Here is a 72089-nt window from a genome sequence, read left to right as displayed (position 1 = left end):
GTTTACCGGCAAGTCTCTTTACTCGTTCCGTAATACAAGATCCCGCAACTTACACTAAGTCACATTGCTTGCAAGGCTTGTGTGTGATGTTGTATTACCGAGTGGGCCCCGAGATACCTCTCCGTCACACGGAGTGACAAATCCCAGTCTCGATCCATACTAACTCAACTAACACCTTCGGAGATACCTATAGAGCATCTTTATAGTCACCCAGTTACGTTGCGACGTTTGATACACACAAAGCAATCCTCCGGTGTCCGTGAGTTATATGATCTCATGGTCATAGGAAAAAATACTTGACACGCAGAAAACAGTAGCAACAAAATGACACGATCAACATGCTACGTCTATTAGTTTGGGTCTAGTCCATCACATGATTCTCCTAATGATGTGATCCCGTTATCAAGTGACAACACTTGCCTATGGCCAGGAAACCTTGACCATCTTTGATCAACGAGCTAGTCAACTAGAGGCTTACTAGGGACAGTGTTTTGTCTATGTATCCACACAAGTATTGTGTTTCCAATCAATACAATTATAGCATGGATAATAAACGATTATCATGAACTAAGAAATATAATAATAACTAATTTATTATTGCCTCTAGGGCATATTTCCAACAGTCTCCCACTTGCACTAGAGTCAATAATCTAGTTCATATCACCATGTGATTCCAACGAATCCAACACCCATATAGTTCTGGGGTCTGATCACGTCTTGCTCGTGAGAGAGGTTTCAGTCAACGGTTCTGAAACTTTCAGATCCGTGTGTTCTTTACAAATATTTATGTCATCTTATAGATGCTGCTACTACGTGCTATTCAGAAATGCTCCAAATATCTACTCTACTATACGAATCCGTTTCACTACTCATAGTTATTCAGATTAGTGTCAAAGCTTGCATCAACGTAACCCTTTACGACGAACTCTTTAACCACCTCCATAATCGAGAAAAATTCCTTAGTCCATTAGTTACTAAGGATAAATTTTGACCGTTGCTAGTGATTCAATCATGGATCACTCTTTGTACCTCTCATCAGACTTTGAGTCAAGGCACACATCAGGTGTGGTACACAGCATGGCATACTTTAGATTCTACGGCTAAGGCATAGAAGACGACCTTCGTCTATTCTCTTTATTCTGCCGTGGTCGGGTTTTGAGTCTTACTCAAATTCACACCTTACAACGCAACCAAGAACTCCTTCTTTGCTGATCTATTTTGAACTCATTCAAAAACTTGTCAAGGCATGCATCTTATTGAAACTTTCATTAAGCGCTTTTGATCCATCTCCATAGATCTTTGATGCTCAACGTTCAAGTAGCGCAATCCAGGTATTCCTTTGAAAACTCCTTTCAAACAACCTTGTATGCTTTACAGAAATTCTACATTACTTCTGATCCAAAATATGTCAACCACATATACTTATCAGAAATTCTATAGTGCTCCCACTCACTTCTTTGGAAATACAAGTTTCTCATAAACCTTGTACACACCCAAAATCTTTGATCATCTCATCAAAGTGCTTATTCCAACTCCGAGATGCTTGCACCAGTCCATTGAAGGATCGCTGGAGTTTGCATACTTGTTAGTATCCTTAGGATCGACAAAACCTCATGGTTGTATCTCATACAATGTTTACTCAAGGAAACCGTCGAGGAAACAATGTTTTGACATCCTACGTGCAATATTTCATAAATAATGCAGCAACTACTAACATAATTCCAACAGACCTTTAGCATCTCTACGAGTGAGAAAGTCTCATCATAGTCAACTGTTTGAACTTGTCGAAAACATCTTTGCGACAAGTCGAGCTTTTCTCAATAGTGACTTATCACCATCATTGTCTGTCTTCTTTTAAAAATCCATTTTTACTCAATAGTCTTATGACCATCAAGTAGTTCTTTCCAAAGTCTACACTTTGTTTTCATACATGGATCCTCTCTCGGATTTCATGGCTTCCAGCCATTTGTTGGAATCTGGGCCCACCAACGCTTTCTCCATAACTCGTAGGTTCACTGTTGCTCAACAACATGACCTCCAAGACAGGGTTGCCGTACCATTCTTTAGTAGTACGCGACCTAGTCAACCTACGAGGCTTGTAGTAACTTGATCCAATGCTTGATGATCACCATCATCAGCTTCCACTTCAATTGGTGTAGGCGCCACAGGAACAACTTCCTGCGCCCTGCTACACACTGGTTGAAGTGATGGTTCAATAACCTCATCAAGTTCTACTACCCTCCCACTCAATTCTTTCGAGAGAAACCTTTCCTCGAGAAAGGATCCGTTTCTAGAAGCAAACACTTTGCTTTTGGATCTGAGATAGGAGATGTACCCAACTATTTTGGATACCCTATGAAGAAGCATTTATCCGCTTTGGGTTCGACCTTATCAGACTGAAACTTTTTCACATAAGTGTCGAAGCCCCAAACTTTCAAGAAACGACAGTTTAGATTTCTCTAAACCTCAGTCTATACTGTGTCATCTCAACGGAAATACGCGGTGCCCTATTTAAAGTGAGTGCGGTTGTCTCTAATGCATAACCCATAAATGATAGTGGTAATTCGATAAGAGACATCATAGTATGCACCATACAAAATAGTGCGTGGCTATGACGTTCACACACATCATCACACCATGATGTTCCAGGTGGCATGAACTGCGAAACAATTTCCACATTGTCTTACCTGCGTACCAAAACTCGTAACTCAGATATTCATTTCTATGATCATATCGTAGACAGTTTATCCTCTTGTTACGACGAACTTCACTCTGAAACGGATTTGAACTTTTCAACATTTCAGACTTATGATTCATTAAGTAAATACTCGTGTATCTACTCAAATCGTCAGTGAAGTAAGAACATAATGATATCCACTGCGTGCCTCAGTACCCATTGGACTGCATACATCAAAATGTATCACTTCCAACAAGTTACTATCTCATTTCATCTCAATGAAAACAAGGCCTTGCTCATGTGGTATGGTTTGCATGTCACTAGTGATTCGAAATCAGGTGAGTACAAAGATCCATCAGCATGGAGCCTCTTCATGCAATTTATACTAACATGACTCAAGCGGCAGTGCCACAAGTAAGTGGTACTATCATCATTAACTCGTATCTTTTTGGCACCAATATTATGAACATGTGTAACACTACGATCGAGATTCAATAAACCATTGAAGGTGATTATTCAAGAAAATAGAGTAACCATTATTCTCTTTAAATGAATAATCGTATTGCAATAAACACGATCCAATCATGTTCATGCTTAACGGAAGCGCCAAATAACAATTATTTAGGTTTAACACCAATCCCGATGGTAGAGGGAGCGTGCGACGTTTGATCATATCAACCTTGGAAACACTTCCAACACGTATCGTCACCTCGCCTTTAGCTAGTCTCCGTTTACGCCGTAGCTTTCATTTCGTGTTACTAATCACTTAGCAACCAAACCGGTATCCAATACCCTCATGCTACTAGGAGTACTAGTAAAGTACACATCAACATCATGTATATCTAATATACTTCTCTTGACTTTTGCCAGCCTTCTTATCTACCAAGTATCTAGAGTTGCTCCGCCTCAGTGACTGTTCCCCTCATTACAGAAGCACTTAGTATCGGGTTTGGGTTTTATCTTGGGTCTCTTCATTAGTGCAGCAACTGTTTTGCCATTTCACGAAGTATCCCTTCTAGCCCTTGCCTTTCTTGAAACTTAGTGGTTTTACAAACCATCAACTATTGATGCTCCTTCTTGATTTCTACTTTCGTAGTGTCAAACATCGCGAATCGCTCAAGGATCATTGTATGTATCCTTGATATGTTATAGTTCATCACGAAGCTCTCACAGCTTGGTGGCAGTGACTTTGGAGAACTATCACTATCTCATCTGGAAGATTAACTCCCACTTGATTCAAGTGATTGTCGTACTCAGACAATCTGAGCACATGCTCAACGATTGAGCCTTTCTCGTTTACTTTGTGGACAAAGAATCTTGTCGGAGGTCTCGTACCTCTTAACAAGGGCACAAGCATGAAATCACAATTTCATCTCTTTAGAACATCACTTATGTTCCGTGACGTTTTACAACGTTTTCGGCGCCTTGCTTCTAAGCCATTAAGTATTTTTGTACTGAACTATCATGTAGTCATCAGAAACGTGTATGTCGGATGTTCACAGCATCTACAGACGACGCTCGAGGTGCAGCACACCGAGTGGTGCATTAAGGACATAAGCCTTCTGCGCAGCAACGAGGACAATCCTCGGTTTTACAGACTTAGTCTGCAAAGTTTGCTACTATTAACTTTCAACTAAATTTTCTCTAGGAACATATAAAAACAGTAGAGCTATAGCGCAAGCTACATCGTAATTCGCAAAGACGATTAGATTATGTTCATGACAATTAGTTCAATTAATCATATTACTTAAGAACTCCCACTCAAAAAGTACATCTCTCTAGTCATTTGAGTGGTACATGATCCAAATCCACTATCTCAAGTCCGATCATCACGTGAGTCGAGAATAGTTTCAGTGGTAAGCATCTCTATGCTAATCATATCAACTATACGATTCATGCTCGACCTTTCGGTCTCATGTGTTCCGAGGCCATGTCTGCACATGCTAGGCTCGTCAAGCTTAACCCGAGTGTTCCGCGTGCACAACTGTTTTGCACCCGTTGTATGTGAACGTTGAGTCTATCACACCCGATCATCACGTGGTGTCTCGAAACGACGAACTGTAGCAACGGTGCACAGTCGGGGAGAACACAATTTCGTCTTGAAATTTTAGTGAGAGATCACCTCATAATGCTACCGTCGTTCTAAGCAAAATAAGGTGCATAAAAGGATTAACATCACATGCAATTCATAAGTGACATGATATGGCCATCATCACGTGCTTCTTGATCTCCATCACCAAAGCACCGGCACGATCTTCTTGTCACCGGCGTCACACCATGATCTCCATCATCATGATCTCCATCAACGTGTCGCCATCGGGGTTGTCGTGCTACTCATGCTATTACTACTAAAGCTACGTCCTAGCAAAATAGTAAACGCATCTGCAAGCACAAACGTTAGTTATAAAGACAACCCTATGGCTCCTGTCGGTTGCCCTACCATCGACGTGCAAGTCGATATTAACTATTACAACATGATCATCTCATACATCCAATATATCACATCACATCGTTGGCCATATCACATCACAAGCATACCCTGCAAAAACAAGTTAGACGTCCTCTAATTTTGTTGTTGCATGTTTTACGTGGTGACCAGGGGTATCTAGTAGGATCGCATCTTACTTACGCAAACACCACAACGGAGATATATGAATTGCTATTTAACCTCATCCAAGGACCTCCTCGGTCAATTCCGATTCAACTAAAGTTGGAGAAACTGACACCCGCCAGTCATCTTTGAGCAACGGAGTTACTCGTAGCGATGAAACCAGTCTCTCGTAAGCGTACGAGTAATGTCGGTCCGGGCCGCTTCGATCCAACAATACCACGGAATCAAGAAAAGACTAAGGAGGGCAGCAAAACGCACATCACCGCCCACAAAAACTTTTGTGTTCTACTCGAGAAGACATCTACGCATGAACCTAGGTCATGATGCCACTGTTGGGGAACGTCGCATGGGAAACAAAAATTTTCCTACGCGCACGAAGACCTATCATGGTGATGTCCATCTACGAGAGGGGATGAGTGATGTACGTACCCTTGTAGACCGTACAGCAGAAGCGTTAGTGAACACGGTTGATGTAGTGGAACGTCCTCACGTCCCTCGATCCGCCCCGCGAACAATCCCGCGATCAGTCCCACGATCTAGTGCCGAACGAACGGCACCTCCGCGTTCAGCAGACGTACAGCTCGACGATGATCTCGGCCTTCTTGATCCAACAAGAGAGACGGAGAGGTAGAAGAGTTCTCCGGCAGCGTGACGGCGCTCCGGAGGTTGGTGATGATCTTGTCTCAGCAGGGCTCCGCCCGAGCTCCGCAGAAACGCGATCTAGAGGTGAAACCGTGGAGATATGTGGTCGGGCTGCCGTGGCAAAGTTGTCTCAAATCAGCCCTAAAACCCCACTATATATAGGAGGAGGAGGGGGGAGACTTGCCTTGGGGTCCAAGGACTCCCAAGGGAGTCGGCCGAGCCAAGGGGGAAGGTCTTCCCCTCCCAAACCGAAATCCACTTGGTTTGGAAGGTGGAGTCCTTCTTCCCTTTCCCACCTCCTTCTTTTTTTTCCTTTCCTCTTTGATTTTCTTTCCTATGCGCATAGGCCTCTCTTGGGCTGTCTCACCAGCCCACTAAGGGCTGGTGTGGCACCCCAAACACCCATGGGCTTCCCCGGGGTGGGTGGGCCCCCCCGGTGAACTCCCGGAACCCATTCGTCATTCCCGGTACATTCCCGGTAACTCCGAAAACCTTCCGGTAATCAAATGAGGTCATCCTATATATCAATCTTCGTTTCCGGACCATTCCGGAAACCCTCGTGACGTCCGTGATCTCATCTGGGACTCCGAACAACATTCGGTAACCAACCATATAACTCAAATACGCATAAAACAATGTCGAACCTTAAGTGTGCAGACCCTGCGGGTTCGAGAACTATGTAGACATGACCCGAGAGACTCCTCGGTCAATATCCAATAGCGGGACCTGGATGCCCATATTGGATCCTACATATTCTACGAAGATCTTATCGTTTGAACCTCAGTGCCAAGGATTCATATAATCCCGTATGTCATTCCCTTTGTCCTTCCGTATGTTACTTGCCCGAGATTCGATCGTCAGTATCCGCATACCTATTTCAATCTCGTTTACCGGCAAGTCTCTTTACTCGTTCCGTAATACAAGATCCCGCAACTTACACTAAGTCACATTGCTTGCAAGGCTTGTGTGTGATGTTGTATTACCGAGTGGGCCCCGAGATACCTCTCCGTCACACGGAGTGACAAATCCCAGTCTCGATCCATACTAACTCAACGAACACCTTCGGAGATACCTGTAGAGCATCTTTATAGTCACCCAGTTACGTTGCGACGTTTGATACACACAAAGCAATCCTCCGGTGTCCGTGAGTTATATGATCTCATGGTCATAGGAAAAAATACTTGACACGCAGAAAACAGTAGCAACAAAATGACACGATCAACATGCTACGTCTATTAGTTTGGGTCTAGTCCATCACATGATTCTCCTAATGATGTGATCCCGTTATCAAGTGACAACACTTGCCTATGGCCAGGAAACCTTGACCATCTTTGATCAACGAGCTAGTCAACTAGAGGCTTACTAGGGACAGTGTTTTGTCTATGTATCCACACAAGTATTGTGTTTCCAATCAATACAATTATAGCATGGATAATAAACGATTATCATGAACTAAGAAATATAATAATAACTAATTTATTATTGCCTCTAGGGCATATTTCCAACAATATACACGTCTTCCTTAAGGTTCCCGTTAAGGAACGTTGTTTTGACGTCCATTTGCCAAATTTCATAATCATAAAAGGCGGCAATTGCTAACATGATTCAGACTGATTTCAGCTTCGCTACGGGAGATAAAGTCTCTTCGTAGTCAACTCCTTGAATTTGTCGAAAACCCTTTGCGACAAGTCGAGCTTTGTAAACGGTTAGATTACCGTTTGCATCAGTCTTCTTCTTGAAGATCCATTTATTTTCTATGGCTCGCCGGTCATCGGGCAAGTCCACCAAAGTCCATACTTTGTTCTCATACATGGATCCTATCTCGGATTTCATAGCCTCAAGCCATTTGTTGGAATCCGGGCCCGCCATCGCTTCTTCATAGTTCGAAGGTTCACCGTTGTCTAACAACATGATTTTCATCACAGGGTTGCCGTACCACTCTGGTGCGGAGCGTGCCCTTGTGGACCTTCGTGGTTCAGTCGTAACTTGATCCGAAGCTTCATGATCATCATCATTAACTTCCTCTTCAGTCGGTGTAGGCGCCACAGGAACAACTTCCCGCGCTGCGCTAGTATCCTGTTCGAGAGGGGGTGTAATTACCTCATCAAGTTCTACCTTCCTCCCACTTACTTCTTTCAAGAGAAACTCTTTCTCTAGAAAGGATCCGTTCTTGGCAACAAAGGTTTTACCTTCGGATCTAAGATATAAGGTATACCCAATAGTTTCCTTAGGGTATCCTATGAATACGCATTTCTCCGCTTTGGGTTCGAGCTTTTCTGGTTGAAGTTTATTCACATAAGCATCGCTGCCCCAAACTTTAAGAAACGACAACTTAGGTTTCTTGCCAAACCATAGTTCATACGGTGTCGTCTCAACGGATTTAGACGGTGCCCTATTTAAAGTGAATGCTGCAGTTTCTAATGCGTATCCCCAAAATGATAGCGGTAAGTCGGTAAGAGACATCATGGATCGTACCATATCTAATAAAGTGCGATTACGACATTCAGACACTCCGTTGCGTTGCGGTGTTCCAGACGGCGTCAGTTGTGAAACGATTCCACACTTCCTTAGGTGTGTGCCAAACTCGTGACTCAAATATTCTCCTCCACGATCAGATCGTAGACATTTAATTTTTCTGTCACGTTGATTCTCAACCTCACTCTGAAATTCCTTGAACTTTTCAAACGTCTCAGATTTGTGCTTCATCAAGTAGATATACCCATACCTACTCAAATCATCGGTGAGAGTGAGAACATAACGATAACCACTGCGAGCTTCAATGTTCATTGGACCACACACATCAGTATGTATTATTTCCAATAAGTCGGTTGCTCTCTCCATTATTCCTGAGAATGGAGTCTTAGTCATCTTGCCCATGAGGCACGGTTCGCATGTGTCAAATGATTCAAAATCAAGAGACTCTAATAGTCCATCAGTATGGAGCTTCTTCATGCACTTAACGCCGATGTGACCAAGGCGGCAGTGCCACAAGTATGTGGGACTATCATTATCAACTTTACATGTTTTGGTACTCACACTATGAATATGTGTAACATCACGATCGAGATTCATCAAGAATAAACCATTCACCAGCGGAGCATGACCATAAAACATATCACTCATATAAATAGAACAACCATTATTCTCTGACTTAAATGAGTAGCCGTCTCGCATTAAGCAAGACCCTGATACAATGTTCATGCTTAAAGCTGGTACTAAATAACAATTATTAAGGTTTAAAACTAATCCCGATGGTAGATGTAGAGGTAGCGTGCCGACGGCGATCACATCGACCTTTGAACCATTCCCAACGCGCATCGTCACCTCGTCCTTGGCCAGTCTCCGCTTATTCTGCAGTTCCTGCTTTGAGTTGCAAATGTGAGCAACAGCACCGGTATCAAATACCCAGGAGCTACTACGAGCGCTGGTAAGGTACACATCAATAACATGTATATCACATATACCTTTAACGTTGCCGGCCTTCTTGTCCGCTAAGTATTTGGGGCAGTTCCGCTTCCAGTGACCCTTTCCCTTGCAATAGAAGCACTCAGTCTCAGGCTTGGGTCCGTTCTTTTTCTTCTTCCCGGCATCTGGCTTACCGGGCGCGGCAACAGCTTTGCCGTCTTTCTTGAAGTTCTTCTTACCCTTGCCTTTCTTGAAACTAGTGGTCTTGTTGACCATCAACACTTGATGCTCTTTCTTGATTTCTACTTCTGCAGACTTGAGCATCGAGTACAACTCGGGAATGGTCTTCTCCATCCCTTGCATGTTGTAGTTAAGCACAAAGCCTTTGTAGCTTGGTGGGAGAGACTGGAGGATTCTGTCAATTATAGCATCATCCGGAAGTTCGACTCCAAGTGAAGTAAGACGACCGTGTAACCTAGACATTTTGAGTATGTGCTCACTGACAAAACTGTTCTCCTCCATCTTACAGCTAAAGAACTTGTCGGAGACTTCATATCTCTCGACACGGGCATGAGCTTGAAAAACTAGCTTCAGCTCCTGGAACATCTCATATGCCCCGTCTTGCTCAAAACGCCTTTGGAGCCCCGTTTCTAAACTGTATAACATGCCACACCTAACCAGAGAGTAGTCATCACTCCATGTTTGCCAGACGTTCAGAATGTCCTGGGCTGCTACGGGAGCGGGAGGGTCACCTAGCGGCGCATCAAGGACATAAGCCTTTTTAGCTGCTTCAAGGATGAGCTTCAAGTTGCGAACCCAGTCCGCATAGTTGCTACCATCATCTTTCAGCTTGTTTTTCTCTAGGAATGCGTTGAAATTGAGGTTGAAATTGGACATCTACAATATTTATAAAGACAACTTTTAGACTAAGTTCATGACAAGTAAGTTCATTTAATCAAATTAAGTATGAACTCCCACTTAAATCGACATCCCTCTAGTCATCTAAGTGATACATGATCCATGTTGACTAACACGTGTCCGATCATCACGTGAGACGGACTAGTCACCATGGTGAGCAACTCCATGCTGATCGTATTCAACCATACGACTCATGTTCGACCTTTCGGTCTCTTGTATTCGAGGTCATGTCTGTACATGCTAAGCTCGTCGAGTCAACCTAGGTGTTTCGCGTGTGTAAATCTGGCTTACACCCGTTGTATGCGAACGTTAGAATCTATCACACCCGATCATCACGTGGTGCTTCGAGACAACGAACCTTCGCAACGGTGCACACTTAGGGGAATACGTTCTCGAAATTTTAAGAGGGATCATCTTATTATGCTACCGTCGTTGTAAGCAATAAGATGTAAAACATGATAAACCTCACAATGCAATCATATAGTGACATGATATGGCCATTATCATCTTTGCTCTTTCGATCTCCATCTTCAGGCATCGCATGATCATCGTCGTCACCGGCGTGACACCATGATCTCCATCATCATGATCTCTATCATCGTGTCTCCGTGAAGTCGTCACGCCAACTGCTACTATCACTACTACTATAGCTAACCGTTAGCAATGAAGTAAAAGTAGTAAGCACATGGCGTTGCATCTCATACAATAAATTAAGACAACTCCTATGGCTCCTGCCGGTTGTCATACTCATCGACATGCAAGTCGTGAAACCTATTACAATAACATGATCATCTCATACATCATACATGCAACATCACAACTTTGGCCATATCACATCACATGTCAAATCCTGCAAAAACAAGTTAGACGTCCTCTAATTGTTGTTGCAAGTTTTACGTGGCTGATTTGGGTTTCTAGCAAGAACGCCTTCTTACCTACGTGACAGCCACAATGATGATATGCAAAGCTATTTACCCTTCATAAGAACCCTTTTCATCAAATCCAATCCGACTAGAGTAGGAGAGACAGACACCCGCTAGCCACCTTTATGCACGGTGTGCATGTCTGTCGGTGGAACCAGTCTCACGTAAGCGTACGTTTAAAGTTGGTCCGGGCCGCTTCATCCCACAATACCGCTGGAAAAGAATAAGACTAGTAGCGGCAAGCAAATTGACAAATCATCGCCCACAACTTTTGTGTTCTACTCGTGCATAGAATCTACGCATAGAAAACCTGGCTCGGATGCCACTGTAGGGTAACGTAGCATAAATTCAAAATTTTCCTACGCATATTCAGATCTTCCTATGGAGAGACCAGCAACGAGAGAGGGGTAAGAGCATCTTCATACCTTTGAAGATCGCTAAGCAGAAGCGTTGCTAGAACGCGGTTGATGGAGTCGTACTCGCAGCGATTCCGATCTAGTGCCGAACTACGGCACCTCCGCGTTCAACACACGTGCAGCCCGGTGACGTCTCTGTTGGGGAACGTCGCATGGGAAACAAAAAATTTCCTACGCGCACGAAGACCTATCATGGTGATGTCCATCTACGAGAGGGGATGAGTGATCTACGTACCCTTGTAGATCGTACAGCAGAAGCGTTAGGGAACGCGGTTGATGTAGTGGAACGTCCTCACGTCCCTCGATCCGCCCCGCGAACAATCCCGCGATCAGTCCCACGATCTAGTACCGAACGGACGGCACCTCCGCGTTCAGCACACGTACAGCTCGACGATGATCTTGGCCTTCTTGATCCAGCAAGAGAGACGGAGAGGTAGAAGAGTTCTCCGGCAGCGTGACGGCGCTCCGGAGGTTGGTGATGATCTTGTCTCAGCAGGGCTCCGCCCGAGCTCCGCAGAAACATGATCTAGAGGAAAAACTATGGAGGTATGTGGTCGGGCAGCCGTGAGAAAGTCGTCTCAAATCTGCCCTAAAAGCCCCATATATATAGGAGGAGGGAGGGGGACCTTGCCTTGGGGTCCAAGGGATCCCCAAGGGGTCGGCCGAGCCAGGGGGGAGGACTCTCCCCCCCCAAACCGAGTCCTACTTGGTTTGGTGGGAGGGAGTCCTTCCCCCTTCCCACTTCTTCCTTTTTTTTCCTTTCATTTGATTTTTTTCTTCCTTGGCGCATAGGGGATTGGTGGGCTGTCCCACCAGCCCACTAAGGGCTGGTGTGACCCCCCCAAATACCTATGGGCTTCCCCGGAGTGGGTTGCCCCCCTCCGGTGAACTCCCGGAACCCATTCGTCATTCCCGGTACATTCCCGGTAACTCCGAAAAACCTTCCGGTAATCAAATGAGGTCATCCTATATATCAATCTTCGTTTCCGGACTATTCCGGAAACCCTCGTGACGTCCGTGATCTCATCCGGGACTCCGAACAACATTCGGTAACCAACCATATAACTCAAATACGCATAAAACAACGTCGAACCTTAAGTGTGCAGACCCTGCGGGTTCGAGAACTATGTAGACATGACCCGAGAGACTCCTCGGTCAATATCCAATAGCGGGACCTGGATGCCCATATTGGATCCCACATATTCTACGAAGATCTTATCGTTTGAACCTCAGTGCCAAGGATTCGTATAATCCCGTATGTTATTCCCTTTGTCCTTCGGTATGTTACTTGCCCGAGATTCGATCGTCAGTATCCGCATACCTATTTCAATCTCGTTTACCGGCAAGTCTCTTTACTCGTTCCGTAATACAAGATCCCGCAACTTACACTAAGTTACATTGCTTGCAAGGCTTGTGTGTGATGTTGCATTACCGAGTGGGCCCCGAGATACCTCTCCGTCACACGGAGTGACAAATCCCAGTCTTGATCCATACTAACTCAACTAACACCTTCGGAGATACCTGTAGAGCATCTTTATAGTCACCCAGTTACGTTGCGACGTTTGATACACACAAAGCATTCCTCCGGTGTCAGTGAGTTATATGATCTCATGGTCATAGGAATAAATACTTGACACGCAGAAAACAGTAGCAACAAAATGACACGATCAACATGCTACGTCTATTAGTTTGGGTATTAGTCCATCACGTGATTCTCCTAATGACATGATCCAGTTATCAAGCAACAACACCTTGTTCATAATCAGAAGACACTGACTATCATCGATCAACTGGCTAGCCAACTAGAGGCATGGTAGGGACGGTGTTTTGTCTATGTATCCACACATGTAAATGAGTCTTCATTCAATACAATTATAGCATGGATAATAAACCATTATCTTGATACAGGAATTATAATAATAACTATACATTTATTATTGCCTCTAGGGCATAATTCCAACAGTCTCCCGCACCTTGATCCAGCAAGGAGGAGGGAGAGGTTGGGGAAGAACTCCAGCAGCATGACGGCGTGGTGTCGATGGAGAGACGAGGTCTCCCGGCAGGGCTTCGCCAAGCACCGACAGAGAGGAGGAGAAAGAAGAGCAGGGCTGCGCCGAGGGAGAGGGAAAAGTCTGGTCTCCAATGGCCAAAAGTGCCCACTATATATAGGGGGAGGGGAGAGGGGGTGCCACCCCTAGGGTTCCCACCCTAGGGGGTGCGGCAGCCCCCCCAGATGGGAGGTGCGGCGGCCAAAGGGGGGAGGAGGTGGTGGCGCACCATCTGGTGGGCCTTAGGCCCACCTGGCTTAGGGTTTGCCCCCCTTTTCTCTCCCCTGCGCATTGGGCTGAGTGGGGAGGCGCACCAGCCTACCTAGGGGCTGGTTCCCACCCCCACTTGGCCCACCTAACCTTCCGGGGTCGTTGCCCCCCCTTCGGTGGTCCCCCGGGGCCACCTCCGGTGCTCCCGGTGGTCCCGGTACGTTACCGGTGATGCCCGAAACACTTTCGGTATCCGAAACCATCCGTCCTATATATCAATCTTTACCTCCGGACCATTCCGGAGCTCCTCGTGACGTCCGGGATCTCATCCGGGACCCCGAACAACTTTAGGTAACCTCGTATAATAATTCCCTATAACCCTAGCGTCATCGAACCTTAAGTGTGTAGACCTTACGGGTTCGGGAGACAGGCAGACATGACCGAGACACCTCTATGGCCAATAACCATCAGCGGGGTCTGGATACCCATGGTGGCTCCCACTTGCTCCACGATGATCTCATCGGATGAACCACAATGTCAAGGATTCAATCAATCCCGTATACGATTCCCTTTGTCTGTCGGTATAGAACTTGCCCGAGATTCGATCGTCGGTATACCTATACCTTGTTCAATCTCGTTACCGGTAAGTCTCTTTACTCGTTCCGTAGCACGTCATCGTGTGACTAACTCCTTAGTCACATTGAGCTCATGATGATGTTCTACCGAGTGGGCCCAGAGATACCTCTCCGTCACACGGAGTGACAAATCCCGATCTCGATTCGTACCAACCCAACAGACACTTTCGGAGGTACCCGTAGTGCACCTTTATAGTCACCCAGTTACGTTGTGACGTTTGATACACCCAAAGCACTCCTACGGTATCTGGGAGTTGCACAATCTCACGGTCGAAGGCAAATATACTTGACATTAGAAAAGCCTTAGCATACGAACAATACGATCTAGTGCTATGCTTAGGATTGGGTCTTGTCTATCACATCATTCTCCCAATGATGTGATCCCGTTATCAATGACATCTAATGCCCATGATCAGGAAACCATGATCATCTATTGACTAACGAGCTAGCCAACTAGAGGCTTGCTAGGGACACATTGTGATCTATCTATTCACAAATGTATTACTATTTCCTGTTAATACAATTATAGCATAAACAATAGACAATTATCATGAACAAGGAAATATGATAATAACCATTTTATTATTGCCTCTAGGGCATATTTCCAACATCCTTTGCCCTACTTCTTTCGCCTATAAATTCTCTAAAAATCCAGAACCACTAGAGAGAGCCACGAAAATACTTTTCCGCCGCCGCAAGCTTCTGTCTCCGCAAGGTCCCATCTGGGGACCGTACTGGTGCCCTGCCGGAGGGGGATTCCGATACGGAGGGCTTCTTCATCAACAACATTGCCTCTCCGATGATGCGTGAGTAGTTCACCACAGACCTTCGGATCCATAGCTAGTAGCTAGATGGCTTCTTCTCTCTCTTGGATCTTCAATACAAAGTCCTCCATGATCTTCATGGAGATCTATCCGACGTAACCTTCTTTTGCGGTGTGTTTGTCGAGATCCGATGAATTGTGGATTTATGATCAGATTATCTATGAATATTATTTGAGTCTCCTCTGATCTCTTATATGCATGATTTCGTATCCTTGCAATTCTCTTTGAGTTGTGGGTTTCGTTTGGCCAACCTGATCTATAATTCTTGCAATGGGAGAAGTGCTTGGTTTTGGGTTCATACCGTGCGGTGTCCTCACCTAGTGACAGAAGGGCTAGCGAGGCACGCATCGTGTTGTTGCCATCAAGGGTAAAAAGATGGGGTTTATATCTATTGCATGAATCTATCCCTCTACATCATGTCATCTTGCTTAAGGTGTTACTCTGTTTGTTATGAACTCAATACACTAGATGCACGCTGGATATCGGCCGATGTGCGGAGTAATAGTAGTAGATGCAGAAAGTATCGGTCTACTTGTCTCGGACGTGATGCCTATATGTACGATCATTGCCTTAGATATCATCATGACTTTGCGCGATTCTATCAATTGCTCAACAATAATTCGTTCACCCACCAAAATACTTGCTATCATGAGGGAAGCCTCTAGTGAACAGTATGGCCCCCGGGTCTACTTCACCTCATATTTTCAGATCCGCAAAATTACTTTGTTGCACTTTTCACCTTTCAGATCTCACCTTGCAAATAATCGTGAAGGGATTGACAACCCCTTTATAGAGTTGGGTGCAAGTTTGTTTGTTTTTGCGCAGGTACATTGGTGCCTCGTCTTGATACTCCTAGTGTATTGATACCTTGATTCTCAACCTGAGGGAAATACTTATTGCTACTGTGCGGCATCACCCTTTCCTCTTCAAGGGAAAAACCAACGCAAGCTCAAGAGGTAGTAAGAAGAATTTCTGACGCCGTTGCCGGGGAGTATTCAAAGTGAAGCTTATCCAAGTATTCCTTAAACATTAGGACAAAACCCAACCGTCCATTTCTGGGAGCTACTAGTTCCGACCAGACACAAGAGAGAATACTGAAAGTGCCCAGGTTCCTGGATAACTAGTACTCCCTTCATCCGGAAATACTTGTCCTAGAGATGAATGTATCTAGACTTATTTTAGTTATAGATACATCTAATATATTCATTTTTAGGACAAGTATTTCCGGATGGAGGGAGTAGCAAACAAATTTACCCTCGTCATTTTTAGGATAAATTTCGTTGACAGTGACCAGCACAAAGTGCATACATGTTTGATGTTATTTTCTGGAACCAAATGCAATTGGAATATATATTACCGTGGGGCACAAATGTTCTATATGTCCATATGAGCTAAGTTTCTGAGCTGACCAAAATGTTCCAGTCATCAACTAACAGCTAGCTGCTCCAACCTCACCTTATGTCCTGATTACGAGGGCATCCAACTTTCATTTATGTACTCATGATCATCTTCTTGTATAAGTGTGCCTTTTTGCTGTATTCTCTCTGTTATTTACTTGCCAGGATTTAGTTTTAATCCACAACAATTTCTTTCCAAGCGTTAGAGATTATATTTCGTTGATTCATAGTAATACAGCTGACAAAGAGATTATATTTCGTTGATTCATAGTAATACAGTTGAAAAAGTAAACACATTGCTGTGCTGAGCTATTGCAGATTCTCGAGGTTCCAAGTCTGTCGGAGGAAGGCTCGTTCGTCGTCAAGAGGAACTTGCTGAAACAGAAGCATGAGAAGAGCGGGGGATGCTGTCCGTAGATCCGATCCAGTCACTTTATGCAACCAACTAGATCTCGCGATCGGTGCCTAGGCTAGGTTGTTCTTGGTTGGTGTTCTGATGTAAATGAGTCGTTGTATCTAAGTGAAGTGATCATCGGTGGCGAGTAAATGGGAGGGAGAAATAACAACTTGAGGTTTTGGTGTGAAGGGTGGGGAATTAATTGACCTGTACAAAAAGAAAGAAAAGAAGATGCTGTCTCCTGTTATCATGTACTTACAGTATACTATGAAACTGTTTCATTGTCCTCGTCATTTCATGCCATGATACAGCTCTGTGAGAAGCACTATTGCTTACCCTGATCTGATCTCGGTCGTGGCAATGCGACTGCACTGCACTTTTCCTGGCCTTGAACGCTGGTATCGATCGACTGCTAGGTAGCAGAAACGCCAACGTCAATGGTGTTTGGATATAGTCTAGAAACGCCAACGTCAATGGCGTCTGGATCGTAGCTGCAACACGATTTAGACTGGCGTTTGAGTGTGGACCAGAAACGATTTAGATGCGACCCTATCTTTAATTTGGCACGAGGGCCTCGTCAGGGATAGAAGCGAATCTCGTCGTGTCGCAAGAATGGATATCGTTACAAGTACATGTACTGAAAAGAAGAGATATATAATAGAATTGGCTTACACTCGCCACAAACTACATTAGAGACACAACAATACAATACATCAACATCATGAAGAAGAGCAGGGTACTACGGACGAAAACAAAGGATAAAAGAAGAACGACGTCCATCCTTGCTATCCCAAGCTGCCGGCCTCGAACCCATCCTAGATCGATGAAGAAGAAGAAGAAGAAGCAACTCCAAATGTACAATCAACGCGCTCGCATTAAGTAACCTTTACCTGTACCTGCAACTGGTGTTGTAGTAATCTGTGAGCCACAGGGGACTCATCAATCTCATTTCCAAAGGTATCAAGACTAGCAAAGCTTATTAGGTGAGGTAAGGTTAAGTGGTGAGGTTGCAGCAGCGGCTAAGCATATATTTGGTGGCTAAACTTACGAGTACAAGAAATAAGAGGGGAAAGATCTACGCATAACGGACGGGAACTACCGATGATCAAATGAATGGTCCTGAACACTTACCTACGTCAGACATAACCCCACCGTGTCCTCGATCGGAGAAGGAACTCATGAAAGAGACAGTCACGGTTACACACACAGTTGGCAAGTTTTAATTAAGTTAACTTCAAGTTATCTAGAACAGTGCTAAACAAAGTTTCCACGTTGCCACATAACCGCGGGCACGTCTTTCCGAAAAGATTTAACCCTGAAGGGGTGCTCCAACTAGTCCATCACAAATTACCACAAGCCGCATAGAAATCCTCATCACGAAGCTCGCGATCTCGCCGGACTCCTTAGTGGAAAACCTCAACTCTGAGATTACTCAAAGCATCACCGGAATCCTGATGCACAAGATATTTCATCAAAGATAAAACTAATCCAGCAAGGCCGCCCGACGTGTCGACGATCCCGATAGGAGCCGCGTATCTAGTTCTCAGAACATGACGGATGGGTCACACTAGGAGAACCAAACCTCGGGTTGCCCCGCGGTGGCCCCATAGTGTGCCAGTTTGGACCAACACTCATGAGGAGCACTGGCCCGGGGGTTGATTAAATTATCCTTGGGGTCCGGAAAGTCCCTATGCAGTTTTATTAGGTGATTAGGCAAATGTGGTACCAAAGTTGGGCCTTGCCATACCAGCTTTAATCTAAAACGAATTATCAAGGGGGTCCCCATAACAACCCCGATCGTGTTAGGAGCGCTCGATTATGGAACATAACACCGGTAGCCGAACTAAGGGGGCAAAGGTGGAACAAAATACCAGGCTAGAAAGGCCGAGCCTTCCACCTTTTACCAAGTATATAGGTGTATTAAATTAAATAGCATTTAATAGGGTGATATAACAAGGAACCCATGTTTTCACATGGAATCAATGCACGTGCAACTAGCAACGCTAACACAGGGTTAAGCAAGCGGTAACATAGCCAATCAGTGGTTTGCTAGGTTGAACATGTTGAAGGTTTTCATGGCATTGTTGAGAGGCTGATATTTAACATGTGGTAGGCAACGACACATAATCGATAGAAACGGTAAAACTAGCATGTCAATGATAGTAATGGTATCTGGGGAAATGGTCATCTTGCCTGAGATCCCGCTTGGAAGAAGAATGACTCCCTGAAGCAGACGAACCGATGTAGTCGAACGGGTCCTCACAATCCGACACGTTGCGGAACTCTATCGAGACGAAGCAAACCGGAAACAAGAATCAACACACGAGATTCACCACACGATGCACAACACATATGATGCATGAGCAGCTGAATACATGCAAGTCACGACATGACAATCCACACAATCAAACACTGCACATTAAGTGAAGCTCAATATGCAGCGAGTTGCATATTGACGAAACTCCACGTTTAATTATTTAGTTCTATTCCGAATAGGTACTCAACAATATTAAATGTGGTTAAACATGGCAAGAGGTGAAGCGTAATTAAACTACCTATCTAGGCATTTTAAATGAGGTCGGAAATGACATATAGCACCTCCGAGACGACCTCACATGTTAATTTACAATTCTGTCCAGATCTGAACTAACGCGTTTAAATAGTTGTAAAACAGCAAAACAAATAGGTTCACGTGATTCTACGCGTTGTTACAAACAATTTACGCATAGAGAACATCTCCAACGGAGCTACGGTTCAAAAGATACAAGCACCGCAAGATATGATGGCATGAATGCAATATGTGTGCAAAGACGGTCACGAGCACTTCAAAACATACAACCAGCAAGAGAAAATGAAACTGCACGAGATTCTAAGCAAGTTTCATATAGGACACGATCAAAACGGAGCTACGGATCAACAACTACGAGCAAAACAAGAAATCACTACAATCTGCCAAAATCAGCCACATAGCATTTTCTACGCCCCACAACTACGAGCTACAAAATCCCAACATGCTCAACCAAGGCATGAGACGATAGAGGGGAAGAAGCACTACAACATACAACTAACAAAAACTAGCATGGGAGCATGGATCACTAGGGAAAGAAGTCACAAAATGGCTTCTCACACACAGCTTCAGACTTAGTGAAAATAACACTTCATGAGAGTGCAATTTTCGATCTGAAGGCATATTGACAGCAGCAAAACCATAAGCTACAGGACTCCAAATGGCACTAAAATTCACAGCATTCTAAAGAATCACAAGGTCTACAACTAACTCCATTACACCAACCTCAAAAGAGCTACAGATCACAAGATAGAAGCAAAACAAAACAACAACAAAATATAACAGATCTCAGACTTAGAAATATTCCAGCATCTCTAAAACATCACTATTTCTAGCAAGTAAAGATCAACCAAAGCACACCTAAACATGGATTTCTATTGCAAACAAAAATACCAGGGGCTAGACTAAACATCAAAGGGCAACTCTCTAGTTGACATCTCCTACAAATCACGCACGGATTAAATCCTACAAAATAGACAAGAGGGCAACATAGCAAAATATCACGCGAACTAACTTGCTCAAAAGCTAAAAATAATTGCACTGAAAAAACCTATGGATTTTTCTACCCCGAAAACATATAAAACATGTGGGGTTGCACAACAAAAATATCGCCACACATAAATGCGAGATAATGTCCTAAGCACGGAAAATAAACTAGCGGCAAATCCCTATGCGCAAAAATAGCAATGACCTCTCTAAAATACATGGCAAAGGGGTTCCTAAAACATGGACATTTCTACTATGGCATTCGAACTATTCGAACACGCGCGGAAAATAAATGTGGGCACTATCCTATTGAGACAGCACAAAACCATAGGCATACGGTGCGCTAAACGATGTCAAACATATATGCAAGTTATAAATTCAGATACTACGTGAAATTCTACACCAAAACCATATACAACTCATCGCGATCCGACTTACGGATTTAAAGATACGTGCATTCTAATATTACTATATTTCCTGAAATACAACTAATTCGAAAACTAAAAAAAACTAAAAATCTATTGGGCCGAAAGGGCAAGCGCAATATAATAAAAATGCGCTGGGGGCGGGGAATAGCCTCACCTGGGCCGCCGAGGGGTAGGTGGAGTGGGCCGAGCCGGGGAGGAGGCCACTCCCGAGTTGGGCCGGCTCGGGCAGGTCGGCCCACGCGCTAGGAGGCTCCAGGTCAACGCGGGCGGGTGCCTCGTCCTCCCGTGCGGGAGCCTGGCGGCGGCCGGGCAGCACTCCGGCGAAGGAGTGCAGGCGGCGAGGGGGGATCCGGCGAGGATGAGGCGGCGCGGGTGGATTCAGCCACCGGGGCTCCGTTGCCGGTGGTGGCGGCTCGAGGCGGCGGCCGGTGTGGGAGATCGCGGGAGGCCGGCGGGGTTGCTCGGGGCCGGGAGCCAAGGTGGCGGCGGCTCCCTGGCAGGGACTCTCGCGGCGGGGGAGCGATGCCGGCGGCGGCCGGCGGTGCTGGTGGCGGGGCACGGCAGCTCGGGGCTGCTGCCTCGGGCACGGCTGCCATGGACGGGATCTCAGGGCAGAACGGGTGGCGGCCGGATGGGCTTCGGGCGGGCCGCGCGCGGTCTCGGGTGGGCCCGACAGCTGGGGGAGGAGAGAGAGGTGGGAGAGGCAGTTAGGGTTTCGGGGGTAGGTGGCGCGGATCCCGAGGTGGAGGAGGGGGCTGTCTAAAAATGCACAAGGGGTCCTATTAATAGGCAAAGGGGGCTAGGTTTAGCGAAATTCCACCCCGGTTTCAATCGCGCGATCAGACTCGACTAATTTCGAATGCGGGATGGACGAGTGGCTGTGTAGAGTGGTTTACCGGAGACGAGAGGGAAAACAGGCGGCGCGGCAACGCGATTTGAAACACCGACAAACGTCCGACGGTAGACCGAATACGATGTCGCTACGGTCGAACGTTCGGGTACCAGATGGACTCCGATTGCGATGAAACTTGACAGGCGGCCTAGCTATATTAAAATAACACCGCACAGCAAATCTCAACCCAATCAGAGAAAGTTTTACGCACACTTTTGAAAACAAGATTTGACGATGCCGCGGGCGCGTGCGTGTGCTGTCGGGCTCAGAACGGACAACGACGGGAACGGGCAACTAACAACGGATGCAAGTTTGAAAACTGGCGGCAACGGGATGCCGATGCAATGCTGAGGATGTGCATGATGCGACAAAAGAAAATAGACACACGACGAAAACTGAATAGAAGGGGAATCTTCTAGAACGCCGGCATCGGGCTGTCACACCATCTTAATACCTTCATTCAGTTATGTGATATGCAAAAGAAGAAAGATGTGGATAATGATATGATTAAATTGAAGCTATTTCCGTTCTCATTACGAGATTGAGCAAAAACTTGGTTTTCATCTTTACCCAAAAATAGTATTGATTCTTGGAACAAGTGTAAAGATGCTTATATTTCCAAGTATTTTCCACCGGCTAAGATTATCTCTCTCCGTAATGATATCATGAATTTTAAGCAACTAGATCATGAACATGTTGCACAATCTTGGGAGAGAATGAAATTGATAATTAGAAATTGTCCCGCTCATGGCCTGAGTCTTTGGATGATTATACAAATCTTCTATGCTGGCTTGAATTTTTCTTCTAGAAATATCTTGGATTCCGCCTCGAGTGGAACTTTCATGGAAATCACACTAGGAGAAGCCACAAAACTCCTAGATAATATCATGACAAACTATTCTCAATGGCACAGTGAAAGGTCACCTACTAGTAAAAAAGTGCATGCCATAGCAGAAATTAACTCTTTGAGTGCTAAGATGGATGAGTTAATGAAATTGTTTGCTAGTAAAAGTGCTTCTTTAGATCCAAATGATATGCCTTTGTCTTCCTTGATTGAGAATAGCAATGAGAGCTTGGATGTTAATTTTGTTGGTAGGAATAATTTTGGGAACAACAATGCTTATAGAGGTAACTTTAATCCTAGGCCTTTTCCTAGTAATCCCTCTAATAAATTTGGCAATTCCTACAACAATGCTCATGGAAATTACAATAAATTACCCTCTGATCTTGAGAGTAATATTAAAGATTTTATCAACTCGCAAAAGATTTTCAATGCGTCCATAGAAGAAAAACTGCTCAAAATTGATGACTTGGCTAGGACCGTTGATAGAATGTCTCTTGATATTGATGCTTTGAAATTGAGATGTGCTCCTCCCAAGATTAATATGGATGAAACTTTGAAAGCTATTCATGTTTCCATGAATGAGAGTAAAGAAAGAACCGTCCAAATTCTTGCTAGACATGAATGTATTAAAAAGGCGTGTTCTCGTGATGAGAATCACGAAGATCTTAAAGTGCTTGGTGTGACTCCTATTGAATACTTTTTTTATAATGTCAATCCTAATGATGATGGGGCTGGATATGAATCCACTTTGGTTGAGAAATGCCCCAATGATTCGGAGTCTATTTATCTTGATGCTAAAGGCACTAAAAGTGGAGTAGAGGATATCAAAACTTTGAGTAGTGATGAAATTACTACTTTGGATTTCAAGGAATTCAATTATGATAGTTGCTCTTTGATTGAATGTATTTCCTTGATGCAATCCATGCTAAACTCTCCACATGCTTATACCCAAAATAAGGCCTTTACCGACCATATCGTTGATGCTATGATGAAATCTCTTGAAGAGAAACTTGAGTTGGAGATATCTATTCCTAGAAAACTTCATGATGAGCGGGAACCTACTATCAAAATCAAGATTAAAAACTATGAATGCAATGCTTTGCGTGATTTGGGTGCTAGTGTTTCCGCTATTCCAAAGTCTTTATGTGATGTTCTAGGCTTCAATAAGATTGATGAGTGCTCTCTTAATTTGCATCTTGCGGATTCTACTATTAAGACACCTATGTGAAGGATCAATGATGTTCTTATTATTTCAAATAGGAACTATGTGCCCGTAGATTTCATTGTGCTTGATATTGATTGCAATCCGACATGTCCCATCATTCTTGGTAGACATTTCCTTAGGACTATTGGTGCTATCATCAATATGAAGGAAGGGAATATTAGATTTCAATTTCCATTAAAGAAGGGCATGGGACACTTTTGTAGAAAGAAAATAAGATTGCCTTATGAATACATGATGAGGGCTACTTATGGTTTGATCACCAAAGATGACGACACTTGATTCTATCGCCTTATGCCTAGCTAAGGGCTTTAAACAATAGCGCTTGTTGGGAGGCAACCCAATGAATTTATCTTTGCTTTTTTGCTTTCTGTTTTGTTGTGTCCACACCATCATAATTCTGTTATGATTGTGTTTTTTATGTTTCTTTTTGTGTTTGTGCCAAGTAGAACCTTTATGATCAGTTTTGGTGATGGTTGTTTGATCATGCTGAAAAAGACAGAAACTTTGCGCTCACGAAATTATTTTTAATTCCTATCCAGGAAAAGCTTTTAAGTTGATTCTTTTTTATGCTGCTTTATATGCAAATTTCCCTAATTTTCATAATTGTTCAGAATTTTTGGGATACCAGAGGTATACGAAGTATACAGATTACTACACACTGGTCTGTTTTTGACAAATTCTGCTTTTGTTGTGTTGATTGCTTATTTAGGTGAAACTATGGATAGTATCGGGGGTACTAGGCATGGAAAAGTGAGAATACAGTAATATAACATCAATCTAAATAGAATTCAAGTTTACTACAATACTTAAAGAGTTGGTGGTTTGGTTTCTTATGCTAATGATATCACGAGTTTCTGTTTAAGTTTTGTGTTGTGAAGTTTTCAAGTTTTGGGTGATGTTCTCATGGACAATGGGATAAATAGTGGAAAGAGCTTAAGCTTGGGGATGCCCAAGGCATCCCAAGCCAAATTCAAGGACACCAAAAAGCCTAAGCTTGGGGATGCCTTCCCGGGCATCCCCTCTTTCGTCTTCAATCCATCGGTAACGTTACTTGGAGCTATATTTTTATTCACCACATGATATGTGTTTTGCTTGGAGCATCGTGTATTATAGGAGTATTTTCTTTTTGTTTTGTCACAATCATCCTTGCTGCACAAATTTTTTAGAGGGACATGCACTCATCGTGAATTTGCTAGAATACTCATTGAGCTACACTTATATCTTTTGAGTTAGGAAATTTAGTTCGCATGTGCTTCACTTATATCTTTTGAGCTAGATAACTTTGCTCTAGTGCTTCACTTAGAACTTTTTAGAGCACGGCGGTGTCATATTTTGAAGAAATAAGAACTCTCGATCTTCACTTACATCTTTTTGAGAGTGCTCTCTCTAAGTAACTAGGTAATTGGCGTGTGCTATTAAAGAGTCCTAAAGATGATAGGCATCCAAAGAGGATATAATAAAAACTTCCATATTCAAGTGCATTGATTAGTAAAGAGAAGTTTGATTCCTCTCAATTAGTTTTGAGATATGGATATGGTAATATTAGAGTTATGTTAGTAGGGTGTTGTGAATCTAGAAATACTTGTGTTGAAGTTAGTGATTCCCATAGCATGCACGTATGGTGAACCGCTATGTTAGGAAGTCATAGCATAATTGATTTATTGATTGTCATCCTTTGTGTGGCGGTCGGTATCGCGCGATGGTTAAACACCTATCAACCCTTCCCCTAGGAGTATGCGTTTAGCACTTTGTTTCGATTACTAATAACTTTCGCAATAAGTATATGAGTTCTTCATGACTAATGTGAGTCCATGGTATAGATGCACTTTCACCTTCCACCATTGCTAGCCTCTCTAGTGCCGCGCAACTTTCGTCAGTGCACAAACCCACCATATACCTTCCTCAAAACAGTCACCATACCTACCTATTATGGCATTTTCATAGCCATTCCGAGATATATTGCCATGCAACTCCCACCGTTCCGTCTCATGACATGTGCCGTCACTTTGATATTGCCATTGCATGATCGTAAGATAGCTAGCGAGATGTTTTAATGTCATACGCTAAGGTAGATCGTTGCACATCCCGGTACACTACCGGAGGCATTTCATATAGAGTCATCATTGTTCTAAGTATTGAGTTGTAAGTAAATAAAAGTGTGATGATCATCATGATTAGAGCATTGTCCCATGTGAGGAAATAAAAAAGAGAGGGCAAGGATGCCCACCAAAAAAAATGAAAAAAAGAGGCCAAAGAGCCCAAACAAAAAAATGAGAGAAAAGGAGAGAAGGGACAATGGTACTATCTTTTTCCACACCTGTGCTTCAAAATAGCACCATGTTCTTCATGATAGAGAGTCTCTCGTTTTTTCACCTCCATATGCTAGTGGGAAATTTCATTATATAACTTGGCTTGTATATTCCAATGATGGGCTTCCTCAAAATTTCCCTAGGTCTTCATGAGCAAGCAAGTTGGGTGCACACCCACTTGTGTTCCTTTTGAGCTTTCACACACTTATAGCTCTAGTGCATCCGTTGCATGGTAATCCCTACTCATTCACATTGATATCAATTGATGGGCATCTCCATAGCCCGTTGATATGCCGAGACAATGTGACCATCTCCTCCTTTTTGCCTCACAACCTCCAACACACTCTATTCCACCAATAGTGCTATATCCATGGCTTACGCTCATGTATTGCATGAGAGTTGAAAAAGTTTGAGAAAGTAAGAGTGCGAAAACAATTACTTGGCCAATACTGGGGTTGTGCATGATTTAAATTCGTTGTGTGGGGATGATGGAGCATAGCCAGACAATATGATTTTGTAGGGATAACTTTCTTTGGCCTTATTATTTCAAAAGTTCATGATCACTTTGCTAGTATGCTTGAAATACTATTGTTTTCATGTAAATAGTAAACTATTGTTTTGAATCTTACGGATCTGAACATTCATGCCACAAGAAAGAAGTTACAAAGGACAAATATGTTAGGTAGCATTCCACATCAAAAATTCGGTCTTTATCACTTCCCTACTCGAGGACGAGCAGGAGTTAAGCTTGGTGATGCTTGATACGTCTTCAACGTATCTATAATTTTTGATGGTTCCATGCTATTATCTTGCCAACTTTGGATATTTTATATGCATGAATATGCTATTTTATATCTTTTTGGGGACTAACCTATTAACTCAGTGCCAACTGGCAGCTTCTGTTTTTTCCGTGTGTTTGACCTTTTTCAGAGAAGAATATTAAACGGAGTCCAAACGGAATAAAACCCGCGGATGATTTTTTTCCATAACAAAAGATACGCAGGGGACTTGAGAACCAAGGCAGGAGACCCCGGGGGAGGTCACAAGCCCCCTAGCCGCGGCCTAGGGGGCGCCTAGCAGGCTCTTGGGCCCCACGTGGCTCCTTTGCCCTACTTCTTTCCCCTATAAATTCTCTAAAAATCCAGAACCACCAGAGAGAGCCACGAAAATACTTTTCCGCCGCCGCAAGCTTTTGTCTCCGCAAGATCCCATCTGTGGACCGTTCTGGTGCCCTACCAGAGGGGGATTCGGACACGGAGGGCTTCTTCATCAACACCATTGCCTCTCCGATGATGCGTGAGTAGTTCACCACAGACCTTGAGGTCCGTAGCTAGTAGCTAGATGGCTTCTTCTCTCTCTTGGATCTTCAATACAAAGTTCTCCATGATCTTCATGGAGATCTATCCGATGTAACCATCTTTTGCGTGTGTTTGTCGAGATCCGATGAATTGTGGATTTATGATCAGATTATCTATGAATATTTTTTGAGTCTCCTTTGATCTCTTATATGCATGATTTCGTATCCTTGTAATTCTCTTCGAGTTGTGGGTTTCGTTTGGCCAACTTGATCTATAATTCTTGCAATGGGAGAAGTGCTTTGTTTTGGGTTCATACCGTGCGGTGTCCTCACCTAGTGACAGAAGGGGTAGCGAGGCACGCATCATGTTGTTACCATCAAGGGTAAAAATATGGGGTTTATATCTATTGCATGAATCTATCCCTCTACATCAATCATCTTGCTTAAGGCGTTACTCTGTTTGTTATGAACTCAATACACTAGATGCATGCTGGATAGCGGTCGATGTGTGGAGTAATAGTAGTAGATGCAGAAAGTATCGGTCTACTTGTCTCGGACGTGATGCCTATATGTATGATCATTGCCTTAGATATCATCATGACTTTGCGCGATTCTATCAATTGCTCGACAGTAATTCGTTCACCCACCGTAATACTTGCTATCGTGAGAGAAGCCTCTAGTGAACACTATGGCCCTGGGTCTACTTCACCTCATATTTTCAGATCCACAAAATTACTTTGTTGCACTTTTCACCTTTCAGATCTCACCTTGCAAATAATCGTGAAGGGATTGACAACCCCTTTATACCGTTGGGTGCAAGTTTGTTTGTTTTTGCGCACGTACATTGGTGCCTCATCTTGATACTCCTACTGGATTGATACCTTGGTTCTCAAACTGAGGGAAATACTTATTGCTACTGTGCTGCATCACCTTTTCCTCTTCAAGGGAAAAACCAACGCAAGCTCAAGAGATAGCAGATCCTCTCTCGGATTTCATGGCCTCCAGCCATTTGTCGGAACCCGGGCCCACCATCGCTTCTCCATAGCTCGTAGGTTCATTTTTGTTCAACAACATGACCTCTAGGACAGGGTTAGTGTACCACTCTGTAGTAGTACACGACCTTGTCGACGTATGAGGTTTGTAGTAACTTTATCCGAAGCTCAATGATCACCATCATCAGTTTCCACTTCAATTGGTGTAGGCGCCACATGAACAACTTCCTGCGCCCTGCTACACACTGGTGGAAGTGACGGTTCAATAACCTCATAAAGTTCTACCACTCTCCCACTCAATTCTTTCGAGAGAAACCTTTCCTCGAGAAAGGACTCGTTTCTAGAAACAAACACTTTGCTTCCGGATCTGAGATAGGAGATGTATCCAACTATTTTGGATATCCTATGAAGATGCATTTATTCGCTCTAGGTTCGAGCTTATCAGACTGAAACTTTTCACACAAGCGTCGCAGCCCCAAACTTTTAAGAAACAACAACTTAGATTTCTCCAAACCATAGTCTATACTGTGTCATCTCAACGGAAATACGAGTGCCCTATTTAAAGTGAATGCGGTTATCTCGAATGCATAACCCATAAACGATAGTGGTAATTCGATAAGAGACATCATAGTATGTACCATATCAAATAGGGCGCGGCTATGACGTTCGGACACACCATCACACTATGGTGTTCTAGGTGGCATGAACTGCGAAACAATTTCCACATTGTCTTAACTGTGTACCAAAAACTCGCAACTCAGATATTCATCTCTATGATCATATCGTACAGTTTATCCTCTTGCCACGACAATCTTCACTCTGAAATAGCTTTGAACTTTTCAATATTTCAGACTTGTGATTCATCAAGTAGATACTCCTGTATCTACTCAAATCGTTAGTGAAGTAAGAACATAACGATATCCACTGTGCGGCTCAGCACTCATTGGGGTGCACACATAGAAAATGTATTACTTCCAACAAGTTACTTTCTTGTTCCATGTGGTATGATTTTGCATGTCCCAAGTGATTCAAAATCAAGTGAATCCAAACGATCCATCCGCATGGAGTTTCTTCATGCATTTATACCAACAAGTATGGTGTGCATGTCTCAAACGTTTCAAAAATGAGTGAGTACAAAGATCCATCAACATGGAGCTTCGTCATGCATTTTACACCAACATGACTCAAGTGACATGCCACAACTAAGTGGTACTACCATTATTACTTTGTATCTTTTGACACCAATATTATAAACATGTGTAACACTACGATCGAGATTCAATAAACTATTAAAGGTAATTATTCAAGCAAATAGAATAACTATTATTCTCTTTAAATAAATAACCGTATTGCAATAAACATGATCCAATCATGTTCATGCTCAACGCAAACACCAAATAACAATTATTTAGTTTTTAACACCAATCCCTATGGTAGAGGGAGCGTGCGATGTTTGATCACATCAACCTTGGAAACACTTCCAACACTTATCGTCACCTCGCCTTTAGCTAGTCTCCATTTATTCCGTAGCTTTCATTTCGTTTACTAATCACTTAGCAACCAAACTGGTATCCAATACCCTCGTGCTACTAGGAGTACTAGTAAAGTACACATCAATATCATGTATATCAAATATACTTCTGTCGACTCTGCCAACCTTCTTATCTACCAAGTATCTAGGGTAGCTCCGCCTCAGTGACCGTTCCCCTAATAACAGAAGCACTTAGTCTCGAGTTTGGGTTCAATCTTGGGTTTCTTCATTAGAGCAGCAACAGGTTTGCCGTTTCATGAAGTATCCCTTCTAGCCCTTGCCCTTCTTGAAACTAGTGGTTTTATTAACCATCAACAATTGATGCTCCTTCTTGATTTCTACTTTCACAGTGTCAAACATTGCGAACCGCTCAAGGATCATTATATCTATCCTTCATATGTTATAGTTCATCACGAAGCTCCAACAGCTTGGTGGCACTGACTTTGGAGAACCATCACTATCTCATCTGGCAGATTAACTCCCACTTGATTCAAGCGATTGTTGTACTCACACAATCTGAGAACATGCTTAATGATTGAGCTTTTCTCCTTTACTTTGTAGACGAAGAATCTTGTCGGAGGTCTCATACCTCTCAACAAGGGCACGAGCATGAAATCTCAATTTCATCTCTTAGAACATCTCTTATGTTCCGTGACGTTTCAAAGTATTACTCACTGAACTATCACGTAGTCATCAAAGACGTGTATGTCAGATGAAACCAGTCTCTCGTAAGCGTACGAGTTATGTTGGTCTGGGCCGCTTCAATCCAACAATACCGCCAAATCGAGAAAAGTCTAAGGAGGGCAGCAAATCGAACATCACCGTCCATCAAAACTTTTGTGTTCTACTCGAGATAACATCTACGCATGAACCTAGCTCATGATGCCACTGTTGGGGAACGTTGCATGGGAAACAAAAAATTTCCTACGCACACGCAGACATATCATGGTGATGTCCATCTACGAGTGGAGATTTGGATCTACGTACCCTTGTAGATCGCACAGCAGGAAGCGTTAAGAAACGCGGTTGATGTAGTGGAACGTCTTCACGTCCTTCGAACCGTCCTTCGAACCGTCCCGCGATCCGTCCCACGATCCGTTCCGATCTAGTGCCGAACGGACGACACCTCCGCGTTCAGCACACGTACAGCTTGACGATGACCTCGGCCTTCTTGATCCAGCAAGCAAGACGGAGAAGTAGATGAGTTCTCCGGCAGCGTGACGGTGCTCCAGTGGTGGTGATGATCTACTCCTGCAGGGCTCCGCCCAAGCTCCGTGGAAATCCGATCTAGAGGTAAAACTATGTGGTATAGGTTTGAGTTGCACGTGGCAAAGTTGTGTATCAAATCAGCCATAAACCACCAATATATATAGGAGGGAGGGGGAGGGCTAGCCTTGAGGCACAAGGCCTCAAGGGTGCGATGGACAAGGGAGGAGGAGGACTCCTCCTCCAATTCGGTTTGGGAAGGAGGAGTCCTCCCCTTCCTTCCCACCTCCCTCTTTCCCTTTTTCTTTTATTTTCCTTTGGTATTTTCTTAGGTGGCGCCATGGGCTCCTTGGGCTAATTCCACCAGCCCACTAAGGACTTGTGGCATCACCCTAGTACCTTGGGCTCACTCCCGGGTGGGTGGGCCCCTCCCGATGAACTCCCGGAACCCATTTGTCACTCCCGGTAAACTGCCGGAATTGCCCGAAACTTTCCGGTGACCAAATGGAACCATCCTATATATCAATCTTCGTTTCCGTACCATGCCGGAAACCCTCGTGACGTCCATGATCTTATCCAGGACTCCGAACAACCTTCAGTCACCAACACATATAACTCAACTATACTAAAACATCATCGAACCTTAAGTGTGCAGACCCTGCGGGTTCGAGAACTATGTAGACATGACCCGAGACACTCCTCGGTCAATGTCCAATAGCGGGACCTGGATGCCCATATTGGATCCTACATATTCTCCGAAGATCTTATCGGTTGAACCTCAGTGTCACGGATTCATATAATCCCGTATGTCATTCCCTTTGTCCTTCGATATGTTACTTGCCCGAGATTCGATCGTCGGTATCCGCAGACCTATTTCAATCTCGTTACCGGCAAGTCTCTTCACTCGATCCGTAATACAAGATCCCATGACTTACACTTAGTCACATTGTTTGCAAGGCTTGTGTGTGATGCTGTATTACCCAGTGGGCCCGATATACCTCTCCGTCACACGGAGTGACAAATCCCAGTCTTGATCCATACTAACTCAACGGACACCTTCGGAGATACCTGTAGAGCACCTTTATAGTCACCCAGTTACGTTGCGACGTTTGATGCACACAAGGTATTCCTCCGGTGCCAGTGAGTTATATGATCTCATGGTCATAGGAATAAATATTTGACATGCAGAAAACAATAGCAATAAAATGACACGGTCGATATGCTACGTTCATAGTTTGGGTCTAGTCCATCACATGATTCTCCTAATGATGTGATCCCGTTATCAAGTGACAACACTTGTCTATGGTTAGGAAACCTTGACCATCTTTGATCGACGAGCTAGTCAACTAGAGGCTTACTAGGGACAGTGTTTTGTCTATGTATCCACACATGTATTTGAGTTTCCAATCAATACAATTATAACATGGATAATAAACAATTATCACGAACAAAGAAATATAATAATAACTAATTTATTATTGCCTCTAGGGCATATTTCCAACAAGTAAAGCATTGCAAACCTCCCATACCATACTATGTCTGCACCGTCACTCACTCGGCAGTCATCAGAGGGAAGAGCAAGATGGTAAACACTTGGACTTTTTTGTGTGCAAATCATACTTCACAAGTGAAAATGTCATCATGTAACATTATTTATTTCCTTGTGCAATCAGTGCTTCTCAAAGGATTATAGTCATGCCTACCTCAAAGATTATCTGCGACAGCCCATGGTTGTGCGTGTCACCAATGAACGTTTTGAAGGTTCTAATTAAAAAGGTCTTGTTCAAGCTGGGCAAGAAGGAAGGGCATGCGATCATGACGAAGAACTGGAGAGAACTCGTTGAGGGCGCCAAAATTTAAGAAGATCATATATATGTCTATCTTCAGCTTCACGGAAAGGAGGGGAGGTGGGCTTAAGGTGAACATGGCCAGTGGCATGAAGATTCGTTGACCCATGTGAAGAACCATGCATGAATGGCCTAGTCTGACGCTAGTTGTTATAATATGTATGTACTAGCGAGTAACTGGAAGTTGGTAGTATCATCTTTTGGGTCCAGTAAGTGTGACTTACTAGTAATTAGTACTTGGTGGTAACTGGTACTTTGGTAGTATAACTTTTGGGTCCGACTGGATATGAAGATCAGCCAGTAAGTGGAACTTGGCAGTAACTGGTTTAATATGGATTAGATGCTACTTTCATATTTAGAACGAGGTTTCTGTGTTGGCAAGTATAGTTATTTTGAAAATGAGGTTTGTATGTGTTGCACAAGAGAATGCAATGCAAAAACAAAAACTTGCTGGTCTAAGTTTTCATATTAAAAAAATGATGTTTGTGTTATTTTCGAAATGGCATGCTATTTCAAAAACAGAGCAAACGAGCATGTTATTTTAAAATTTTAAAACAGTATACGGAGAAAACATGCTATTTTAAAAACAGCATAATAAAAAAAATGCTATTTTCAAAATCAGCATGCTACATTCAAAACAACATATTTAAAAAAGCATGCAATTTTTGAAATCAGTATGTTAATTTTAAAACAGTGTTATATTTTTAAAATCAGGATGTTAGTTTGAAATCAGCATGCTATTTTGAAATCAATATGCTATTTTTAAAAACAACATATTCAAGATCAACATGCTATTTTTAAAACCAGCATGCTTTTTTTGAAATCAAAATGCTATTTTTGAAATCAGCATGCTTATTTAAAAAACAACATGGTATTTTAAAAACAGGATATTGAAATATCATGCTGTTTTTAAAAATAAAATGCTATTTTAAAAGCAGCATATTGAAAACAACATTATATTTTGAAAATCAGCATGCTATTTTTAAAATAGCATGGTATTCAAAAACAACACATTCAAAGCAGCATGCTATTTTCAATTGAATATGCTTTTTTCAAATGAGCATGCTATTTATAAAATATCAGTATGCTTATTTTCTATTTCAAAATAAACATTTTTCAAGGTTATTTGAAAACGAGGTTACTATTTTGATACAAATTTGAAATTTTGTGCTCATAATAATAGCTTTCTGAGGAAATCCAACGTTCTATTTTCGTATATATATGATTTTTCGGTTTCTATTTTATATTTCAAAGATGAAATTTGACAACACTTTGAACAAATTTCAGCAATATTTTATGTAAAAAGATGAAAAAAATACAGAAAGCAACTTCACTAAAAATGCATTGTTTGATCGATGTTGATAAATCATAAGTAGCCTACCATCTCGACCTGTCCATAATAAAATGTGGGTACCAATCAAACGAGGAATTTAGAAAACAGTGGCAGTCCATCAAATACGTCAAATACATCCGGAACAAGGTGGATCACGGCATGGAAAACTGTCTAATTCAGTTTGTTCTCAATTTTTTGACCCCAGAAATCCTTTTGTATTTCTCTTCATAGCTGCAGTTAAGTTTACGGCTCTTATTCCCGCAGCCTTTGGTACATTCCTAGCAGGACTTTTTGTCCTCATCACCCCTTTGGCGTGTTATTTACCACCCTTCCTAGAGTCTTTCCTGGAAGAGTTAATAAACGTCAACACAGTACTAGCAAAGACCTCACTTGTAGAGCGGACATGTAAATACAAACACTAACTTCACTGGTTTTCTTCGCGCACCCTTTGCTGCAAAATTCCTAGTAGGCACTTCCTTGTCATCTTGCTTTTTCTTCCTCCCAGCTTTGCCATTTGGAGCGCACTTACATTTCCTGCAAAAAATGAAATAGATGAATATGCAGCCAGCATTCGAGAACATGTTTAGGTACGCACAATTGTGGTAGTGCCCACTTGTTTGGTTTTGCATAATCCTCTTCTGCAACCTCCAATGGTCTCTTCCTAGCCCTCCTCAGCCCACCATCTTCTGCATCTGAATCTTCCTCTTCTTCTACATCTGAATCTTCCTCTTCTTCTGTATCTGCCTCTGTCTCTTCTTCTGTCTCTTCCTCTGTTTCTTTTTCTGTCTCTCAGTCTTTCTCTTTTTTGCTTCTTCCTCCTTGTGACCTTTGATTTCCCCGATTTTTCCTGCATAAATTGAAGAAAAACATGTGAACAGTATCCTAGACAACATGTTAACACTATAAGCATGTGTGGAAATGAACAATGAGATAAACATGTGCACTAACTTTGTTGCTTTTTTGAATCTTCCTCTTCTTCTGTATCTGACTCGTTGTCTTCTTCTGTCTCCGAGTCTTTCTCTTTTGGCATCTTCCTCCCTGTGACCTTTGAATTCCCCATTTTTTCCTGCGTAAATTGAAGAAAAACATGTGAACACTCTCCCGGAGAACATATTAACACTGTAAGCATGTATGGAAATGAACAATGAGATAAACATGTGCACTAACTTCATTAATTTTTTTCCCTCTCATCCTCTCACGCCTGGATTTAATCCTCGTGTTCGATTCTTCGGTAGTTGGTCTCTCTTTTGGAACTATTTCGATTGGATTTTCCACCTCATCAGTGCAGCATTCGCGAGCAGCACAGAAGTATGCCGGCAAAGGAACAAACGATTTCCGGCCTTCATCCAAATTAGTTTTTTTCTCCATCAACCAATATACTCCGAAGGAGCTCCATCACGTGTTCTGACTGTGAATCGCTAGCTGCGGCTGTGAATAAAGCGTCACTAGCCATGTTGCGTAATTGATGATACTTATTCATGTGATCAGACCATACATGAGTATTCGCAGTCCTCGGAGAAGGGAACGTTGGCTTGACAAGCATTGTCCATCTTTTCTTCACAATTTTTTTGGAAATGTGCGTACACCAAGATGATCCAGAATGCAGAATATATGTGCACATGGGTAATCCTCACTTTCCAACCTTTTACATTTACAAGCTGCAACATCCAGTCTTGCTCCTGTAAATAGACAAGTCACGTGATATCTAACATTATGAGAGTTAGCATCCATGCCTTGTGCATCCAACTTTTTTGCATCCAACTCCTCACTGTCCTGACCTTCAAGTCATTGGGATCCTTAGCATCCAGGTTTTTTGCATCCAAGTCCACACCATCCTTGCCTTCCAAGTCATTGGGATCCTCAGCATCCAAGTTTTTTGCATGCAAGTCCTCACCATCCTTACCTTCCAAGTCTGTAGGAACCTTCGCATCCGAGTCCTTACCATCCTTACCTTGCAATTCTCTAGCATCCCTGCCATATGGGACTTTGCACAAAACTCCAAACACGACCAAAGCATCACACGCTACCCGGTTTGCGACCTGCCAATTTGTTCCTTTGACAATATGACTTTTTACCCGTGGAAACATCACAGTTGTATAAATATAAGAGGCATCAATCTCCAAAGGGTGTGCATTCTGCTTAGTGAAGGGTATCGTATGTGTCGCTATTGCGTCTAATGCTGCTTCATTCTTAGGCATTATAGATACACATTGCTCAACATGCTGCAACAAATCAACTAGTTGCATTTTCCTGTTTAGGTGCACATGAAGCCTTGAGTTGAGAGACTCACTCCTCTGATTACTCATCATGCCTAGGAAATATCTACCATTTGTGTACACAGCAGCCCATTTGTGTACACAGCAGCCCATTTGTGTCGCAGCTCGTACATCCTGTTAACCCATGACGACCTCTTCCCCGTTGGTTTTATTTTGCACCGAACCTTATAAGCCTCACATCTTTTCTCAAACTCATCAACATCCTAATGAAGGTAAATGAATTCCCTAAATCCCTTATGTTTTTTCTTGCAGAGGTGCATCACCATATTCTCCTCGATATGCCATGTGCACAAACGATGATCTGTTCTGGTCCAGGCAGTAGCTATTGCCTTAGTCATTGCCCCGTCCCCATCGGTGATTGTTCAAATGGGTGGCTTCTGGGACATTGCCTCCAAAAATGCATGAAGAAGCCACTGGTATGATGCAACTATCTCGTCTGACACTAGACCGACCCCAAACAAAACTGTGCTGCGGTGATGGTTCAGCCCAACAAATGGAACAAACGGAAGCCTGTACTTGTTAGACCGATATGTACCGTCGAACATCACGACACCACCAAAGGCAACATAGTCAATCGGGGATTGTGAATCTGCCCAGAATATGTTCCTCAAATGGCCTTCGTTGTCCTTTGTGTATTTGAAAAAGAATTCCTGGTCTGATTTTTTCTGTGCAATCATGTAGGTGAGCAAATATCTAGCGTCACTGCCTTCTATCTTGCGCTTCTTCTGGATTGAAACATGGTTGTATAGGTCTCGATCTATAAATCCAAGCTTGTCGGGACCTCCGGCATTCTTCTTCATTACATTCATAATCTGATGTGTTCGAAGTCCACCAACAGCATACCGAATGACATCGGCCTTTTGTGCGTCAGTCATTCTACAATGAGACGATAAGTAGGGAGTGAGGTCAGCAGGGACAAACAGATGGTTATGCTTGTCCAAAAAATTCTTGACGAACCAGAGGCCACTGCTATCTTGTAGCTCAACCTAAAAAAGAGCGGGACAACGACACCGAGAAAGACCCGTGGGTGTTCTTTTTCTATCAGCTCTGCTAAAGTGCTTAAGGGCCCGTCATCCTTGTTTGCAACACTTGTATGTCCTTCGTTATGCATTTTGTTTCGGACCTGGACCCCTGTACTTCAGATCATCCGTTCTAACACCAAACCCTTTTTTTCTCGCATAGCCTACGTAAAACATGTAGGCTTCTTCCTTGGTCCCGAAACTCTTATTAAAAATCTCTAAGTATTCCATATACTCATTCAGGTCTGAACCAGCCATGCCTTTATTATCAATTCCTTTACCTTGCAAGTGTACATCATCCATGTCTATGCCATCCTTGCATGCATCCTCATCATTATCATCCGTGCACGTAGCATCCATTCCTTTGGGGTCCATGGCTACGAAATCATTATCCTTATCATCCATGCCTTTGCCTTCGTTTCCTCTATCACCCATGTCCTTGTCATCCTTTCCTGTATCATCCAAATTTTCGCCATCGTTGCCTTTATTATCCATGTCGTTAGGCAGCCAACGAAAACAGATAGTCAATGTTACGGATGGATAGCATAAGTAATAATTATGCACTCCTTTGCTTAAATAATTGATTTAAGTTTTCATATCGGATTCATGTATCTAACTCAGTCCTTCAAAATGTGTAAGTAAGTATAAAATATGCCCTCACTGAATCCATAAATATTTAATTGATTGTACTTGTTATAACTGATGATCTCCTAACTAAATCCAAAGTCCACGAATCCTTCAAGTCCCCTGATAGATCCACCCTGATAGATCAATTATCTCCAAACTTCATTCAAAATTATCTCCTAATTAAATCCAAAATTATGACCTAACTAAATCCAAATAATCTCCTAACTAAATCCAAAATAATGCCAAACTCCCTACAAAAAGAATTATCTCCTAACTAAATCCAAAATATCTCGAAACTCAATTCAAAAGTATCTCCTAACTAAATCAAAAATAACTTTCTTCGAATTCAAATCTGTGGACAACTTTCTCATGCCACATAACCCTAACTAACTCCATCAACATGTCCTAGCTAAATCCGACTTACACATCTTTTCAGTCAAAATCTCGTCACAACTTTCTGAAATCATAAACCCTAAACCTCACATGACATATCCTAAACCCTAATCAAATGGGGGGTACTACGCATCTACCGGTGGATATTTATTAAACATCCAACACCTCGACAGCCTTTCGATCTCGCCCGTAGTCGTCCGATCCGCTCCTGGACCTAATTCTTGAAACGACGCTCGAGTTGCAGAAACTTTCGCTTTGTTGCAAAAAATAAACTTTGGATCCGTTAATTCCTGAAACAATGGTCGAGTTCCAGAAACAATTTTCTTGTTGCATATTCTATTTTCTTCGTCTTTCTGTAACATAGGTATTTTTACGGAATAAATTTTTGCAACAAAGGTCGTGTTTCAGGAATTTTTGCAACAAAAGTCAGGTTGTAGAAGCACTACCCAGCCGGGATCCATGCTCAACGGAGAATCGGGCGCGCGGGCTGGCCTCGGGATGCTGCAGGAACGAGAAGGTACGCATCTCCAGCGAGGTAGAGAGGCTCCCCGGCGGCGGGATCCGACCACGGTAGGCGGCGTGGTCCCGTTGCTTGCCGGACTGGAGAGGAGGTGACCGGCGAGATCTTGGCGGCGGGGCGGCCAACGAGCTATTGGCGGCTGGGCGGCCGACGAGCTGTTGGCAGCGGGGCGGCGCTCGAGCGGCCGATGGAGCTTGCTCCGGTGGAAGTCGTCGTCGCGACGCCTGGGTTCGCGCCATCGTCCTCCAAGATCCAGTCGCCCTCCTTCTGCGGTCAACTACTTCCAGCTGCAGGAACAACGTCCTGAAACAATGGGATTGTGTCAGGAAAACGGTCACGGCTCGTTCACGGACCCGCTGGCCATGGGAACCATTTCAGCCGTTAGATCATATAATGATCAACGGACCAAGAGGCGACAGACGAATAACGCAAATCAGTCGGTGGGACGACAGCGTTTCCCTAATCAAATCCGACCCCCCCTAAACCCTATCTCCTAACTAAATCCAAAATAACTTTATTTGAATCCAAATCTGCTGACAACTTTCTCATGCCACATAACACTAACTAACTCCCTCAATATGTCCTAGGTAAATCCGATTTACACTTCCTTTCAATCAAAATCTCGTCACAACTTTCTGAAACCATAAACCCTAATCAAATCCGATCATATTGGTACTATGCAGAAGGGACCAGACAAGATGAGAGATCGCAGCGGCACTTACATCTCAGAGGTGGTTGCGAAGATCTGGCGCGATGGACGACGATGACGATGATCTGGCCTCGCGTCAGGGAAGGGGCGTCCAATCGGGGAAGGAGGGGATTAGGCGGCTCCTCGGAAGATCTGGCGCCACATAACCCAAGGGGGATCGCCTGCGAGCAAGTGGGTGGAGGAGGAGAAGGAGAAGGAGGGACTGGTGTGAGGGAGGGGGTGAAGGAGGAGAAGGAGGATGAGGGAGTGGCACGATGAGTGTGCGTGGTGCACGGTGGTGATCGAGGGCGGCGATGTGTTCGCCAGAGGCTAGGGTTCGACAGGAGCTGACGAACCGTTGTGACGGCAATTCAAATGTCCATGCACAATGACGTTGACGTTTAGTTATAATTAAGTGTTATGTTAATGCAATCATTAATTCAAATTTTAGGACAATAATACCCCTAGACTTAATTGGGCCACTCTAAACTTTAATATTTTTAGGTCGAAAATGCCCTTGGGCTTTAATAAGGCCCAATTAATATCATCCGTTGGATTGCTTATATAATACACGTATTGTCGTGTATTATAATGTACCGTAAAATCTCTCTTGTGACAATGGTAGAGAGGATGAATTCCATGCCACCGTTATGTGCACCAAAAGGAGAGGGCTCAGATCAGCAATGAGAGAGGCCTGGAACCTGCCAATAGAAAAAGTTCTGGTAGCGAAACTCCAATGGGGTGACCCATTTCGTCCACCGTCGTCCGATTGGGTTGGCGCGGACAAAAAATGATGGACCAACGCGCCGACCCATTGCCAAAACGCGTCTGCGCCGACCCATTTTCGGCCCAAATTTGGGTTGGAAATGCGTCGGCACGGATGCGCGCGCGCCCCTTGGTGTCCGCCCCAACCACCGCGGTCAACCTTATTTATGATGGCTGCCATCCTCGGGCCCACGCGTTAGCGACCGCGGCCGACCTTTTTTAATCCAAGCGTGCGGTGGGTTCCGCCATCTGCTTCGAGAAACTCCCCCGTCCACATCAAGCCACCTCCTCGGCGACCAAAACCCTAGCACACCATGGTCGGCGGCTTCTCAAACAAGGGCAAGGCCCCGCTCTACCCCCGCACCATCTCCCCGCCGCCGTCTTCCAAGCCGGCTCGTCGCCGTGTCAACGTCCCGGTGCACCAGGCGCGGTGGCACTCGGAGCACCGCGTGCCACTCCCTTACCCCGATGTCACGCTGCCGCATGGTTGGCATCTTGATCCGGAGAGGATTCCGGTGCGGACCGTGCCGCGGTCGGTGCGGGTGCATGCGAAGGAGGTGAGCCGTCGTCGGCGTCTGCTGACGAAGGAGCTGCATCGAGACCCTGCATACGTCCCCTAACTGGGAGTTCTAGTTCGCGGTGGAGCACGAGGAGCAACACCGTCGTGGCGTGTGCGAAGTGCAGCAAGGAGGCCCTTCGCCGCCCCACCTGTCGTCAGGGACGAGGATCAGGAGGCTGAGGCCGCCTACAGGGCGGCGCTGGCAGGTGTCATCCGCGACAGCGAGGAGGAAGGGCGACGCAGGGCCGCTGAGGAGGCGGCGTACCAGCAGCAGCTCGCGAAGGCCATGGCGCTATCGGCCGTCGGCGATTGTGTGGTGCCAACCGAGCTTACTTTGCCGCCGCAGGTCTACCAGTGGACGGGCATCGTCCGTGAGTGTGTCAACGCGCCTCCCATCTGGCTGGACGCGACACCGCAGCAGGAGCAAGCGTACCTCGAGGACTGGAAGGAGACGCACCTGCGGGCGGAGCGCGCCGAAGGCCTTCGGCTGATGGAGCTGGAGAAGGAGGCGGAGGAGGAACGACATGAGTCGGAGGAGGAGGAACGCTTCCGTGCTGCTGCGCTGCCACTGCCACCAGCACAGCCCGCGCCGGCGGGACAGACGACGGAGGCGCAGGCAGCTGCGCTCTGGAACGCGGCGCTTCCCTGGGCCGGCCCTGCGCCTACGCTGGTCGACCTCACCCCTCCTACCCGCCGCCGCCTTCGCCTAGGGCTTAGTTTTAGTTTTTTATGTTTAGTTAATGTAATACGGACGCGTGGACTCTCGCCGGCCTTCGTGGCCGGCTTTTAATGTTTAATTATGACTTTTTATTATTTTCGCAATTTTTCTTCGCACGCCGGCAAAAATGGTTCGGGCCAGCGTTGGATGCATGCGTCAAACCAAACGCCGAAGCGAACATTGGTGTCCGCCGGACCGACCCAAATGGACAAAAAGAGGACAAGATCACCGTTCGTTCGGGTCGAACCGTTGGAGTTGCTCGTACACAGGCGACAACTGGCTACAGGTCCTGCTAGACTCTGAAACTGAGGATACACGGGAAAAATTATATTATTCGGTACAATTCATCGGTACAATTCCTTGAGAAATATGAGGAGGAAGTCCGATTGGCCGGAGCCACAGGGATGGTGTCTGGCGGAAGAGTGAACTCTGATGAGCTAGGCTCACAGATGAAAAATGCAGGGACATCGAGCATGCGGTGGTGTCTGTTGGCAATAAGCCACGGTGAGCGCAGCCTGCATGCGTGCGGGCGTGAGCTGGCCGCGTCGTGTCCGTGGCAGGTGTCCCTGTGTGTGTCTAGGCATAGTCTGGTTAATGTACGACTTGTCGGATGGTGTGGCCATAGTCCGTGTATAGTCCGGCTAATTTACAGGCTATGTGTGTGCGTGAGTGTGTGTGTCTGTTAGCTAGATAGCCGAGGATGTGACCGCGTTGCTCGCACTGGAAACGGCCGTGTTGTTCGCGTTGGAGCGCGACGGGTGCGCTGGCTGGGAGTGCGAGACGTGGAGAGCGAGTCTCGTGGTGGAGTTCGTGGCTCCATGCACGAGGGCGGACAACTCGGTAAGAGAACGCGTACGATGCGCGTAGAGCTCGCTGGAGTTGGTTTCATAGGCGTTGCGTCTCTATAAGGCTATAAGTGATGATGTACTGCTCTTGTGTGTGGTGTGGGTTGAGTTCGAGCTTAAAGAAAAACGTTGTTGTTGCGGCGGGCGTTCGTGCGCCAAGGAAAACCACCGTGTCCTGTTCCTTCTTCTTCCCTCCTTCTTCCTCCTCGGTACGAGCCAGAGAGAGAGAAGTGTGCAGAGAGACAAAGAGAGGTAGAGCTAGGGCAAGGGCTAGACCCCCACAATTGGTATTCAGAGCTTCGGTTCAGGAGATCACCGGGGACCATGGCGCTCGTCCCACACGGCAGCGGTGCGAGCGGATCGGTGTCGATGGCGATGCCGATGCTCACGCCGGACAACTACAAGGTGTGGGTGATCAAGGCACATGCGATTCTCGATGTCCACACCGTGTGGGAGGCGGTGACGCCGGGCGACGCAGCGGTGAACGCCAAGAAGGACAAGGCGCGGCGCGCGATGCTCCTTGGAGCGCTGCCCGAGGACGTGATGCTGCAGGTGGCGACGAAGCTCACCGCCAAGGAGGTATGGGACTCCTTGAAGGTGAGGTTCGTCGGCGCCAATCGTGTCCGCGCGGCGAGGTTGGGACGCTGCGCGGGAACTTTGACCGTCTGAAGATGGCGGACGGCGAGGCGCTGGACGCGTACGCCGGGAGGCTGGCAGGGATAACGGCGCGGTCCGCGAGCCTAGGGGAGACGCTCGGCGACGCGGTGCTCGTGAAGAAGCTGCAGGACACCGTCCCGGATCGGTTCTTCCCCGTCGTCGCCGGCATCGAGCAGTTATGTGACACGGCGACCATGGCATTCGACGAGGCGCTCGGGCGGCTGCGTGCGTTCGACGAGCGGGTTCGGCGTCGTGGACAAGACGACGGCGAGCGCGGGGCTGAGCAGCTGCTCATGACGGCGGCGCAGTGGGCAGCGCAGGAGCGTCGACATGGCGGTGCTCGGGACGACGACGACGGCAAGAGCGTGGCGTCGAGCAACGGCGGGAACCGCTCTGGACGCTGCTACAAGTGCGGCGTGCGCGGCCACTTCAAGAGGGACTGCCCCAAGCTGCGGAGGGAGCCGGCGGCGGAACGCGCGCTGCTGGCGGACGCCGTCGAAGTCAAGGACGACGATCTCCTCTGAGCCATGGCTTAGGGGGTGAGTGTTGGCAATAAGCCACGGTGAGCGCAGCCTGCATGCGTGCGGGCGTGAGCTGGCCGCGTCGTGTCCGTGGCAGGTGTCCCTGTGTGTGTCTAGGCATAGTCTGGTTAATGTACGACTTGTCGGATGGTGTGGCCATAGTCCGTGTATAGTCCGGCTAATTTACAGGCTATGTGTGTGCGTGAGTGTGTGTGTCTGTTAGCTAGATAGCCGAGGATGTGACCGCGTTGCTCGCACTGGAAACGGCCGTGTTGTTCGCGTTGGAGCGCGACGGGTGCGCTGGCTGGGAGTGCGAGACGTGGAGAGCGAGTCTCGTGGTGGAGTTCGTGGCTCCATGCACGAGGGCGGACAACTCGGTAAGAGAACGCGTACGATGCGCGTAGAGCTCGCTGGAGTTGGTTTCACAGGCGTTGCGTCTCTATAAGGCTATAAGTGATGATGTACTGCTCTTGTGTGTGGTGTGGGTTGAGTTCGAGCTTAAAGAAAAACGTTGTTGTTGCGGCGGGCGTTCGTGCGCCAAGGAAAACCACCGTGTCCTGTTCCTTCTTCTTCCCTCCTTCTTCCTCCTCGGTACGAGCCAGAGAGAGAGAAGTCTGCAGAGAGACAAAGAGAGGTAGAGCTAGGGCAAGGGCTCGGTTCCAACAGTGTCCACCTTATCCTAGCACAGTTAAATTAAATACAGACACAGCCTATGAGACGGAGTCAGGGGTGATTGCGGCTGGGTTTGTCGGCAGAGACCACTGCGGCGTCGTGCTACTATTTGCTTGCAAAGGACTGCCGGTGACCCACGACGTCGAGGAGGCAGAGGCCAGAGCTGCCCTGGTGGGTCTACAATCGCTGGCAGCGATTCATACTGGCCAGGTGATTCTGGAGATGGACAACCAAATTATTGTCAAAGAAGTGGATAAGAAGAGCCCCGCGCGATCCCACTGCTATGGCATAATTATGAACATCGAACTAGCAATGGATACTTTTGCTGCATGCACAACAGTTCATGTAAAGCGGTGCATCAACTGTCTGGCTCACGGGCTAGGCGCTTTACTGGTTTTTCACTGTTTTGACATTTTTTTTCAAACATGAGCATAAAATGAACCCGGTTTGAAAAGATTTTAGAATCTGAACTTTTCAGAAACGCCACAAGCCGTGGTTTTGCTGCCCCGCTACGCAACGCCAGTCTAGCATGTCATTGCTGCCCTACTATGACACGCCAGTCTCCCGTGACGTTTATCCTGTTTTGCAACGCCAGTCCAGTGTGACGTTGCTGCTCCACTGTGAAATGCCAACAACACTGGCGTTGCTGTCTATGGGTGAAACGTCAATAACATTAGCGTGCATGCATGACACCAAAAACCACGGCATATGCAGTTACTGCCATCTCTCGCGCTCAGTGTACCAGACTCAGAAACGCCAACGTCTATGGCGTTTGCATATAGTCCAGAAACGCCAGCGTCAATGGCGTTGGCATATAGTCCAGAAACGCGAGGTAGACTGGCGTTTCGATGTGGAGTCAAAACGCCATGGTAGACTGGCGTTTCTACGTGTAGCAGCAACACCACGGGCTCTGACGATTTTAAAAGGGTCAGATTGTGAAATACTTTCAGATTGAGTTCATTCTATGAATTCTTTTCTTCTCGTGGGTCAAACATTGAAAAAACTCCCGCTTTACACAGGAGCAGCGGCGATCGGATAAAACCACTGTTCTGACTTTATAAGTAAACATGAGCATAAAATAAACTCGATATGAAAGTATTTCACGATTTGACCTTTTTAGAAACGCCAGAGCCAGTGACGTTGCTGTTACACGTAAAAACGTCAGTCCACCATGCCGTTTTTGATCCACATTCAAACCTCAGTCTAAGTCGCGTTGCAGCTCAGGCCGAAACGCCAACGATTCTGGCGTTTCTAGACTACATCCAAACGCCATTGACGTTCGCGTTTCGGCTAGGTAGGCCAGGAAAAGGATGAATGACGCTAGCATGCATGTGAGGACAGTGCAGTGCAGTCCTGTTCCTGCCTAAATATTTCCTTTAGTTTTGGAACCTTGAGCCAAGAATGAATGTTTCCTCCGTTCCTTTGCTAGCGGCTGGAAATTCAGAACATGTGTATGCATCACGTTGCCATTCCTTAAACATTAGGACAAAACCCAACCGTCCTTTTCTGGGAGCTACTAGTTCCGACCAGACACAAGAGAGAATATTGAAAGTGCCCTGGTTCCTGGATAACTAGTACTCCCTCCATCCGGAAATACTTGTTCTAGAGATGATTGTATCTAGACTTATTTTAATTATAGATACATTTAATATATTTATTTTTAGCATAAGTATTTCCGAACGGAGGGAGTAGCAAACAAATTTACCCTCGTCATTTTTAGGATAAATTTCGTTGACAGTGACCAGCACAAAGTGCATACATGTTTGATGTTATTTTCTGGAACCAAATGCAATTGGAATATATATTACCGTGGGGCACAAATGTTCTATATGTCCATATGAGCTAAGTTTCTGAGCTGACCAAAATGTTCCAGTCATCAACTAACAGCTAGCTGCTCCAGCCTCACCTTATGTCCTGATTACGAGGGCATCCAACTTTCATTTATGTAATCATGATCATCTTCTTGTATAAGTGTGCCTTTTTTCAGTATTCTCTCTGTTATTTACTTGCCAGGATTTAGTTTTAATCCACAACAATTTCTTTCCAAGCGTTAGAGATTATATTTCGTTGATTCATAGTAATACAGCTGACAAAGAGATTATATTTCGTTGATTCATAGTAATACAGTTGAAAAAGTAAACACATTGCTGTGCTGAGCTATTGCAGATTCTCGAGGTTCCAAGTCTGTCGGAGGAAGGCTCGTTCGTCGTCAAGAGGAACTCGCTTAAACAGAAGCATGAGAAGAGCGGGGGATGCTGTCCGTAGATCCGATCCAGTCACTTTATGCAACCAACTAGATCTCGCGATCGGTGCCTAGGCTAGGTTGTTCTTGGTTGGTGTTCTGATGTAAATGAGTCGTTGTATCTAATAAGTGAAGTGATCATCGGTGGCGAGTAAATGGGAGGGAGAAATAACAACTTGAGGTTTTGGTGTGAAGGGTGGGGGATTAATTGACCTGTACAAAAAGAAAGAAAAGAAGATGATGTCTCCTGTTATCATGTACTTACAGTATACTATGAAACTGTTTCACTGTCCTCGTCATTTCATACCATGATACAGCTATGTGAGAAGCACTATTGCTTACCCTGATCTGATCTCGGTCGTGGCAATGCGACTGCACTGCACTTTTCCTGGCCTTGAACGCTGGTATCGATCGACTGTTAGGTAGCAGAAACGCCAACGTCAATGGTGTTTGGATATAGTCCAGAAACGCCAACGTCAATGGCGTCTGGATCGTAGCTGCAACACGATTTAGACTGGCGTTTGAGTGTGGACCAGAAACGATTTAGATGCGACCCTATCTTTAATTTGGCACGAGGGCCTCGTCAGGGATAGAAGCGCATCTCGTCGTGTCGCAAGAATGGATATCGTTACAAGTACATGTACTGAAAAGAAGAGATATATAATAGAATTGGCTTACACTCGCCACAAACTACATTAGAGACACAACAGTACAATACATCAACATCATGAAGAAGAGCAGGGTACTACGGACGAAAACAAACGATAAAAGAAAAACGACGTCCATCCTTGCTATCCCAGGCTGTCGGCCTGGAACCCATCCTAGATCGATGAAGAAGAAGAAGAAGAAGCAACTCCAAATGTACAATCAACGCGCTCGCATCAAGTAACCTTTACCTGTACCTGCAACTGATGTTGTAGTAATCTGTGAGCCACAGGTGACTCATCAATCTCATTTCCAAAGGTATCAAGACTAGCAAAGCTTATTAGGTGAGGTAAGGTTAAGTGGTGAGGTTGCAACAGCGGCTAAGCATATATTTGGTGGCTAAACTTACGAGTACAAGAAATAAGAGGGGAAAGATCTACGCATAACGGACGGGAACTACTGATGATCAAATGAATGATCCTGAACACTTACCTACGTCAGACATAACCCCACCGTGTCCTCGATCGGAGAAGGAACTCACGAAAAAGACAATCACGGTTACGCACACAGTTGGCAAGTTTTAATTAAGTTAACTTCAAGTTATCTAGAACAGTGTTAAACAAAGTTTCCACGTTGCCACATAACCGCGGGTACGTCTTTCCGAAAAGATTTAACCCTGGAGGGGTGCTCCAACTAGTCCATTACAAATTACCACAAGCCGCATAGAAATCCTCGATCACGAAGCTCGCGATCTCATCGGACTCCCTAGTGGAAAACCTCAACTCTGAGATTACTCAAAGCATCACCGGAATCCCGATGCACAAGATATTTCATCAAAGGTGAAACTAATCCGGCAAGGCCGCCCGACTTGTCGACGATCCCGATAGGAGCCGCGTATCTCGTTCTCAGAACACGACGGATGGGTCACACTAGGAGAACCAAACCTCGGGTTGCCCCGCGGTGGCCCCTAGTCTGCCAGTTTGGACCAACACTCATGAGGAGCACTGGCCCGGGCGTTGATTAAATTATCCTCGGGGTCCGGAAAGTCCCTATGCAGTTTTATTAGGTGATTAGGCAAATGTGGTACCAAAGTTGGGCCTTGCCATACCAGCTTTAATCTAAAACGAATTATCAAGGGGGTCCCCATAACGACCCCGATCGTGTTAGGAGCGCTCGATTATGGAACATAACACCGGTAGCCGAAACTAAGGGGGCAAAGGTGGAACAAAACACCAGGCTAGAAAGGCCGAGCCTTCCACCTTTTACCAAGTGTATAGGTGCATTAAATTAAATAGCATTTAATAGGGTGATATAACAAGGAACCCATGTTTTCACATGGAAGCAATGCATGTGCAGCTAGCAACGCTAACACAGGGTTAAGCAAGCGGTAACATAGCCAATCAGTGGTTTGCTAAGTTGAACAGGTTGAAGGTTTTCATGGCATTGTTGAGAGGCTGATATTTAACATGTGGTGGGCAACGACACATAATCGATAGAAACGGTAAAACTAGCATGTCAATGATAGTAATGGTATCTGGGGAAATGGTCATCTTGCCTGAGATCCCGCTTGGAAGAAGAATGACTCCGTGAAGCAGACGAACCGATGTAGTCGAACGGGTCCTCACAATCCGACACGTCGCGGAACTCTATCGAGACGAAGCAAACCGGAAACAAGAATCAACACACGAGATTCACCACACGATGCACAACACATATGATGCATGAGCAGCTAAATACATGCAAGTCACGACATGGCAATTCACACAATCAAACACTGCACATTAAGTGAAGCTCAATATGCAGCGAGTTGCATATTGACGAAACTCCACGTTTAATTATTTAGTTCTATCCCGAATAGGTACTCGACAATATTAAATATGGTTAAACATGGCAAGAGGTGAAGCGTAATTAAGCTACCTACCTAGGCATTTTAAATGAGGTCGGAAATGACATATAGCACCTCCGAGACGACCTCACATGTTAATTTACAATTCTGTCCAGATCTGAACTAACGCGTTTAAATAGTTGTAAAACATCAAAACAAATAGGTTCACGTGATTCTACGCGTTGTTACAAGCAATTTACGCATAGAGAACATCTCCAACGGAGCTACGGTTCAAAAGATACAAGCGCCGCAAGATATGATGGCATGAATGCAATATGTGTGCAAAGACGGTCACGAGCACTTCAAAACATACAACCAGCAAGAGAAAATGAAACTGCACGAGATTCTAAGCAAGTTTCATATAGGACACGATCAAAACGGAGCTACGGATCAACAACTACGAGCAAAACAAGAAATCACTACAATCTGCCAAAATCAGCCACATAGCATTTTCTACGCCCCACAACTACGAGCTACAAAATCCCAACATGCTCAACCAAGGCATGAGACGATAGAGGGCAAGAAGCACTACAACATAGAACTAACAAAAACTAGCATGGGAGCATGGATCACTAGGAAAAGAAGTCACAAAATGGCTTCTCACACACAGCTTCAGACTTAGTGAAAATAACACTTCATGAAAGTGCAATTTTTGATCTGAAGGCATATTGACAGCAGCAAAACCATAAGCTACAGGACTCCAAATGGCACGAAATTCACAACATTCTAAAGAATCACAAGGTCTACAACTAACTCCATTGCACCAACCTCAAAAGAGCTACAGATCACAAGATAGAAGCAAAACAAAACATCAACAAAATATAACAGATCTCAGACTTAGAAATATTTCAGCATCTCTAAAACATCACTATTTCTAGCAAGTAAAATTCAACCAAAGCACACCTAAACATGGATTTCTATTGCAAACAAAAATACCAGGGGCTAGACTAAACATCAAAGGGCAACTCTCTAGTTGACATCTCCTACAAATCACGCACGGATTAAATCCTGCAAAATAGACAAGAGGGCAACATAGCAAAATATCGAGCGAACTAACTTGCTCAAAAGCTAAAAATAATTGCACTGAAAAAACCTATGGATTTTTCTACCCCGAAAACATATAAAACATGTGGGGTTGCACAACAAAAATATCGCCACACATAAATGCGAGATAATGTCCTAAGCACGAAAAGTAAACTACATGGCAAAGGGGTTCCTAAAACATGGACATTTCTACTACGGCATTCGAACTATTCGAACACGCGCGGAAAATAAATGTGGGCACTATCCTATTGAGACAGCACAAAACTATAGGCATACGGCACGCTAAACGATGTCAAACATATATGCAAGTTATAAATTCAGATTCTACGTGAAATTCTATACCAAAACCATATACAACTCATCGCGATCCGACTTACGGATTTAAAGATACGGGCATTCTAATATTACTATATTTCCTGAAATACAACTAATTCGAAAACTAAAAAAAACTAAAAATCTATTGGGCCGAAAGGGCAAGCGCAATATAATAAAAATGCGCTGGGGGTGGGGAATAGCCTCACCTGGGCCGCCGAGGGGTAGGTGGAGTGGGCCGAGCCGGGGAGGAGGCCACTCCCGAGCCGGGCCGGCTCGGGCAGGTCGGTCCACGCGCCAGGAGGCTCCAGGTCAACGCGGACGGGTGCCTCGTCCTCCCTTGCGGGAGCCTGGCGGCGGCCGGGCAGCACTCCGGCGAAGGAGCGCAGGCGGCGAGGGGGGATCCGGCGAGGATGAGGCGGCGCGGGTGGATTCGGCCACCGGGGCTCCGTTCCCGGTGGTGGCGGCTCGAGGCGGCGGCCGGTGTGGGAGATCACGGGAGGCCGGCGGGGTTGCTCGGGGCCGGGAGCCAAGGTGGCGGCGGCTCCCTGGCAGGGACTCTGGCGGCGGGGGAGCGATGCCGGCGACGGCCGGCGGTGCTGGTGGCGGGGCACGGCAGCTCGGGGCTGCTGCCTCGGGCACGGCTGCCATGGATGGGATCTCGGGGCAGAACGGGTGGCGGCCGGATGGGCTTCGGGCGGGCCGCGCGCGGTCTCGGGCGGGTTCGACGGCTGGGGGAGGAGAGAGAGGTGGGAGAGGCAGTTAGGGTTTCGGGGGTAGGTGGCGTGGATCCCGAGGTGGAGGAGGGGGCTGTCTAAAAATGCACAAGGGGTCCTATTAATAGGCAAAGGGGGCTAGGTTTAGCGAAATTCCACCCCGGTTTCAACCGCGCGGTCGGACTCGACTAATTCCGAATGCGGGATGGACGAGTGGCTGTGTAGAGTGGTTTATCGGAGACGAGAGGGAAAACGGGCGGCGCGGCAACGCGATTTGAAACACCGACAAACGTCCGATGGTAGACCGAATACGATGCCGCTACGGTCGACCGTTCGGGTACCATATGGACTCCGATTGCGACGAAACTTGACAGGTGGCCTAGCTATATTAAAATAACACCGCACATCAAATCTCAACCCAATCAGAGAAAGTTTTACGCACACTTTTGAAAACAAGATTTGACGATGCCGCGGGCGCGTGCGTGTGCGGTCGGGCTCAAAACGGACAACGACATGAACTGGCAACTAACAACGGATGCAAGTTTGAAAACTGGCGGCAACGGGATGCCGATGCAATGCTGATGATGCGCATGATGCGATGATGATGCGACAAAAGAAAATAGACACACGACGAAAACGGAATAGAAGGGAAATCTTCTAGAACGTCGGCATCGGGCTGTCACACCATCTTAATACCTTCATTGAGTTATGTGATATGCAAAACAAGAAAGATGTGGAAAATGATATGATTAAATTGAAGCTATTTCCGTTCTCATTACGAGATTGAGCAAAAACTTGGTTTTCATCTTTACCCAAAAATAGTATTGATTCTTGGAACAAGTGTAAAGATGCTTATATTTCCAAGTATTTTCCACCGGCTAAGATTATCTCTCTCCGTAATGATGTCATGAATTTTAAGCAACTAGATCATGAACATGTTGCACAATCTTGGGAGAGAATTAAATTGATGATTAGAAATTGTCCCGCTCATGGCCTGCGTCTTTGGATGATTATACAAATCTTCTATGCTGGTTTGAATTTTGCTTCTAGAAATATCTTGGATTCCGCCTCCAGTGGAACTTTCATGGAAATCACACTAGGAGAAGCCACAAACCTCCTAGATAACTATTCTCAATGGCACACTGAAAGGTCACCTACTAGTAAAAAAGTGCATGCTATAGCAGAAATTAACTCTTTGAGTGCTAAGATGGATGAGTTAATGAAATTGTTTGCTAGTAAAAGTGTTTCTTTAGATCCAAATGATATGCCTTTGTCTTCCTTGATTGAGAATATCAATGAGAGCTTGGATGTTAATTTTGTTGGTAGGAATAATTTTGGGAACAACAATGCTTATAGAGGTAACTTTAATCCTAGGCCTTTTCCTAGTAATCCCTCTAATAACTTTGGCAATTCCTACAACAATGCTCATGGAAATTACAATAAATTACCCTATGATCTTGAGAGTAATATTAAAGATTTTATCAACTCGCAAAAGTTTTTCAATGCGTCCATAGAAGAAAAACTGCTCAAAATTGATGACTTGGCTAGGACCGTTGATAGAATGTCTCTTGATATTGATGCTTTGAAATTGAGATGTGCTCCTCCCAAGATTAATATGGATGAAACTTTGAAAGCTATTCATGTTTCCATGAATGAGAGTAAAGAAAGAACCGTCCAAATTCGTGCTAGACATGAATGTATTAAAAAGGCGTGTTCTCGTGATGAGAATCACGAAGATCTTAAAGTGCTTGGTGTGACTCCTATTGAATCCTTGTTTTATAATGTCAATCCTAATGATGATGGGGATGGATATGAATCCACTTTGGTTGAGAAATGCCCCAATGATTCGGAGTCTATTTATCTTGATGCTAAAGGCACTAAAAGTGGAGTAGAGGATATCAAAACTTTGAGTAGTGATGAAATTACTACTTTGGATTTCAAGGAATTCAATTATGATAGTTGCTCTTTGATTGAATGTATTTCCTTGATGCAATCCATGCTAAACTCTCCACATGCTTATAGCCAAAATAAGGCCTTTACCGACCATATCGTTGATGCTATGATGAAATCTCTTGAAGAGAAACTTGAGTTGGAGATATCTATTCCTGGAAAACTTCATGATGAGCGGGAACCTACTATCAAAATCAAGATTAAAAACTATGAATGCAATGCTTTGCGTGATTTGGGTGCTAGTGTTTCCGCTATTCCAAAGTCTTTATGTGATGTTCTAGGCTTCAATAAGATTGATGAGTGCTCTCTTAATTTGCATCTTGCGGATTCTACTATTAAGAAACCTATGTGAAGGATCAATGATGTTTTTATTATTTCAAATAGCAACTATGTGCCCGTAGATTTCATTGTGCTTGATATTGATTGCAATCCGACATGTCCCATCATTCTTGGTAGACATTTCCTTAGGACTATTGGTGCTATCATCAATATGAAGGAAGGGAATATTAGATTTCAATTTTCATTAAAGAAGGGCATGGAACACTTTTCTAGAAAGAAAATAAGATTGCCTTATGAATCCATGATGAGGGCTACTTATGGTTTGATCACCAAAGATGACGACACTTGATTCTATCGCCTTATGCCTAGCTAAGGGCTTTAAACAATAGCGCTTGTTGGGAGGCAACCCAATGAATTTATCTTTGCTTTTTTGCTTTCTGTTTTGTTGTGTCCACACCATCATAATTCTGTTATGATTGTGTTTTTTATGTTTCTTTTTGTGTTTGTGCCAAGTAGAACCTTTATGATCACTTTTGGTGATGGTTGTTTGATCATGTTGAAAAAGACAGAAACTTTGCGCTCACGAAATTATTTTTAATTCCTATCCAGGAAAAGCTTTTGAGTAGATTCTTTTTGATGCTGCTTTATATGCAAATTTCCCTAATTTTCATAATTGTTCAGAATTTTTGGGATACCAGAGGTATACGAAGTATACAGATTACTACACACTGGTATGTTTTTGACAGATTCTGCTTTTGTTGTGTTGATTGCTTATTTTGGTGAAACTATGGATAGTATCGGGGGTACTAGCCATGGAGAAGTGAGAATACAGTAATATAACATCAATCTAAATAGAATTCAAGTTTACTACAGTACCTAAAGAGTTGGTGGTTTATTTTCTTATGCTAATGATATCACGAGTTTCTGTTTAAGTTTTGTGTTGTGAAGTTTTCAAGTTTTGGGTGATGTTCTCATGGACAATGGGATAAATAGTGGAAAGAGCTTAAGCTTGGGGATGCCCAAGGCATCCCAAGCCAAATTCAAGGACACCAAAAAGCCTAAGCTTGGGGATGCCCCGGGAAGGCATCCCCTCTTTCGTCTTCAATCCATCGGTAACGTTACTTGGAGCTATATTTTTATTCACCACATGATATGTGTTTTGCTTGGAGCGTCGTGTATTATATGAGTATTTCCTTTTTGTTTTGTCACAATCATCCTTGCTGCACAACTTTTTTAGAGGGACATGCACTCATCGTGAATTTGCTAGAATACTCATTGAGCTTCACTTATATCTTTTGAGTTAGGCAATTTAGTTCGCATGTGCTTCACTTATATCTTTTGAGCAAGATTACTTTGATCTAGTGCTTCACTTAGATCTTTTTAGAGCACGGCGGTGTCATATTTTGAAGAAATAAGAACTCTTGATCTTCACTTACATCTTTTTGAGAGTGCTCTCTCTAAGTAACTAGGTAATTGGCGTGTGCTATGAAAGAGTCCTAAAGATGATAGACATCCAATGAGGATATAATAAAAACTTCCATATTCAAGTGCATTGATTAGTAAAGAGAAGTTTGATTCCTCTCAATTAGTTTTGAGATATGGATATGGTAATATTAGAGTTATGTTAGTAGGGTGTTGTGAATCTAGAAATACTTGTGTTGAAGTTAGTGATTCCCATAGCATGCACGTATGGTGAACCGCTATGTTAGGAAGTCATAGCATAATTGATTTATTGATTGTCATCCTTTGTGTGGCGGTCGATATCGCGCGATGGTTAAACACCTACCAATCCTTCCCCTAGGAGTATGCGTTTAGCACTTTGTTTCGATTACTAATAACTTTTGCAATAAGTATATGAGTTCTTCATGACTAATCTAAGTCCATGGTATAGATGCACTTTCACCTTCCACCATTGCTAGCCTCTCTAGTGCCGCGCAACTTTCGTCAGTGCACAAACCCACTATATACCTTCCTCAAAACAGTCACCATACCTACCTATTATGGCATTTTCATAGCCATTCCGAGATATATTGCCATGCAACTCCCACCGTTCCGTCTCATGACATGTGCCATCACTTTGATATTGCCATTGCATGATCGTAAGATAGCTAGCGAGATGTTTCAATGTCATACGCTAAGCTAGATCGTTGCACATCCCGGTACACTACCGAAGGCATTTCATATAGAGTCATCATTCTTCTAAGTATTGAGTTGTAAGTAAATAAAAGTGTGATGATCATCATTATTAGAGCATTGTCCCATGTGAGGAAATAAAAAAGAGAGGGCAAGGATGCCCACCAAAAAAAATGAAAAAAAGAGGCCAAAGAGCCCAAACAAAAAAATGAGAGAAAAGGAGAGAAGGGACAATGGTACTATCTTTTTCCACACTTGTGCTTCAAAATAGCACCATGTTCTTCATGATAGAGAGTCTCTCGTTTTTTCACCTCCATATGCTAGTGGGAAATTTCATTATATAACTTGGCTTGTATATTCCAATGATGAGCTTCCTCAAAATTTCCCTAGGTCTTCATGAGCAAGCAAGTTGGGTGCACACCCAGTTGTGTTCCTTTTGAGCTTTCACACACTTATAGCTCTAGTGCATCCGTTGCATGGTAATCCCTACTCATTCACATTGATATCTATTGATGGGCATCTCCATAGCTCGTTGATATGCCGAGTCAATGTGACCATCTCCTCCTTTTTTCCTCACAACCTCCAACACACTCTATTCCACCAATAGTGCTATATCCATGGCTCACGCTCATGTGTTGCATGAGAGTTGAAAAAGTTTGAGAAAGTAAGAGTGCGAAAACAATTACTTGGCCAATACTGGGGTTGTGCATGATTTAAATTCGTTGTGTGGGGATGATGGAGCATAGCCAGACAATATGATTTTGTAGGGATAACTTTCTTTGGCCTTATTATTTCAAAAGTTCACGATCACTTTGCTAGTATGCTTGAAATACTATTGTTTTCATGTAAATAGTAAACTATTGTTTTGAATCTTACGGATCTGAACATTCATGCCACAAGAAAGAAGTTACAAAGGAAAAATATGTTAGGTTATATTCCACATCAAAAATTCGGTCTTTATCACTTCCCTACTCAAGGACGAGCAGGAGTTAAGCTTGGTGATGCTTGATACGTCTCCAACGTATCTATAATTTTTGATGGTTCCATGCTATTATGTTGCCAACTTTGGATATTTTATATGCATGAATATGCTATTTTATATCTTTTTAGGGACTAACCTATTAACTCAGTGCCAACTAACAACTTCTGTTTTTTCCGTGTTTTTGACCTTTTTCAGAGAAGAATATTAAACGGAGTCCAAACGGAATAAAACCCCCGGGATGATTTTTTTCCATAACAAAAGATACGCAGGGGACTTGAGAACCAAGGTAGGAGACCCCGGGGGAGGTCACAAGCCGCCTAGCCGCGGCCTGGGGGGGGGCGCCTAGCAGGCTTCTGGGCCCCACGTGGCTCCTTTGCCCTACTTCTTTCGCCTATAAATTCTCTAAAAATCCAGAACCACCAGAGAGAGCCACGAAAATACTTTTCCGCCGCCGCAAGCTTTTGTCTCCGCAAGATCCCATCTGTGGACCGTTCTGGTGCCCTGCCGGAGGGGGATTCGGACATGAAGGGCTTCTTCATCAACACCATTGCCTCTCCGATGATGCGTGAGTAGTTCACCACAGACCTTCAGGTCCATAGCTAGTAGCTAGATGGCTTCTTCTCTCTCTTGGATCTTCAATACAAAGTTCTCCATGATCTTCATGGAGATCTATCCGATGTAACCATCTTTTGCGGTGTGTTTGTCGAGATCTGATGAATTGTGGATTTATGATCAGATTATCTATGAATATTTTTGAGTCTCCTCTGGTCTCTTATATGCATGATTTCGTATCCTTGTAATTCTCTTCGAGTTGTGGGTTTCGTTTGGCCAACTTGATCTATAATTCTTGCAATGGGAGAAGTGCTTGGTTTTGGGTTCATACCGTACATGTGGTGTCCTCACCTAGTGACAGAAGGGGTAGCGAGGCACACATCATGTTGTTACCATCAAGGGTAAAAAGATGGGGTTTATATCTATTGCATGAATCTATCCCTCTACATCAATCATCTTGCTTAAGGCGTTACTCTGTTTGTTATGAACTCAATACACTAGATGCATGCTGGATAGCAGTCGATGTGTGGAGTAATAGTAGTAGATGCAGAAAGTATCGGTCTACTTGTCTCGGACGTGATGCTTATATGTATGATCATTGCCTTAGATATCATCATGACTTTGCGCGATTCTATCAATTGCTCGATAGTAATTCGTTCACCCACCGTAATACTTGCTATCGTGAGAGAAGCCTCTAGTGAACACTATGGCCCCTGGGTCTACTTCACCTCATATTTTCAGATCCACAAAATTACTTTGTTGCACTTTTCACCTTTCAGATCTCACCTTGCAAATAATCGTGAAGGGATTGACAACCCCTTTATACCGTTGGGTGCAAGTTTGTTTGTTTTTGCGCACGTACATTGGTGCCTCATATTGATACTCCTACTGGATTGATACTTTGGTTCTCAAACTGAGGGAAATACTTATTGCTACTGTGCTGCATCACCTTTTCCTCTTCAAGGGAAAAACCAACGCAAGCTCAAGAGATAGCAGATCCTCTCTCGGATTTCATGGCCTCCAGCCATTTATCGGAACCCGGCCCCACCATCGCTTCTCCATATCTCGTAGGTTCATTGTTGTTCAACAACATGACCTCTAGGACAGGGTTAGTGTACCACTCTGTAGTAGTACGCGACCTTGTCGACCTACGAGGTTTGTAGTAACTTGATCCGAAGCTCAATGATCACCATCATCAGTTTCCACTTCAATTGGTGTAGGCGCCACATGAACAACTTCCTGCACCCTGCTACACACTGGTGGAAGTGACGGTTCAATAACCTCATAAAGTTCTACCACTCTCCCACTCAATTCTTTCGAGAGAAACCTTTCCTCGAGAAAGGACTCGTTTCTAGAAACAAACACTTTGCTTCCGGATCTGAGATAGGAGATGTATCCAACTGTTTTGGATATCCTATGAAGATGCATTTATTCGCTCTGGGTTCGAGCTTATTAGACTTCAACTTTTCACATAAGCGTCGCAGCCCCAAACTTTTAAGAAACAACAACTTAGGTTTCTCCAAACCATAGTCTATACTATGTCATCTCAACGGAAATACGAGTGCCCTATTTAAAGTGAATGCGGTTATCTCTAATGCATAACCCATAAACGATAGTGGTAATTCGATAAGAGACATCATAGTATGTACCATATCAAATAGGGCGCGGCTATGACGTTCGGACACACCATCACACTATGGTGTTCTAGGTGGCATGAACTGCGAAACAATTTCCACATTGTCTTAACTGTGTACCAAAAACTCGCAACTCAGATATTCATCTCTATGATCATATCGTAGACAGTTTATCCTCTTGCCACGACGATCTTCACTCTGAAATAGCTTTGAACTTTTCAATATTTCAGACTTGTGATTCATCAAGTAGATACTCCTGTATCTTCTCAAATCGTTAGTGAAGTAAGAACATAACGATATCCACTATGCGCCTCAGCACTCATTGGGGTGCACACATAGAAAATGTATTACTTCCAACAAGTTACTATTGCGTCTAACCGTATCGTATGTGTCGCTATTGCGTCTAATGCTGCTTCATTCTTATGCATTATAGATACACATTGCTCAACATGCTGCAACAAATCAACAAGTTGCATTTTCCTGTTCAGGTGCACATGAAGCCTTGAGTTGAGAGACTCACTCCTCTGATTACTCATCATGCCTAGGAAATATCTACCATTTGTGTACACAGCAGCCCATTTGTGTCGCAGCTCGTACATCCTGTTAACCCATGACGACCTCTTCCCCGTTGGTTTTATTTTGCACCGAACCTTATAAGCCTCACATCTTTTCTCAAACTCATCAACATCCTAATGACGGTAAATGAATTCCCTAAATCCCTTCAGTTTTTTCTTGCGGAGGTGCATCACCATATTCTCCTCGATATGCCATGTGCACAAACGATGATCTGTTCTGGTCCAGACAGTAGCTATTGCCTTAGTCATTGCCCCGTCCCCATCGGTGATTACTGAAATGGGTGGCTTCTGGGACATTGCCTCCAAAAATGCATGAAGAAGCCACTGGTATGATGCAACTATCTCGTCTGACACTAGACCGATCCCAAACAAAACTATGCTGCGGTGATGGTTCAGACCAACAAATGGAACAAACGGAAGCCTGTACTTGTTAGACCGATATGTACCATCGAACACCACGACACCACCAAAGGCAACATAGTCAATCGGGGATTGTGAATCTCCCAGAATATGTTCCTCAAATGGCCTTCGTTGTCCTTTGTGTATTTGAAAAATAATTCCTGGTCTGATTTTTTCTGTGCAATCATGTAGGTCTGGATTGAAACATGGTTGTATAGGTCTCGATCTATAAATCCAAGCTTGTCGGGACCTCCGGCATTCTTCTTCATAACATTCATAATCTGATGTGTTCGAAGTCCACTAACAGCATACTCAATGACATCGGCCTTTTGTGCGTCAGTCATTCTACAATGAGACGATAAGTAGGGAGTCAGGTCAGCAGGGACAAACAGATGGTTATGCTTGTCCAAAATATTCTTGACGAACCAGAGGCCACTGCTAACTTATAGCTCAACCTAAAAAAGAGCGGGACAACGACACCGAGAAAGACCCGTGGGTGTTCTTTTTCTATCATCTCTGCTAAAGTGCTTAAGGGCCCGTCATCCTTGTTTGCAACACTTGTATGTCCTTCGTTATGCATTTTGTTTCGGACCTGGACCCCTGTACTTCAGATCATCCGTTCTAACACCAAACCTTTTTTTTTCTCGCATAGCCTACGTAAAACATGTAGGCTTCTTCCTCGGTCCCGAAACTCTTATTAAAAATCTTTAAGTATTCCATATACTCATTCAGGTCTGAACCAGCCGTGCCTTTATTATCAATTCCTTTACCTTGCAAGTGTACATCATGCATGTCTATGCCATCCTTGCATGCATCCTCATCATTATCATCCGTGCACGTAGCATCCATTCCTTTGGGGTCCATGGCTACGAAATCATTATCCTTATCATCCATGCCTTTGCCTTCGTTTCCTCTATCACCCATGTCCTTGTCATCCTTTCCTGTATCACCCAAATTTTCGCCATCGTTGCCTTTATCATCCATGTCGTTATGCTGCCAACAAAAACAGATAGTCAATGTTACGGATGGATAGCATAAGTAATAATTATGCACTCCTTTGCTTAAATAATTGATTTAAGTTTTCATATCGGATTCATGTATCTAACTCAGTCCTTCAAAATGTGTAAGTAAGTATAAAATATGCCCTCACTGAATCCATAAATATTTAATTGATTGTACTTGTTATAACTGATGATCTCCTAACTAAATCCAAAGTCCACGAATCCTTCAAGTCCCTTGATAGATCCACCCTGATAGATCAATTATCTCCAAACTTCATTCAAAATTATCTCCTAATTAAATCCAAAATTATGACCTAACTAAATCCAAATAATCTCCTAACTAAATCCAAAATAACTCCAAACTCCCTACAAAAAGAATTATCTCCTAACTAAATCCAAAATATCTCGAAACTCAATTCAAAAGTATCTCCTAACTAAATCAAAAATAACTTTCTTCGAATTCAAATCTGCGGACAACTTTCTCATGCCACATAACCCTAACTAACTCCATCAACATGTCCTAGCTAAATCCGACTTACACATCTTTTCAGTCAAAATCTCGTCACAACTTTCTGAAACCATAAACCCTAAACCTCACATGACATATCCTAAACCCTAATCAAATGGGGGTGCTACGCATCTACCGGTGGATATTTATTAAACATCCAACACCTCGACAGCCGTTCGATCTTGCCCGTAGTTGTCCGATCCGCCCCATCCGATCCGCTCCTGGACCTAATTCCTGAAACGACGCTCGAGTTGCAGAAACTTTCGCTTTGTTGCAAAAAATAAACTTTGGATCCGTTAATTCCTGAAACAATGGTCGAGTTCCAGAAACAATTTGCTTGTTGCATATTTTTTTTTCTTCGTCTTTCTGTAACATAGGTATTTTTACGGAATAAATGTTTACAACAAAGGTCATGTTTCAGGAATTTTTGCAACAAAAGTCAGGTTGTAGAAGCACTACCCAGCCGGGATCCATGCTCAACGGAGAATCGGGCGCGCGGGCTGGCCTCGGGATGCTGCAGGAACGAGAAGGTACGCATCTCCAGCGAGGCAGAGAGGCTCCCCGGCGGCGGGATCCGACCATGGTAGGCGGCGTGGTCCCGTTGCTTGCCGGACTGGAGAGGAGGCGACCGGCGAGATCTTGGCGGCGGGGCGGCCAACGAGCTATTGGCGGCTGGGCGGCCGACGAGCTGTTGGCGGCGGGGCGGCGCTCGAGCGGCCGATGGAGCTTGCTCCGGTGGAAGTCGTCGTCGCGATGCCTGGGTTCGCGCCGTCGTCCTCCAAGATCCAGTCGCCCTCCTTCTGCGGTCAACTACTTCCAGCTGTAGGAACAACGTCCTGAAACAATGGGATTGTGTCAGGAAAACGGTCACGGCTCGTTCACGGACCCGCCAGCCATGGGAACCATTTCAGCCGTTAGATTATATAATGATCAACGGACCAAGAGGCGACAGACGAATAACGCAAATCAGTCGGTGGGACGACAGAGTTTCCCTAATCAAATCCGACCCCCCCCCCCCCAAACCCTATCTCCTAACTAAATCCACAATAACTTTATTTGAATCCAAATCTGCTGACAACTTTCTCATGCCACATAACACTAACTAACTCCCTCAATATGTCCTAGGTAAATCCGATTTACACTTCCTTTCAATCAAAATCTCGTCACAACTTTCTGAAACCATAAACCCTAATCAAATCCGATCATATTGGTACTATGCAGAAGGGACCAGACAAGATGAGAGATCGTAGCGGCACTTACATCTCAGAGGTGGTTGCGAAGATCCGGCGCGATGGACGACGATGACGATGATCTGGCCTCGCGTCAGGGAAGGGGCGTCCAATCGGGGAAGGAGGGGATTAGGCGGCTCCTCGGAAGATCTGGCGCCACATAACCCAAGGGGGATCGCCTGCGAGCAAGTGGGTGGAGGAGGAGAAGGAGAAGGAGGGACTGGTGTGAGGGAGGGGGTGAAGGAGGAGAAGGAGGAGGGGGGAGTGGCACGATGAGTGCGCGTGGTGCACGGCGGTGATCGAGGGCGGCGATGTGTTCGCCAGAGGCTAGGGTTCGAGAGGAGCTGACGAACCGCTGTGACGGCAATTCAAATGTCCATGCACAATGACGTTGACGTTTAGTTATAATTAAGTGTTATGTTAATGCAATCATTAATTCAAATTTTAGGACAATAATACCCCTAGACTTAATTGGGCCACTCTAAACTTTAATATTTTTAGGTCGAAAATGCCCTTGGGCTTTAATAAGGCCCAATTAATATCATCCGTTGGATTGCTTATATAATACACGTGTTGTCGTGTATTATAATGTACCGTAAAATCTCTCTTATGACAATGGTAGAGAGGATGAATTCCATGCCACCATTATGTGCACCAAAAGGAGAGGGCTCAGATCAGCAATGAGAGAGGCCTGGAACCTGCCAATAGAAAAAGTTCTGGTAGAGCAACTCCAATGGGGTGACCCATTTCGTCCACCGCCGTCCGCTTGGATTGGCGCGGACAAAAAATGATGGACCAACGCGCCGACCCATTGCCAAAACGTGTCTGCGCCGACCCATTTCCGGCCCAAATTTGGGTTGGAAATGCGTCGGCACGGACGCGCGCGCCCCTTGGTGTCCGCCCTCAACCACCGCGGACAACCTTATTTATGATGGCTGCCATCCTCGGGCCCACGCGTTAGCGACCACGGCCGACCTTTTTTAATCCAAGCGTGCGGTGGGTTCCGCCATCTGCTTCGAGAAACTCCCCCGTCCACATCAAGCCACCTCCTCGGCGACCAAAACCCTAGCACACCATGGTCGGCGGCTTCTCAAACAAGGGCAAGGCCCCGCTCTACCCCCGCACCATCTCCCCGCCGCTGTCTTCCAAGCCGTCTCGTCGGCGTGTCAGCGTCCCGGTGCACCAGGCGCGGTGGCACTCGGAGCACCGCGTGCCACTCCCTTACCCCGATGTCACGCTGCCGCATGGCTGGCATCTGGATCCGGAGAGGATTCCGGTCCGGGCCGTGCCGCGGTCGGCGCGGGTGCATGCGAAGGAGGTGAGCCGTCGTCGGCGTCTGCTGACGAAGGAGCAGCATCGAGACCCTGCATTCGTCCCCTAACTGGGAGTTCTAGTTCGCGGTGGAGCACGAGGAGCAACGCCGTCGTGGCGTGTGCGAAGTGCAGCAAGGAGGCCCTCCGCCGCCCCACCTGTCGACAACGACGAGGATCAGGAGGCTGAGGCCGCCTACAGGGCGGCGCTGGCAGGTGTCATCCGCGACAGCGAGGAGGAAGGGCGACGCAGGGCCGCTGAGGAGGCGGCGTACCAGCAGCAGCTCGCGAAGGCCATGGCGCTGTCGGCCGTCGGTGACTGTGTGGTGCCAACCGAGCTTACTTTGCTGCCGCAGGTCTACCAGTGGACGGGCATCGTCCGTGAGTGTGTCAACGCGCCTCCCATCTGGCTGGACGCGACACCGCAGCGGGAGCAAGCGTACCTCGAGGACTGGAAGGAGACGCACCTGCGGGCGGAGCGCGCCGAAGGCCTTCGGCTGATGGAGCTGGAGAAGGAGGCGGAGGAGGAACGGCATGAGTCGGAGGAGGAGGAACGCCTCCGTGTTGCTGCGCTGCCACTGCCACCAGCACAGTCCGCGCCGGCGAGACAGACGACGGAGGCGCAGGCAGCTGCGCTCTGGAACACGGCGCTTCCCTGGGCCGGCCCTGCGCCTACGCTGGTCGACCTCACCCCCCCTACCCGCCGCCGCCTCCGCCTAGGGCTTAGTTTTAGTTTTTTATGTTTAGTTAATGTAATACGGACGCGCGGACTCTCGCCGGCCTTCGTGGCCGGCTTTTAATTTTTAATTATGACTTTTTATTATTTTCGCAATTTTTCTTCGCACGCCGGCAAAAATGGTTCGGGCCAGCGTTGGATGCATGCGTCAAACCAAACGCCGTAGCGAACATTGGTGTCCGCCGGACCGATCCGAATGGACAAAAAGAGGCCAAGATCACCGTTCGTTCGGATCGAACCGTTGGAGTTGCTCGCACACAGGCGACAACTGGCTACAGGTCCGGCTAGACTCTGAAACTGAGGATACACGGGAAAAATTATATTACTCGGTACAATTCCTTGAGAAATATGAGGAGGAAGTCCGATTGGCCGGAGCCACAGGGATGGTGTCTGGCGGAAGAGTGAACTCTGATGAAAAATGCAGGGACATCGAGCATACGGTGGTGTCCACGTTATCCTAGCACAGTTAAATTAAATACAGACACAGCCTATGAGACGGAGTCAGGGGTGATTGCGGCTGGGTTTGTCGGCAGAGACCACTGCGGCGTCGTGCTACTATTTGCTTGCAAAGGACTGCCGGTGACCCACGACGTCGAGGATGTAGATGTTAATCGTGTTGCTCATGTAGGATTAGGAAAGAAAGCCAAACCGAGTCCTAGTAGTATTAGGATTCCTAGTCCTAGTCTATTTCCATAGTTCCTTGTGGACGTGTATAAAAGACACCCTAGGGGTGTTGATTGTAACACCAGAAAAACGAAAAGCAATACAAAGCAAAGGCTCGACACGGGCCTTTACCCATCAAATCCATCGATCAGTTTTATTCGTGTCGGTAGTTACGCAAGTTCCGGTCAAGTAGCCGACCGAAGCAAGAATCGCGTAGGCACGCCTGTACAGCTGCATACGCACGTTCAAAAGCCAACAATTGGTATCAGAGCCTCGACGATCTACGATCTACGATGACGGACAGCGACGCTGAGTCGGTCAAGTCCGGCAGCGGCGGTGCCAAGGCGAATAAGAACGGCGACAAGGTGAAGAAGGGCGTCAAGTCAGCAACCAGTGGTGGAGGAACGAGCGGCGCTAACGTCCAGGCGCATCGCAACATCCCCATCCAGTACCCGATGCTCACCGATGCCAACTACGGCGTGTGGGCGGTGAAGATGAAGATTATTCTCCGAACCCTTCGAGTGTGGCAGGCAATCACGGACGACGACGTCGATGACGAGTCCGACGAAGGTGCCATGGCCGCCATAGCCCAGTCTGTGCCGGATTCCGTGCTGATGACATTGGCGGAGTTCGAGACGGCAAGAGAGGCGTGGAACGCACTCAAGGAGATGAGGATCGGAGAAGATCGCGTCACCAAGGCAAGGGCACAAGTGCTGAAGCGCCAATTTCACAAGTTGCAGATGGAGGAAACTGAATCGGTGAACGACTATGCCATGCGTCTTACTACTCTGGTGGGAGAGATCCGTGCGCTTGGTTCAAAGCTCGAGGAGACCGAGATCGTGGAGAAGTTTTTCAGTTCAGTGACTGATAAATTCACGTACATCATCGGCACGCTCGAGCAGCTTTACGACATCGACGACATGACCATAACGGAGGCGATCGGACGCCTGCGGACGTGGGAAGAGAATGCTCGTGGCTGTCGAAAAGGCAAAGGAGGAGGTAGTGACCAACTCATGTACTCGCGCGCAGATTGGGAGGCCCCAAGTAGCAAAGGAAGGCGTGACGGTGGCGAAGGCTCAAGCAACACGAAGGGCGATGGACAAAATGGAAAAGGCAAAGGAAAAGGCAAACCACAAGGTCGTGGTAAGGCGGGCCAATCTAAAGAGCAGAAACCACGGAACTTGGACTTGTCCGAGGTCAAGTGCTATAACTGCAATAAGATGGGTCACTTTGCGAAGGATTGTCCAAAGCCTAACAAGCGGGAGATCAAGGCAAATTTGGCAAAGCAGGAAGACGAAGGTCCAGGTCTTCTGATGGCCGAAGTTTGTGATCTCGCTGAAACGGTGGTTGTGAAACCAAGCCGGAAGGTGCTACTTCATGAGGAAAAAGTGACACCAAAGTTATCCGGTGATCAGAACGTGTCGTGGTATCTCGACACAGGTGCCAGTAACCACATGACGGGGTGCAAGGAGAAATTCCTCGAGCTGGAATACGATGTTGAAGGCTCGGTCAAGTTCGGTGATGGTTCAGCTGTGGAGATTTGCGGGCAAGGATCTGTCCTCTTTGAGGGTCTCACAGGCGAACATCGCATACTCACCGGAGTGTACTACATCCCACGGCTGCGCAACAACATCATCTCTATTGGGAAGCTTGACGAGAATGGATGCAAGGTGAATATAGAGAGCGGAGTGATGACGATCTTCGACAACCTCCGAAACGTGCTAGCTCGTGTTAATCGCACACGGAATAGGCTCTATATCCTCAACCTTGATCAATCTCAACCGGAGTGTTGGCTCGCCAAGAGTGATGATGATTCGTGGTTATGGCATGCTAGATTTGGACACGTTAACTTCTACGCCTTGAAGAAGATGTCAAAGATGGAGATGGTATCCGGGATGCCAGTTATCGACCATGTTGATCGAGTATGTGACGGGTGCTTGGTTAGAAAACAGCACCGCAGGCCATTCCCTGCTCAGTCTACCTATCGTGCAAGTGATGCACTCGAGCTGCTCCATGGTGATCTATGTGGCCCTATCACCCCGGCAACTCACGCTGGAAAGAAGTATTTCTTCCTTGTGGTAGACGACTACTCGAGATATATGTGGGTCATTCTCCTACGATCTAAAGATGAGGCGTTTGAAGCGTTCAAGAAATTGAAGGCTGCAACAGAGATGGAACACAAGCTGAAGGTTCGCGCTCTACGGACAGATCGCGGCGGAGAGTTTACGTCGAATGAGTTCAACGACTACTGCGAGAAGATTGGCATAAAGAGGTTCCTCACGGCACCTTACACGCCGCAGCAGAATGGGGTCGTTGAAAGGCGCAATCGAACCGTTGTTGACATGGCAAGGAGTTTACTCAAGAGCAAGAACCTGCCGGGGACTTTTTGGGGAGAAGCTGTCTCGACGGCAGTCTATCTTCTCAACCGGGCTCCAACGAAGGCGGTGGTCGGCAAGACTCCGTATGAAGCAATTTACGGACGTAAGCCGAATGTGTCTCATCTACGGACATTCGGGTGCATGGCACATGTGAAGACGGCGGAGCCGCACCTCTCAAAGCTTGCCGATCGTAGCACCAAGATGGTGTTCATCGGATACGAGAGCAGTTCTGGCACCAAGGCATACCGTTTCTACGATCCACAAACCAAGCGTCTACGGATCTCACGCGACGTCGTGTTTGAAGAAAACCAAGCGTGGAATTGGAGCGCCGCAGCCGACGATGCTCCAAACAGTAACATATTTGCAGTTGAATTTCCAACTGATGATGATGCAGGGGAGGATGTCCAGGTGATTGGCAAGACACCCAACCAAGGTGACCACAATGGTAGTGATCATCATGGTGCCGACACCGACGACGACGCGCATAGGTCGCAAGGATATAGCGACAACGCCGCGCACGACACAGGCGGAGATCTCGACGACAACATCGACAACGAGGCGCATAGTGACGACGACAATCAAGATGATGGTCACGGTCACGACGACTACGCCGACGACACGGATGTCGATGACACACCAAGGTCTCAGCCGTCTTCCTCAAGTGCATCAACACCGACACAATTTGTGTCGCCTCCCTCGCAAGCCACAACGGACTCCTCAGGGCCTCGTCGCTACAAGACCCTCAAGAAAGTCTACAAGTACACAAAGCCAGTTACGCTCGAGTATTCCGGACTATGTCTGTTCGGAGTTGAGGAGCCGGCGAACTTCGTAGAGGCGAGAAAAAGTCCTAGCTGGACGCACGCCATGGATGAGGAGATGAAGGCAATTGAGAGCAATGGCACGTGGACTTTGGTAACCCGACCTCCAAACCAAAAGATAGGTTTGAAGTGGGTTTACAAGTTAAAGAAGGACACGGAGGGTGCCATTGTGAAGTACAAGGCAAGACTCGTTGCAAAGGGCTACGTACAACGTCAAGGAGTTGACTATGATGAGGTGTTTGCACCGGTTGCTCGAATCACTGAAGATCGATAACCAAGCTGCAATCTCGTTGTGCAAAAATCCGGTTCATCACGAAAGGAGCAAGCACATAGATACCCGGTTCCACCATATCCGGGAGTGCATTGAAGAAGGGTTGATCGAGGTTCAACATGTGAACACGAAAGACCAACTTGCCGATATTTTCACCAAGTCCCTCGGTCGACAGAAGTTCATCGAGATGAGGAGGAAAGTCGGAGTGCAAGAAGTGAAGTCAAGCAACAAGATTAAGGAGGTGAATGTAGATGTTAATCGTGTTGCTCATGTAGGATTAGGAAAGAAAGCCAAACCGAGTCCTAGTAGTATTAGGATTCCTAGTCCTAGTCTATTTCCATAGTCCCTTGTGGACGTGTATAAAAGACACCCTAGGGGTGTTGATTGTAACACCAGAAAAACGAAAAGCAATACAAAGCAAAGGCTCGACACGGGCCTTTAGCCATCAAATCCATCGATCAGTTTTATTCGTGTCGCTAGTTACGCAAGTTCCGGTCAAGTAGCCGACCGAAGCAAGAATCGCGTAGGCACGCCTGTACAGCTGCATACGCACGTTCAAAAGCCAACAGAGGAGGCAGAGGCCAGAGCTGCCCTGGTGGGTCTACAATCGCTGGCAGCGATTCATACTGGCCAGGTGATTCTGGAGATGGACAACTAATTTGTCAAAGAAGTGGATAAGAAGAGCCCGGCGCGATCCCACTGCTATGGCATAATTATGAACATCGAACTAGCAATGGATACTTTTGCTGCATGCACAACGGTTCATGTAAAGCGGTGCATCAACTGTCTGGCTCACGGGCTAGGCGCTTTACTGTTTTTTCACTGTTTTGACATTTTTTTTTCAAACATGAGCATAAAATGAACCCGGTTTGAAAAGATTTTAGACTCTGAACTTTTTAGAAACGCCACAAGCCGTGATTTTGCTGCCCCGCTACGCAACGCCAGTCTAGCATGACGTTGCTGCGCTACTATGACACGCCAGTCTCTCGTGACGTTTATCCTTTTTTGCAACGCCAGTCCAGTGTGACGTTGCTGCTCCACTGTAAAATGCCAACAACACTGGCGTTGCTGTCTATGGGTGAAACGTCAATAACATTAGCGTGCATGCATGACACCAAAAACCAGGGCATATGCAGTTACTGCCATCTCTCGCGCTCAGTGTACCAGACTCAGAAACGCCAGCGTCTATGGCGTTTGCATATAGTCCAGAAACGCCCGCGTCAATGGCGTTGGCACATAGTCCAGAAACGCGAGGTAGACTGGCGTTTCGACGTGGAGTCGAAACGCCACGATAGACTGACGTTTCTACGTGTAGCAGCAACGCCACGGGCTCTGGCGTTTTTAAAATGGTCAGATTGTGAAATACTTTCAGATTGAGTTCATTCTATGAATTCTTTCCGTCTCATGGGTCAAAACATTGAAAAAACTCCCGCTTTACACAGGAGCAGCGGCGATCGGATAAAACCACTGTTCTGACTTTATAAGTAAACATGAGCACAAAATGAACTCGATCTAACAATATTTTACGATTTGGCCCTTTTAAAAACGCCAGAGCCAGTGACGTTGCTGTTACACGTAAAAACGTCAGTCCATCATGACGTTTTTATCCACATTCAAACCCCACTCTAAGTCGCGTTGCATCTCAGGCCGAATTGCCAACGATTCTGGCGTTTCTGGACTACATCCAAACGCCATTGACTTTGGCGTTTCGGCTAGGTAGGCCAGGAAAAGGATGAATGACACTAGCATGCATGTGAGGACAGTGCAGTGCAGTCCTGTTCCTGCCGAAATATTTCCTTTAGTTTTGGAACCTTGAGCCAAGAATGAATCTTTCCTCCGTTCCTTTGCTAGCGGCTGGAAATTCAGAACATGTGTATGCATCACGTTGCCATATACAGAGTACTAGTATTCCTTAAACATTAGGACAAAACCCAACCGTCCTTTTCTGGGAGCTACTAGTTCCGACCAGACACAAGAGAGAATACTGAAAGTGCCCTGGTTCCTGGATAACTAGTACTCCCTCCATCCGGAAATACTTGTCCTAGAGATAATGTATCTAGACTTATTTTAGTTATAGATACATTTAACATATTCATTTTTAGGACAAGTATTTTCGGATGAAGGGAGTAGCAAACAAATTTACCCTCGTCATTTTTAGGATAAATTTCGTTGACAGTGACCCGCACAAAGTGCATACATGTTTGATGTTATTTTCTGTAACCAAATGCAATTGGAATATATATTACCGTGGGGCACAAATGTTCTATATGTCCATATGAGCTAAGTTTCTGAGCTGACCAAAATGTTCCAGTCATCAACTAACAGCTAGCTGCTCCAGCCTCACCTTATGTCCTGATTAGGAGGGCATCCAACTTTCATTTATGTACTCATGATCATCTTCTTGTATAAGTGTGCCTTTTTGCTGTATTCTCTCTGTTATTTACTTGCCAGGATTTAGTTTTAATCCACAACAATTTCTTTCCAAGCGTTAGAGATTATATTTCGTTGATTCATAGTAATACAGCTGACAAAGAGATTATATTTCGTTGATTCATAGTAATACAGTTGAAAAAGTAAACACATTGCTGTGCTGAGCTATTGCAGATTCTCGAGGTTCCAAGTCTGTCGGAGGAAGGCTCGTTCGTCGTCAAGAGGAACTCGCTGAAACAGAAGCATGAGAAGAGCGGGGGATGCTGTCCGTAGATCCGATCCAGTCACTTTATGCAACCAACTAGATCTCGCGATCGGTGCCTAGGCTAGGTTGTTCTTGGTTGGTGTTCTGATGTAAATGAGTCGTTGTATCTAATAAGTGAAGTGATCATCGGTGGCGAGTAAATGGGAGGGAGAAATAACAACTTGAGGTTTTGGTGTGAAGGGTGGGGAATTAATTGACCTGTACAAAAAGAAAGAAAAGAAGATGCTGTCTCCTGTTATCATGTACTTAAAGTATACGGCTTTTGAACGTGCGTATGCAGCTATACAGGCGTGCCTACGCGATTCTTGCTTC

The 72089-nt window shown here is 45.3% G+C and overlaps 1 protein-coding gene across 1 annotated transcript; it reads left to right on the top strand.

The window, feature by feature from the left end:
• The first annotated feature begins 42618 nt into the window (after window positions 1–42618).
• On the top strand, window positions 42619–44695 carry LOC123403928. The gene has a single exon (XM_045097836.1). It carries the CDS (start codon window positions 43045–43047, stop codon window positions 44149–44151), a length of 1107 nt encoding a protein of 368 aa, XP_044953771.1. The 5' UTR covers window positions 42619–43044; the 3' UTR covers window positions 44152–44695.
• The last annotated feature ends 27394 nt before the right edge of the window (window positions 44696–72089 follow it).

Source organism: Hordeum vulgare, chromosome 6H (assembly GCF_904849725.1).
Source record: "Hordeum vulgare subsp. vulgare chromosome 6H, MorexV3_pseudomolecules_assembly, whole genome shotgun sequence".
NCBI classification, from domain to species: domain Eukaryota; kingdom Viridiplantae; phylum Streptophyta; class Magnoliopsida; order Poales; family Poaceae; genus Hordeum; species Hordeum vulgare.
This window is presented reverse-complemented; position numbering and strand designations above follow the sequence as displayed.

What these genes read in the sequence shown, in the direction of transcription:
- LOC123403928 (XM_045097836.1), top strand. Translation starts at nt 43,045, where the DNA reads ATGATGTACTGCTCTTGTGTGTGGTGTGGGTTGAGTTCGAGCTTAAAG.